General features: G+C 42.1%; 2 protein-coding genes across 6 annotated transcripts; one reads left to right on the forward strand and one right to left on the reverse strand.

Moving 5' to 3' along the window:
* Positions 1–5,168: 5,168 nt before the first annotated feature.
* Positions 5,169–27,378, forward strand: LOC115120456 (epidermal growth factor-like protein 7). 4 transcript variants are annotated; one of them, XM_029649408.2, is made up of 9 exons: positions 5,170–5,382; positions 16,661–16,899; positions 17,851–17,976; positions 20,752–20,864; positions 20,943–21,038; positions 21,354–21,554; positions 25,208–25,284; positions 26,303–26,465; positions 26,618–27,378. In XM_029649408.2, the coding sequence occupies exons 2-9, from the start codon at positions 16,820–16,822 to the stop codon at positions 26,635–26,637; spliced, it is 876 nt and encodes a 291-aa protein (XP_029505268.1). In that variant the 5' UTR covers positions 5,170–5,382; positions 16,661–16,819; the 3' UTR covers positions 26,638–27,378. The 4 variants fall into 4 exon arrangements, with proteins under 4 accessions (XP_029505259.1, XP_029505268.1, XP_064873420.1 ...); XM_029649399.2 differs by having other exon boundaries at positions 5,169–5,382; positions 20,752–21,038; XM_065017348.1 differs by lacking the exon at positions 5,170–5,382 and adding an exon at positions 6,582–6,800 and having other exon boundaries at positions 20,752–21,038.
* Positions 27,379–27,411: 33 nt separating this feature from the next.
* On the reverse strand, positions 27,412–57,456 carry LOC115120472 (1-acyl-sn-glycerol-3-phosphate acyltransferase alpha-like). 2 transcript variants are annotated; one of them, XM_029649417.2, is made up of 6 exons: positions 57,001–57,453; positions 47,269–47,402; positions 33,790–33,965; positions 33,351–33,446; positions 32,289–32,361; positions 27,412–32,109 (listed from the first exon to the last, which is right to left on the reverse strand). In XM_029649417.2, exons 1-6 carry the CDS (start codon positions 57,174–57,176, stop codon positions 31,943–31,945), a joined length of 822 nt encoding a protein of 273 aa, XP_029505277.1. In that variant the 5' UTR covers positions 57,177–57,453; the 3' UTR covers positions 27,412–31,942. The 2 variants fall into 2 exon arrangements, with proteins under 2 accessions (XP_029505277.1, XP_064873422.1); XM_065017350.1 differs by having other exon boundaries at positions 32,024–32,109; positions 32,259–32,361; positions 57,001–57,456.
* Positions 57,457–70,259: the final 12,803 nt, after the last annotated feature.

Genomic DNA, 70,259 nt, shown 5'->3' on the forward strand with positions numbered 1-70,259 from the left:
AGGTTCTTGGTCACCTCCCTGACCAAGGTCCTTCTCACCCAATTGCTCAGTTTGGCCGGGCGGCCAGAGTCTTTGTGGTTTTTAAGAATAATGGAGGCCACTGTGTTCTTGGGGACCTTCAATGCTGCAGAAATGTTTGGGTATTAATAATGATATATTTAATATAAGTAGACATGCACTCATAATTGACTGTAGCACATATAAAGAACCCACAAGCCACCGGTGGCTGAAAACACAATCATCACGGGATGAACTAGTGACGAATTTATGGCCAAGGGTGGTCCCTTTAAAAATCATTCCTTCCTCCCTTGCCCCTTGCCCTGCAAGTGTATACTTGTCAGACTTCATGATACATCATCAGAAGTGTCTACTTAACTTGAGGGGATAGGGTGCGTCTTTTAAGTGTTTGGACTGCAGCCTCTGTCTTTATATAACTGTAGCATAAGCTATGCTGCAGCAAATGTAGGACTATTGGTTATCTATTTTGTCACAATAAAACAAAAAGTTACCATGATGAGATGATAGGTCTACATGAATTCACACCATGCTATTCATATAAATTATTTATAAGTTACCAGTTATTTATCCCGGGAAAAGAGAGTGGTTTTGGTTGGTAATTCCCGGTAAATCTTGGGAACCCTGTTCCCGCCTTTCAACCCTAATGTACACACAATATCCCATAATGACAAAGTGAAAACATGTTTTTAGAAATGTTTGTAAATGTCTAGAAAATTACATTGAAAAATATAATTTACTAATTTATATAAGTATTCACACCCTTGAGTCAATACTTTATAGAAGCACCTTTGGCAGTGATTACAGCTGTGAGTCTTTCTGGTTAAGTCTCTAAAAGCTTTCCACACCTGGATATTGCAACACTTCAAAACATTTCAAAATTCTTCAAGCTCTGTCAAATTGGTTGATCATTGTTAGATAACCATTTAAAGGTCATGCCATATATTTTCAAGTAGATTTAAGTCAAAACTATAACTTGGCCACTCAGGAACATTCAGTGTCTTTTTGATAAGCAACTCCAGTGTAGATTTGGCCTTGTGCTTTAGGTTATTTTCCTGCTAAAAGGTGAATTCATCTCCCAGTGTCTGGTGGAAACTCCCCAGTCCTTAACGATTACAAGCATATGCAGCCACCACAATGCTTGAAATTATGGAGAGTGTTACTCAGTAAGGTGTTGTATTGGATTTGCCATGAACATAGCACTTTTTATAGTATTACTTTAGTGCCATGTTGCAAACAGGATGCATGTTTTGGAATATTTGTATTCGGTACAGGCTTCCTTCTTTTCACTCTGTCATTTAGGTTAGTATTGTGGAGTAACTGCAATGTTGTTGACCATCCTCACTTTTCTCATATCACAGCCATTAAACTCGGAAACTGTTTGAAAGTAATTATTGGCCTCATGGTGAAATCCCTGAGCGGTTTCCTTTCTCTCCGACACCTTAGTTAGGAAGGATGCCTGTATCTTTGTAGTGACTGGGTGTATTGATACATCATCCAAAGTGTAATTAATAACTGCACCATACTCAAATTGATATTCATTCAATATCTGCTTTTTAGGTGCCCAATAGGTGCCCTTCTTTGCGAGGCACTGGATAGCCTCCAAGGTCTTTGTGATTGAATCTATGTTTGAAATTCACTGCTCGATTGAGGGACCTTACAGATAATTGTAGGTATGGGGTACAGAGATGAGGCAGTCATTCAAAAAACATGTTAAAACGCTATTATTGCACACAGAGAGTCCAGCAAATGTTTACTTTTTAACTTAGGATTGCCATAACAAAGGGGTTGAATATTTAATTACTCAAGACATTTCAGCTTTTCATTTTAAATAAATTTGTTAACTTCTAAAAACACATTTCCACTTTGACAAAATGGGCTATTCTATATAGGCCAGTGACACAACATTTAATCCACTTTAAATTCAGGCTGTAAGACAATTATTTATTTTTTAAATCAAGGAGTGTGAATACTTTCTGAAGGGACTGTAGATGGAGTCATTTTAATGCATGGGTTTTACAGTCCCGTCCATAGAGAGCAGTGGCAGTCGGTGCCGTTTAAGGTTATGAGCATGGCCTTACTTTTATTACAGCATATTGGATGACTGTCATTCAAATTCCATTCACCCAGCTCAATGTAGCATCGATAGGTTTAGGCTACTACATGACACTCAAATTTTCCCTAAACCTATCATATAGTTGCTACAACCTAGCCACAAATTAAAAGTTTATAATGTAAGTGCACAGGTCGAGAGACAAATTGTAGTAATCAAGGTGACAGACAGTGGCACATTCAATACCGCCTTGCACACTTTTACCTGCATCTAGCTGATTTAGGGTGAAATCATTCATCCAAACAGTTGCAAACGAGAGTTTCTATTGGACAAATTTGGGTAGGTTGATCCCCGTTTTGTTCCAATTGCTTCCGTTTCAGAAACTATTCCAAGAGAATCGGCAGAATGAATACACACAGTTCACTTTCATAGTAGCCACATACAAACAGCATTATAACTTTGCTCGTTGTATAATTCTCTCACATTTACGCACTCTCCTCCTCTCACCTTTTTCCTTCGCGTGTGGACCTTTCCAAGCCAAACCTTCGTACCATATCCGCTACACACTGCTTACATCGTTGTCACCGTATTAGTTAACGTCATAGTCAACATAGCTACTAGAACTAACGTGTTAGTAAACCTGCCACAATCAAGCAGTACAGTGTACAGCAAGCAGCTTATCAGTTATACCGGCGGGCCCCAGTTGCAATAAATTAATACAACCGAAAGCTTACCTTGACTTGGAGGAGTGCCCGTGTTGGATAGCCTTAGCTAGCTAGCTAACATAAATAGCAATCCACTCTGTTTGAGGAGACCTAATTAGCTAGCTAAATGAAAAGTGGAAAAAAAATACAACCAAATATATCTAGCTCTTTCTGCTGGTGCTGCTGCTAATTCTCCTTAATTTTTGAAGAAATGAATTTGTACAAAATTGTTCAGCTATTGTCTTTCTCTCTCTTGGAGTCAATTACTTACCATATTTTATGCACTACAGTGCTAGCTAGCTGCAATTTATGCTTTCAGTACTAGATTACTTATCTGATACTTTGATTGGGTGGAGAACATGTCAGTTCATGCTGCAAGAGCTCTGATAGGTTGGAGGACGTCCTCCGGAAGTTGTCATAATTACTGTGTGAGGGGGTGAGAACCATGAGCCTCCTAGGTTTTAAATTTAAGTCAATGTACCCAGAGGACAGAAGCTAGCTACCCCTGAGAGTGCTGTTGAGGCTATTGTAGAGCTTTGTTGCAAAACAGTGTGAATACACTGCATTTATATACTGCTTGCTCTCAAAGTGCAGGAAGTTAACAATCTGTGGCTTAGATTGAACTCAAAGTAGACACAAATGATAAACTAAGCAAAGCATTGCAACAAACTACTACAAATATGAAAGACTGCAACACACCGGCAAGTACAATAGCCTACACATGGAGAGGAACCTAAAGGCACATACAGTACCAACCAATACTACTCGCAGTGCTGCCTTGGCTGCAGTCTGCTGGTCCGCAGCTGCTCCCTTCTTCTTAGCAGCCACCGCCTTGGCATCAGTCAACAAGTTCAACTTCAACTTGAGAGTGGAGCATGCTTTATAGACTCAGCAAAAAAAGAAATGTCATCTCACTGTCAACTGCGTTTATTTTCAGCAAACTTAACATGAGTAAATATTTGTATGAACATAACAAGACTCAACAACTGAGACATAAACTGAACAAGTTCCACAGACATGTGACTAACAGAAATTGAATAATGTGTCCCTGAACAACAGGGGGGGTAACAGTCTGTATCTGGTGTGGCCACCAGCTGCATTAAGTACTGCAGTGCATCTCCTCCTCCACCAAATTTGCCAGTTCTTGCTGTGAGATGTTATCCCACTCTTCCACCAAGGCACCTGCAAGTTCCCGGACATTTCTGTGGGAAATGGCCCTAGCTCAGTCCGCCTCCAAAACGATCCTGCACCAGAGTACAGGCCTCGGTGTAACGCTCATTCCTTCAACAATAAACGCGAATCCGACCATCACCCTTGGCGAGACAAAACCGCGACTCGTCAGTGAAGAGCACTTTTTGCCGGTCCTGTCTGGTCCAGCGACGGTGGGTTTGTGCCCATAGGCGACGTTGTTGCCGGTGATGTCTGGTGAGGACCTGCCTTACAACAGGCCTACTAGCCCTCAGTCCAGCCTCTCTCAGCCTATTGCGGACAGTCTGGAAACTGATGGAGGGATGAAAAGCCAACTGACATTTACTCCTGAGGTGCTGACTTGCTGCACCCTCGACAACTACTGTGGTTATTATTTGACCATGCTGGTCATTTATGAACATTTGAACATATAATATAATCTCCACCCGGCACAGCCAGAAGAGGACTGGCCACCCCTCATAGCCTGGTTCCTCTCTAGGTTTCTTCCTATGTTTTGACCTTTTTCTAGGGAGTTTTTCCTAGCCACCGTGCTTCTACACCTGCATTGTTTGCTGTTTGGGGTTTTAGGCTGGGTTTCTGTACAGCACTTTGAGATATCAGCTGATGTAAGAAGGGATATATAAATAAATTTGATTTGATATGCAACCCTAAACAGGAAGGGTCTCTATTTACAGTAATAATGTATGCTGATTAAGCCTACGCTGTAACGGTGCAATGTAATGAAATCTTTTGTGGGTTCAAATCTGAAGGCCTACAGTACAGTCCAGGGTTGGGATCAATTCAAATTGAAGGCAGTCAATTCAGGAAGTACTGAAATGCCAATGACTTCTCAATGAACTGAAAAGTAGAAGCTATTTATTTGATTCGTTTTTCAAAGTTTTTTTTATGTCAATCACTTCCTAAGTGACTGCCTTTAATTCGAATTAACCCCATCTCTGACAATAGTCAGAGCAAGACGCTTTTTCTTGTCCCCTTCAAACTCTGACCGTAGACTATAGGCCTAATGGGGACAGAGGATGCTTTAAAAGGTAATTGACAAAGAGGTTCAAGCAGGATGGAGTGTTTGTGCAGTAGAACGGTTTTATCAGCGTGAAACACTCACAGGAATTCCGGTTTGGGATTGTCCATCCAATTCCTGCGTTCCACAGGAAGCTCTGGATAAAAAGCAACTGAAAAACGCCCAAAGGCATTTCATTTCTCTCCATTCGGTTCACGGGGAGCATCTAAACATTAAGCGTTGAGGCTTAATTCTAAGAAAAAAAACGTAGGGACGAGCTAAAAATAAATTGCAACGATGGAAGAGTCCACTAAACTGGCTGTCAAGTGGTCGGAGTTTGTTCTCATGGCAGCATCGGCTCTGCGTGCGCGAGCCGCACCACCACATGACCTCATACTGAGGGGGTAAGAAGAGTTTTTTTCGTTTATCTTAACTCATAATTTTGTTAACTTTTGGAGAGAAAAAAACGTATTTACTATACTTATGTAATATGTTTTAATTGTGTTGACGAAACAACGGTGGCTATTGAGCCCTCTTCTAGGCCTACTGCCAGTATTAAAAATGACACATATTTTTATATTAGACATGCATAGCCTAACCTTACTTACAACTCAAATGTGACAAATCATTGTCACGTCATTGGGACCCGTTTCGATCAAGCCACAGCCGACCACGACCAAGGGCGCGAAACGGAATAGCTTTATGATATGCTATGAGCATTTATGGACCTGTCTAAATGGAAATGACCTTTTCGTCGTGGGTGTGGCACAATGGCGGGGTTGGAGGGGATGTAGCCTATACTTGAGAAAGTAGCTTGAGACATTGGAATACGATAGGCCTTCATGGTATTAATTGAATGCGCTCCCAAGCATTGTGCTAGTCAACTCATTGCAAAAATATATATTTATTAACGTCTGATAATGTGGTATGCTACAACAACAATTAGCCTACATTTAACAATATATTTATAAAGGTGGCATATTTCAACTAAATGTATCACATTTGATGAGAAAATTCCCACTAGGCATTACTTGAATCAACGTGATTCAACCTAATGAAATGATTGTAACGACCCTGGGTTTATAAGCGCGGAAATCGACTCTGCCGCACGTATATGCTTTTGCGGCACAGTCGATAGCGCCCTGGACCTCGGGCTAGAAGGTCGAGGAATCGAGACCTGCTCCCTGCTGTTTCATAACATTATGTTGAACCAACCTGAATTAGACGTTGAATTGAGGTCTCTGCCCAGTTGGTTGTCATTTTCCCTGGTAGGCCTAGGCTATCAATAGCTCTGCTAGAAATGGACAACAAAATATGAATGTGGATGATGCTATTTTTAGGACCTGTTACAGGCTACAGTAGCCCCGTATTTTCAAAAGACGCCCAAACCATATTATCCTTCTCCAATGCAACTCCAGGTTCATTCGCTCTTGGACACGATAGCGCTTGTAATAAATAGCCTACAAATAAATTCAAGTGAAATCTCTTTGTAGTAACGCTACGCGGGGAGTCCCCCTCGACCCGTCGCGGTTGCGAGATACCCAGCTGGCTCGAGCCGGAGGGGGTGCTGCCGCGGCTACCCCCCATGCGCACTTTGACAGTTAGTAGGTTTGTAGGCTACTCACGGAGACGGAACCTGCATCTGGACTGGCAGAGAGATATTACTACAAGGCTATAACACAAGACGACTCAAAGGGAAACGCTCACTAGGCTACTAACTAGCATAGCGAGTGGATTTGACCGAGGTTTTCCGTTTTGCTAGACATTTCACATTCTGGACAAGGGAACAGTGCGTTGCTACTTAGCTGCACATGGAACAGTTGTAAGTTTAAAAGCGAAAACGAGTATCCCTTAATTTCACTAAATTACAAGGAGCACATTGGAATTACTATATCAGACTTGTAAGTTGCACGTTTTCATTCCATTTCAGCCCATTACGCACATTAATTATATAGCCAATGCGTACGATCCGCTCACTTTTACTTTTGATAGGACCATATCAATGATATCATTTCTATAGGCTAAGCTTGTTATACTTTGACTATTATTAATATCGGTAACTTTTGCATTATGTTGTAGGCTACTGAGAATAAGTGGGTATACGTGTATATGCGTGCGTATGTGTATGCGAAAGTGAGATAGAAAGAAGAGCAAGAGCATCTCTGGCTCAGAGGCAAGTTTGCGGTGTGTGATCTAATGATGAAAGTATTGTAAAACACTGCCGTCTGTTGGCCACTGTAAGAAATGTGTCGCATGTGCCAACTGCTTAATTCTATAATGATGCATTGACTAGACCAGTGTTGCCCTAGCACTTAACAGCTGATTCAAGTAACCAACTTTACTAGGGCAAAAAACAAAACGTGCACCCAGGGTTGGCCCCAGGACCGACTTTGGGAAACCCTGGACTAGACCAGGGCAATGAGAGCATGTTCCATCCACTGAGTGTTGGGATAGCTGTTGTTTACTTTGAATACCAAGCTCATTAGCATCAATAACAATATTTTAAGATCTCAACTAGATCAATATTTACCTGATTTCACAGCCTCGTCTCATAGACTAGATGTAACGTAAATCCTAGACACTCAAATTAGTAAAATATGTTAGATTTCGTAAGGTTACATAAAACAGATGGTTACTTAAGGCAAAAACGAAATTAGGTTGGATGGTCAGGGTGGATGGGTGGGCGTATAACGCAAATGTCTAACCACCTAGAGATTGTGAGTTCGAGTCTCATCACGGAAAACTTTAGCATTTTAGCTAATTAGCACCTTTCTCTCTACTTAGCATGTTAGCTAACCCTTCCCCAGTGGTGGAAAAAGTACCTAATTGTCATTCTTGAGTACAAGTAAATATACCTTAACAGACAATGACTCAAGTAAAAGTGAAAGTCACCCAGAAAAATACTACTTGAGTAGAAGTCTAAAAGTATTTGATTTTACATATACTTAAGTATCAAAAGTAAAAGTATAAATCATTTCAAATTCCTTGTATTAGGCAAACCAGATGGCACGATTTTTTACATTTTTAATTTTGGATAGTCAGGGGCACACTCCAATGAGTCTGCAAAATCATAGGCAGTAGGGATGTTCTCTTGATAAGTACGTGAATTGCACCATTTTCCTGTCCTGTCAAGCATTCCAAATCAAACTAGTACTTTTGGGTGTCAGGGTAAATGTATGGAGTAAAAAGTACATTATTTTCTTCAGGAATGTAATGAAGTAAAAGTAGTCAAAAATGTAAATAGTATAGTACAGATACCCCCAAAAATGACTTAAGTAATACTTTGAAGTATTTTTACTGGAGTACTTTACAACACTGCACTTCCCCTAACCCTAACTTGAACCCTTTTTAGCTTTCCCCTAACCTTAACCTTTTTATCTAACCATTTCCTTAACACTTTTTAGATAACCCTTCCCCTAACCTTAACCTTCTTAGCTAACCCTTCCCCTAACCTTAACCCTTTAACCTAACTCCTAAATTTAACCCTAACCCCTAGCCTAGATTACATTAGCCAACTAGCTAATGTTAGCCATCTAGCTAGATTCGTAACATATCAAACGTTTTGAAAATTCGTAACATATAAGACAAATTGTAATTCGGAACATTTCATATGAAATGGCCGATGGACAGCCACAAATTAATACAGACCACATGAAACGTAATATATCACATTAAATGGAGAGGCTTGAATTTACGTACAGAATAATACAAAATACTCTGAGTCCAGGTTGGAGTTCAGAGGATTTGAGCAATTAACCCATTTATCGGTCCAGGTGAAGCTGTTCAGTTTTGTTTTGTGTGGCCAGGTCTGATTTGAGTACTGTGTTCTCGGCTGGGGGGAGTTGTGGTTAGATCGTGCTACGTGTGAACTGAGGATGAACTCAGTGTGAACTGTGTGTGTTTTAGGGCTCCATGCAGTCAGGGAAGATACACAGCATGTCTCAGTCAATGGCATTGGTTTATGATTCTGCCAGTGTCAAATCCCCACCTCATGCACTCTCACAGATCCCCAGGGGTATGACATAATTCTCTTAGGTAATCCATTCAGGAAGACAGAGGTGTGTGCTCTTCATCTTACAACCCATACACTTTATCTGAACATGGAAACGGCAGTGACTTTTGACCTACCCTTATCCTGCCCACTCTTCCCATTTTTATATTTGAGTAATTTAGCAGACACTCTTATCCAGAGCAACTTACAGTAGTGAGTGCATACATTTTTCATTTATTTTCCCCTGTACTGGTACTGAGAATTGAACCCACAACCCTGGTGTTTTTTACATATCCCAAATCCGAAAGGGGAGTGGGGTCATGGCCAGGGTCTGCTAATATCAACAGCAACCTTGGAGCAATTAGGATTTAGAGCCTTGTTCAAGGGCACATGGACAGATTTTTCACCATGTCGGCTCGGGGATTCAAACTATCAACCTTTCAGTTACTGGCCCAATGCTCTAAACTAGGGGTGGGCAACTCCAGTCCTCGAGGGCCTGATTGGTGTCACACTTTTTCTCAATCCCTAGCAAACACAGCTGATGAATCAAATTGCATTCTAAACTGAGGATCATGATTAGGTGATTATTGGAGTCAGGTGTGTTAGCTGGGGCTGGGGAAAAACTGTGACACCAATCAGGCCCTCAAGGACTGGAACTGCCCACCCCTGCTCTAAACGCTAGACTACCTGCCTTCCCCTACCATCCCCTCTCTCTTTCCACAGGGGAGGAACCCTCAGACACAGATGTGCTAGTCTCTTCCCCCACCCAACCCACCGTCCATAACCCCTCCTTGGGCCCGACCTTGGTAACCCCCCGACAGGCATGTTGTGTTGTCAGCTGATCCCACTGTCTGAAGCCATTAGGGAGATATCCTCCATACAGGGATTCACAGAGCCTCACTCCTCAGACTTACACTTAGACAGATAGACAGCCCCCAGCCACTATCATTGTCTGTCTGTCTGTCGGTCAGCATGGACCTCTGCCTAGGTGGGCTCACCTGGGACACAGCAAAGAGAAGGGGGGTGGAAGGGGGGCACTGAGATATTGGAGTATGGGGTAAAGGGAAAAATGTTTTTATGGGTCTTTATTGCCTAAAAGTCTTTCCTATATGGTGCTTTATCACCTGTGGAGGTGAGTGTCATGTTGTGTCTGTTGTGCAGGGAGAGTGAACCCAGGCATTGGCTGCTTGGCTTAATATGTTTCTATTAGAGAGGATAATGTCTGTAGAAATAGATTGTATGTAACCAACAAGGTTGTAGGTTCAATTACGTGTTGATATCATCCACCTATATCTTAGCCAGAGGTTGTTACATGTACTATATATTCCCTGTGGGAGTAGGACTCCGACTATTGGCAGCAGTAGCCAGTCTCACAACCTTACATTTAACTACAATCTAATCATCGGCAACACAGCTGCTGGCTATGATGTTCTCAAACCACACCAGGCACTTTGTCAGGAAGCAAGGCTGTGATAGCTGCACACCTTAAGGTCTTTTTTGATACTTAAAATTTGCACTTGATCTACTCTAAAGATAAGAGCAGACTGGAGCTATGCTGTACTGTACTGTACTATTGCTGTGGCGATTTGTGAATGAACCCAAGCTGTGTAAGGTTTGCGTGTTTGCTCTCTGGGCTTAGAGCCAATAGAGGATCTGAGAGACATGCACGCTGTCAGCCAGGGCTTAGCGGCACCTCCAGCCTAACTCTGTCTATGTCCCAAATGGCACCCTGTTACCTATATAGTGTATTCTTTTGACCAGGGCTCATGGGGCTCTGGTCAAAACTAAAGTATGGTGACATTTACAACGCAGACTAACTCTTTATTCCCTATCAGGCTAGCCGCTAGCCCAAGGCTAAGAGCAACCACCCAGGGTAACATTAGTGTTATGCTATTGGCTACAACAAGAACCAAGGCCCTGGCCTATATAGGATCAACTCCAGGTCTGCTTCTGCATCCCAAATGGCACCCTATTCCCTATATAGTGCACTACATTTGACCTGAGTCCTATGAGCCCTGGTAAAAAAGTAGTGCATTATATATGGAATAGGGTGCCATTTGGGATGTATCCCAGGTTAACTGTAGTGCCATCTTGGAGGCTAAATCAAAATTCAGAGCCAGAGTACCCCCAGCTCTTCTGAAGGTTAACCAAACTCCTGCTATAGTTCTCCATCAATCTAACAGAGTGGAACGGGAGGTAGGAAGAGATTATGGGACAGAGCTGGAGGTAGACCTATCTTCACTTTATGTTCTGAGAGACGGGCAAGTCCACCCTGGCCTCACACAGGATCTGTCTCTGTGTATGTTCATGTGTATGCATGTGTGTGTGTCGCCTTGGTATCTGTGCGTGTGTGGGTCAATAGACAATATAACAGAGCTATAATAATGTCCAGGGTTTTAGGGTGGATCAGGGGTTCAGATAAAACCACTAAACCAGCTATACAGTCTCTTAGGGCCTCATCATCCAGACCGCCCTGTTGGCTCCATGGCTGTCCCAAATGGCACCCTATTCTCTACATAGTACACTACTATTGACCAGAACCCTATCTGCCCTGGTCAAAAGTAATGCACTATATAGGAAATAGGAAATAGGGTGGCATTTGGGGAACACCGCATGATGCCACCTTTCTCCCTGGGGCCTGGCTGTGGTGGGGAGTGATGGGTTAACAGCCCTCTAATGACAGGTCATCATCCAGGGACCGTAGGGGTGCAGTGTCGGAGGAGTCCACAGGATGTTGGTTAGCCGGGAACATTAACCCAGCAGAGAGAGCATGGTGAATGTTTACACCCATGCACACACACAACCTACCGCTCCGAGCACCCGACAAACAATCTAGCTCAGACACTCAGCATGAAGCACAAACATGGCTCAAATCATCTTTACAGTCAGTGGCAAACAGTGTTCTGAGCGGAGGGGGTACAGTAACCACCAACGTGCTAAATCTGGTTACTGCACCCCCTTACTGCTGCTACCTGTTGTCTGAACTCATTCACTTTTACGACAGCCATGTTTAAAATCACCCACCAGGGAAGCACAATCAAATCTATTTTAAACAACTCATAAAATCGGGGGATCGTTATATAAATAAATGGGTTGATTACGTTAAGCTTTTCAAGATGAAGGGCTCTGCCGTTCATACAAAGAGCTGTGGTAGGGAAACTGGAGTCACGTAACAAACGAAAGAGAAAGTACATAGCTATATATTATGAATACAGTGAAAATATGACCTGTGTGAATTAGGGTTAAATATTTTCCCTGTATTTTTACAAATGTTTCATCCCGAGAATAAATCACTTTTCTCCTGGGTAACCCGCTATTTCTCGCCAAAACCGGAAAGGTCATTCAAAAGCATGATAAAGCATATAAATAAACCTATATCTGGAAGCCCAAATGATTGTGCTGTTATCCAATACATACAGTGGGGCAAAAAAGTATTTAGTCAGCCACCAATCTCACGATACATGGCCCCATTCATTCTTTCCTTTACACGGATCAGTCGTCCTGGTCCCTTTGCAGAAAAACAGCCCCAAAGCATGATGTTTCCACCCACATGCTTCACAGTAGGTATGGTGTTCTTTGGATGCAACTCAGCATTCTTTGTCCTCCAAACACGACGAGTTGAGTTTTTACCAAAAAGTTCTATTTTGGTTTCATCTGACCATATGACATTCTCCCATTCTTCTTCTGGATCATCCAAATGCTCTCTAGCAAACTTCAGACGGGCCTGGACATGTACTGGCTTAAGCAGGGGGACACGTCTGGCACTGCAGGATTTGAGTCCCTGGCGGCGTAGTGTGTTACTGATGGTAGGCTTTGTTACTTTGGTTGGTCCCAGCTCTCTGCAGGTCATTCACTAGGTCCCCCCGTGTGGTTCTGGGATTTCTGCTCACCGTCCTTGTGATCATTTTGACCCCACGGGGTGAGATCTTGCGTGGAGCCCCAGATCGAGAGAGATTAGCAATGGTCTTGTATGTCTTCCATTTCCTAATAATTGCTCCCACAGTTGATTTCTTCATACCAAGCTGCTTACCTATTGCAGATTCAGTCTTCCCAGCCTGGTGCAGGTCTACAATTTTGTTTCTGGTGTCCTTTAACAGCTCTTTGGTCTTGGCCATAGTGGAGTTTGGAGTGTGACTGTTTGAGGTTGTGGACAGGTGTCTTTTATACTGATAACAAGTTCAAACAGGTGCCATTAATACAGGTAACGAGTGGAGGACAGAGGAGCCTCTTAAAGAAGAAGTTACAGGTCTGTGAGAGCCAGAAATCTTGCTTGTTTGTAGGTGACCAAATACTTATTTTCCACCATAATTTGCAAATAAATTCATAAAAAATCCTACAATGTGATTTTCTGGATTTTTTGTCTAATCTTGTCTGTCATAGTTGAAGTGTACCTATGATGAACATTACAGGCCTCTCTCATCTTTTTAAGTGGGAGAACTTGCATAATTGGTGGCTACACACCACATACAAAAACCCATGCCACACCCTGGCCTGACCAAATAAATGAAGATAAACACAAAATACTTCGACCAGGGCGTGACACGCTCTTGGGTAAATAAATTAAACTAGCTCCCTACTCCAGATGCCTACTGGATAACTTATTTGTATTGCTTTTAATCTTTTTAATGAATTTATCTTAACACTTTCTTCTTAACTAGCTATTTGTGTAGGTAGCTTTCAAGTAAACGCAATGAGTAGGCTTATTTATTTGAGTGTGGACTATATTACTGTGTGGTGCAAATAAATCAAGAAATAATAAGTACTGGATTATATGACTGGAATTACACACATTGTTCAATCCATGATAAAGCAGGGAGAGAACATGCGATTCTGTTGTAGCACAAGTATAGGCTAGCAAAATGGATTTTAGTTTTGAAACATAATAAGGCCTATTTGTATAATTAGTAGGCTGACGCATACATACCTTTCAGAATATTTCCCCTAATGTTATTAGCCTACTTCCTCTTTCTCTCTCTGTTGTCGCTTCATTCCTTCCTCGCTTTCAACAGTTAAATTAAATAAGTTTTGTTGTCCTTATCTCCATCATTCTAATGACATCCTTGAATAATATAGGACTAGAATTAGATGCAGAAGGCTTTCACTTCTCTTCACGAACATTGAATGGTTATGGGTCTGAATAAATAACTGCTATAGCCTACCACCATCGCGTGTTCAGTCTTCTTTCAAACTATCCATGAGTTGTTCTATTGGCTGCTGTATTTAACATTCAGCAAACAAGAGCTTCCATCCCTCCTCGAATAGTCTATTGGTATAAAAAATGATGTCCAGCAAGCTATTCTAGTCTAGCTTTTCCTGCATGTGACTCCAAGAGCTAAGGAGCCTTTTTTAAGGAGAGCGATGATGAGATGATAGGTCTACATACATTGTGAACTATGCTCCATACTGAGATGGGCTGTCTATCCCCACCCTGAGCGTTGATGAATACTTTCCGAAGGCACTGTATAATTTAACAGTTCACTTTTCACGCCATGCTGTTCATATAAATCATTTATTATAATTTGCTGGTTTGTCATTGTTATTTATCCCGGGAAAAGGAAGTGGTTTTGGGCAGTAAATCTCGGGAACCGGGTTCCTGCCATTCAACCCTAGTGTAAATGTTGAGTCATTTGCTGTGAAGTGAAATTAATGTCAGTGCTGGTATGTTAATCACTGGCACATTTCTTATTATACAGAGCGAGTCGTACTGAGTCTCTGACTTTAATTCTCTCTTTCTGTGTGTGTCCACCTCTACCCCATTCCATTAAGACATTTTAGTTCCAGGATTCAATCCGATCGTCCCTTTTTGGCTATGCACCATTTAAAGGTGATGTTACCGCAGTCGCAGAGATGGCATTCAAATTAAACGCTGCAGATGTTGGCTCAATCAGAAATGTCAACTGCGCAACAACGTGGATCTTCCGGATTGAATCCTGGCCTTATTTTAGTAACAGAGCTACACTCTCCACTGCAGATTCAACCTCATCATTGTATTAAAACTAGAGGTCGACCGATAATGATTTTTCAACGCCGATACCGATTATTGGAGGACCAAAAAGCCGATACCGATTAATCGGCCAATTTTTGTTGTTTTTTTGGTTTTGTAATAATGACAATTACAACAATACTGAATGAACACTTATTTTAACTTAATATAATACATCAATAAAATCAATTTAGCCTCAAGTAAATAATGAAACATGTTCAATTTGGTTTAAATATTGCAAAAACAAAGTGTTGGAGAAGAAAATGAAAGTGCAATATGTGCTATGTAAGAAAGCTAACGTTTCAGTTCCTTGCTCAGAACATGAGAACCTATGAAAGCTAGTGGTTCCTTTTAACATGAGTCTTCAATATTCCCAGGTAAGAAGTTTTAGGTTGTAGTTATTATAGCAATTATAGGACTATTTCCCTCTATACCATTTGTATTTCATTAACCTTTGACTATTGGATGTTCTTATAGGCACTTTAGTATTGCCAGTGAAACAGTATAGCTTCCGTCCCTCTAGTTAGCGCGCGCTAATTAGCTAGCAATTTCACTTCGGTTACACCAGCCTCATCTCGGGAGTTGATAGGCTTGAAGTCATAAACAGCGCAGTGCTTGATGCACAACGAAGAGCTGCTGGCAAAATGCACAAAAGTGCTGTTTGAATGAATGTTTACGAGCCTGCTTCTGCCTACCACCGCTCAGTCAGATACTTGTATACTCAGTCAGATTATATGTAACGCAGGACACGCTAGATAATATCTAGTAATATCATCAACCATGTGTAGTTAACTAGTGATTATGATTGATTGTTTTTTACAAGATAAGTTTAATGCTAGCTAGCAACTTACCTTGGCTTACTGCATTCGCGTAACAGGCACTCCTTGTGGAGTGCAACGAGAGAGAGGCAGGTTGTTATTGCGTTGGACTAGTTAACTGTACCGTTGCAAGATTGGATCCCCCGAGCTGACAAGGTGAAAATCTGTCGTTCTGCCCCTGAACAAAGCAGTTAACCCACCGTTCCTAGGCCGTCATTGAAAATAAGAATGTGTTCTTAACTGACTTGCCTAGTTAAATAAAGGTATAAAAATAAAATAAAAATTGGCAAAAAAATCGGCATCCAAAAATACCGATTTCCAATTGTGATAACTTGAAATCGGCCCTAATTAATCGACCATTCCGATTTAAAAAAAATTAAATTACATTTTTACCTTTTATTTTACTAGGCAAGATTAATCGGTCGACCTCTAATTAAAACAGTATGTACATCATCTGTTTTAACTTAAAGTATTACATAACCCATTGCTCTTTATGTTACACTATCACTCCAGAACTTGATTTGAGGTTCAAGTCAAGCAGTAAGTATGTTTTCTGGTGTGGGAACTGATATTTGGAGTGTTGTTTGGAGATGGATTCTGTTTGAGTGTTTATAAATGGGGGTAACACTTAAGCCTTCCACATCAGCTATGAGAGTGGAGAAGTAAGCTAGTACTGTCTCTGATGTGAGAACTCAGTGAACTTCTTTCTATCATGGTTTCTCTAAAAGGTTAGATGTTGATATGACTGACTGGGATTCAAACCAGGATCGTCTGTGCATCACAAGTGGAGTGGAAACGTCAAGTGGAAATGCATGAAAAGAGTGAACAGAAGTTACTCTTCATTTCCAGAACCCAAACTTCTGTGTTTGTCCCTCTCTGTGTACCTACAGGTAGTTGGCATCCTCCTCCTAGAAGTCTAAAACAAGGCTCTTAACATCAAAGAGAGAGACACAGCCACAGCCCTTCTCCCCTTCCCCTCATCCTCCTTTCTTCTCCCATTGGACAGAGAGAGAGAGAGAGAGAGTGAAAGTGAGAAAGAAGAGGGAGACATGTACCAAACACTCCTCCTCTCCTCCTCGCTCTTCATCCTCCATGTGACGGCCACTCCACAGTTCCACGGTCACCACGGGTAACAGCTCCCTCATTCCATTTCTTGTGTTTGTTATTGGTCGTCACCCATTATTGGTCCCTGTGATAGCTCGGTTACATGGGCCTCTAGCTTCAGTTACACACCAATCATTTGTGGAGTTAATTGGGGGCTATATATTTAGAATGGTTATTTGCTTCATTTGGCATTCTCACCCTGAGTAAATGTATACTGATAGTCCAGATAACAGTTAAACATTTACGACGGTGACATGTTGTATTAGACCTATATCAACTCTATGGAGATGCAGGTTCTTTGAGATCTCAGTTGATTTGGCCAGAGAAGAAAACAAACTACAACCCTTACAAAAGATCAAAGGGTGATGGAAGGTTAGAGGTGACTCTCAACACAAGACAGGTTCAGTGGCGATAACATTGGCCAATCAGCATCAATTACATGTCAGTTAACTGTCACTGACACAGAGACCTCGAGGTCACGTCATCAACTGAGGGTTAAAATGCTTGAGGGACTGATTAGTTCTCAGACTGGTTAAGAGAGACCACCACAGCAGGTTTTAAACCCAGTCTCAAACTGTCCCCTGACACGGCACATTCTATATGTGAATGCTTCAGAGGTAATCAAGAGTAAGTGGTGTAATTTCACATTTTAAACCATTACGATTCCTGTCAGTAATTTCACTTCCAACATTAAGCAAATTGTTTATTTGACGATAAAGAATTGTGATTATGTTGAATTTCATGACTTGGAGTGTAGCTAGCTGTTAAACCTAACACAGTGACAGACTGATGACAGCAGAGACAGTCCTAATTTAATATAATATATGCCATTTAGCAGATGCTTTTAACAGTCAAGCATGCATTACTTTTTTACATATGGGTGGTCCCAGGAATCGGACCCAGAGTTCTCATATGTTCCAAAGAATACCTCACTAGTCTCTACCTGTGTGAGTGATTTCCTATGTGTGTGTTGCAGGAGGAGGGTGTGTGGCAGAGATATTCATCACAGCAGTGTCATCACGACGACCGAGTCGTTCGTCCAGCCCATTCACAAACCTTACATCACCCTATGTCAGGGGCACCGGCTCTGTAGCACCTACAAGTAAGTGACACAGCCATGACTCTCATGACCACTACTGTTGCTATCACTGTCAATATCTCTATCACTGTCAATATCGCAATCGCTGTCAATATTTCTATCGCTATAACTGTCAATATTTCTATCGCTGTCAATATCTCTATCGTTATCAATATCACTATCATTGTCACTATCACTGTCAATATCGCTTTCGCAGTCAATATCACTATCATTGTCTCTGTCACTATCACTGTCAATATCGCAGTCAACATCTCTATCACTGTCGATATCGCTGTCAATATCTCTCACTGTCGATATCGCTATCACTGTCTATATCACTACCAATATCTCTCTATCACTGTCAACATCGCGATCACTGTCAATATCGCGATCGCTGTCAATATCTCTATCGCTATAACTGTCAATATTTCTATCGCTGTCAATATCTCTATCGTTATCAATATCACTATCATTGTCTCTATCGCTGTCAATATCACTACCAATATCTCTCTATCACTGTCAACATCGCGATCACTGTCAATATCGCGATCGCTGTCAATATCTCTATCGCTATAACTGTCAATATTTCTATCGCTGTCAATATCTCTATCGTTATCAATATCACTATCATTGTCACTATCACTGTCAATATCGCTTTCGCAGTCAATATCACTATCATTGTCTCTGTCACTATCACTGTCAATATCGCAGTCAACATCTCTATCACTGTCGATATCGCTGTCAATATCTCTCACTGTCGATATCGCTATCACTGTCTATATCACTACCAATATCTCTCTATCACTGTCTACATCACTACCAATATCTCTCTATCACTGTCTATATCACTACCAATATCTCTCTATCACTGTCTATATCACTACCAATATCTCTCTATCACTGTAAATATCTCTGTCAATATCTCTATCACTGTCTATATCACTACCAATATCTCTATATCACTACCAATATCTCTCTCACTGTCTATATCACTACCAATATCTCGCTATCACTGTAAATATCTCAATATCTGTCTATATCACTACCAATATCTCTATATCACTATATCACTGTCTATATCACTACCAATATCTCTCTATCACTGTCTATATCACTACCAATATCTCTCTATCACTGTAAATATCTCTGTCAATATCTCTATCACTGTCTATATCACTACCAATATCTCTATATCACTACCAATATCTCTCTCACTGTCTATATCACTACCAATATCTCTCTATCACTGTCTATATCACTACCAATATATCTCTCTCACTGTCTATATCACTACCAATATCTCTCTATCACTGTCTATCACTACCAATATATCTCTATCACTGTCTATCATTACCAATATCTCTCTATCACTGTCTATCACTACCAATATCTCTCTAACACTGTCTATCACTACCAATATCTCTCTATCACTGTCTATATCACTACCAATATCTCTCTCACTGTCTATATCACTACCAATATCTCTCTATCACTGTCTATATCACTACCAATATCTCTCTATCACTGTCTATATCACTACCAATATCTCTCTATCACTGTCTATATCACTACCAATATCTCTCTATCACTGTCTATCACTACCAATATCTCTCTATCACTACCAATATCTCTCTATCACTGTCTATATCACTACCAATATCTCTCTATCACTGTCTATCACTACCAATATCTCTCTATCACTGTCAATGTCTCTATTGCTATCGCTAGCAGACTTAGTCATGCGACTTTGTTTTTTTGTGTATGTATGGGAATCGAACCCGCCATCATCTACCAACTGAGCTACAGAGGACCACATATTTAGCATTGTCTATAAAGTCTGACCTCAGCCAACATCAGGCAATACATTCATCTCTGACACAGAAGATGTTAAGGGGAATTTATACATTGTTCTACTCTAAAGAAGGTAGACAGCTCCTGATATTTTTTTACAGAGGAGTCTTATCCCTCCAGGTGAAGACCTGCCGCTGTCCTCGCTACCACTGTCCTCTCTGTTGTATCGCTTTCTCTGTTCATCTCTCTCTACCCCCCCGCCTCCATGTCTCTCTCGTGCTTTCCCTCTTTCTCTCCCCCTTTGTCTCTCTCTGGCTCACTCCCTCTTCCCCCCCCCCTCTCTAAGTCTCTCTTTCATATCATACTCATACACAGAAGTGGGTCATGGCGGTACATATTTTGGTGGAATATAAATATCAAGCAATTTGTGTAACTACGGGAAATGAACAGCCAGCCCACAGAGACCACTGCTGTGTTTATCTTGGACAACCTCTCCCTCTGTGCTTACGCACTCTTTCATTCTTTCTCTCTCTCTCTCGCTCTCTCTCTCCGCAGCAGCAGACTGCTCCCAAGCCGACAACCATAATTATAAACTTTTCTTCCCACCATGAGACTGATGTTATTGATTAATTTGTGAGACATCTTTTGTGAGGCTATTTTTCTCTTTCCTGCTCTCTTTCCCTTTTTCTCTCTGAGGACAATGCCAGGAAACATTTCAGCAGATTTCAGTGAAACAGCAGAACCCAGAACTGGCTTGGTGTCAACCTCACCCCCTGCCATCCTTTCCACATCCTCCCCCTCTTGTCACACACACTTGGTAACCATTGGTCCATGGTCCAGCCTAATATACCTGTGTGTCCATGTCTGCTGACAAGGAGAAAACTCTAGGAGCTCTGCACGCACACAGTGGTTCTCAGAATCATCACTCAAACCTATTTAAGTGGCTCTGTGTGGGCTGTAAAGACCTTGTCTGACCTAGCTGTAACATTATGTTGTGTGTTTCTCCAGGACAGTGTACAGGGTGGCGTACCGTCAGGTGCCCAGAGCAGTGCCAGTCTCACACTCTTACCCAGAATGCTGCCCGGGTTGGCGACGACTCCACTCACACAACTGTAACCAAGGTAATAGGGGTTTACACTCTCCTAGCATCCCGTATGTGTGCATGTTCATTTTTGATTATTTCTCTCTGTCCTCTCCAGCGGTGTGTGGCCAGTCCTGTGTGAACGGAGGAACATGTTTAAGACCCAACCACTGCGCCTGTCCTCTGGGATGGATGGGTCGTAACTGCCAAACAGGTACACACACACACACACGCTCCTGCACGTACACACAGTATTGTACAGCTAACCTTGTGGATAGCTGTACAATTCAGTCCCATTCAAAATCCTATTTTCGCTAAGCCTGTACTCTTACCTTTATAACCTTAAACCTAACCCTAGTTCTTAACCCTAAAACTTTCCCTAGTTCTTACCCTAAAACTTACCCTAGTTCTTAACCCTAAAACTTACCCTAGCTCCTAACCCTAACCCTTAACGTAATTCTAACCATTAACGTAATTCTAACCCTAACAATATCAGTGACACCCAGTCTCTCCTCCCTCTCTCTGTCAGATGTGGATGAGTGCAGTGAGCAGCAGCCCTGTTCTCATCAGTGTGTGAACATGGCAGGCAGCTACCACTGTGTGTGTAGAGAGGGCTACAGGCTGGCAGGAGACACACACTCCTGTGAGAACCTTCCTCCTCCTCCGGCCTCTTCCACCCACCCCAGTCAAGAAGCAGCAAACGATCACAGACCCCCCTCCAGTGATACAGGTACACCTCCACCATTATCTTTATCTGCAGACATGATAATCAATCGTGTGTGTGTGTGTGTGTGTGTTTGTTTCAGCAAAGCCTCCAATGGGAGTGAAGAAGAGGACAGACAGGACCACAGCCAGGCTCTTGGTCCATTATTACTTTTGGTACGCGCTATGCCAAACTCTACTCGTACCGTGAGTAATAATGCACTGAGACTGGTGCACACTGCAAAGTGGACCGCATGCAGTCAACAACCAACAAGGTGTGGTGGTGTATGTTATGACCAGATGGACCACACTGATAACCAGTATAAACAACGATTGATAGACCAACTGCGGTCAGCAACCAACAGTTTGTGGTCATGTACAGTATGGTACCTGATGAACCATGCTGATAACCACTGTTTGTACATCAGCTAGCTGTTTGATGTAGACCAGGGAAGGGCAGCTTTGATGGGGGTGGGGGCCACAAAAAATTGGAACTCATCATGGGGGGCCGCAGTGGCTCGTGGGTCACGTTCCATACCCACACCTGCAGTCAGAGCCAGCCCTAGGCTTTTGGGGCCAGGGGCCCTAAGCTAAATGTTGTTATACCATTCTAACTATCCACAGGTGGGGGCAGTTGCCCATCCCTGATGTAGACCTTTCTTCCCCATCTTTAACATAGGAAAACTTCTTACCATTCCAAAATGTTCCTTTAGTATGCAGTGAAACATCCTCCTCTCCCACACTTTCACACACTCAAGCTATTCTCTAAACTGCTGCATATCACTGAAGAAAAGGGAAAAAACAGCTCCCATAGATGTGCTGTGTTTGGCGTAACTCAGCAACAGGCTAAAACAACCTCCCATGTCTAGAAGTGGCTGGATGGAACCCAAAGAAATTCCCATTTCTCTCAGACTGTTAGCCAGTAAACTGTAGTACGATGAGCATACATTACACACATAAAGAAAGACTAATCATTTCCTCTAGCTTGTGTCTGTCTGTCTAGATAGAGATGAGATATACAGGATAGATTGTCTTACACACTAAACTACACAAAGAGAGAAAAACAGCAGTAAAAAAACAGATGTTACAGATTGTACTTGGTGAAGGTGACGCAGGGGGAATATGTGCAGGCTCAGTACAGTTCTGTTCTCCTGGCCAACAAAGTGCAAGGCCAACAGGCTGCTGCAGCATTAACATCAGCAGCAGTATTGTCTTGGTTAATGGCCCTATTATATCCATGAACTGTTCATATCCAGGCTGAGGTATGATGTTGATGAAGATCACCAAGACAAACAAGGGAATAAATGCCCTGCTCAGACCTTAACAGCTCTCGTCTGAATCCCTCCATCTTTTTTCTTCCTTCTCGGTCTCTCTCTCTCTTCTTGGCCGGAACTTGCGCTCTCATTCCAGCTTCATCAACTTCATCTGCTGGGGGTCGCCTCCCTCCCTTTCGACTCTTGTCCACATCTGGGAGAGATTGAGTTGTTCTCAGCCTTAGCTCCGTGGCTGACCGAGGGGAGACGTGGGGTTTGTACCCAGCTCTGAGCCCATAGCTCTGGGGACCTGTCATGGTGAACAGGGGGACACTCGGTGGCTGGTTGGACTCAGGCCAACTTAGCTCACCCCTCCTTGTCTTGTAACTGATACAGGACAACATGTTTAGCCATGATGGACTGTGTGTCTTATTCATAGTGCCCTCTCTTCCAGTTACATGGTGTGTGTGTGTGTCATTTCCTCATATCCTCTGCCCCTTTTGCAGTCTTAAGTTATGGATTTGTTACCGGCTTCACCCCTAGCACTGAATTCCCCAGCCAGCTTGTGGTTCTCTTCCCATTTGTTTCATAGCTCTGAGACTGAGGCCCCCTGTCTGCTTATGAATCACTCTGGAGCAGGATCGGAGTAAGATGCTGAAGTCATTATCTATCTCAAAGACATGTCACAAGTCTAAGCTTTAGATAGAATTGGAAGGATTAACCATCGCACTCTCTCCCACCCGTTCCACTCTAAAAATTGTCAGACTCCAGCCACCGTAGTCATAGACTGTTCTCTGTGCTACCGCACGGCAAGAGGTACCGGAACGCCAAGTCTAGGTCCAAAAGGCTTCTTAACAGCTTCTACCCCCAAGCCATAAGACTCCTGAACAGCTAATCAAAGGGCTACCCAGACCCCTCTTTTATGCTGCTGCTACTCTCTGTTTATAATCTATGCATAGTCACTTTAACTCTACCTACATGTACATATTACCTCGATATAGCCTGGCTTGTTATTTTACTGCTGCTACTCTCTGTTAATAATCTATGCATAGTCACTTTAACTCTACCTACATGTACATATTACCTCGATATAGCCTGGCTTGTTATTTTACTGCTGCTACTCTCTGTTTATAATCTATGCATAGTCACTTTAACTCTACATGTACATATTACATGTATTTTACTATTACTATGCATAGTCACTTTAACTACCTAGCATATTACTGGCCTTGTTATTTTACTGCTGCTACTCTCTGTTTATAATCTATGCATAGTCACTTTAACTCTACCTACATGTACATATTACCTCCATATAGCCTGGCTTGTTATTTTACTGCTGCTACTCTCTGTTTATAATCTATGCATAGTCACTTTAACTCTACCTACATGTACATATTACCTCCATATAGCCTGGCTTGTTATTTTACTGCTGCTACTCTCTGTTTATAATCTATGCATAGTCACTTTAACTCTACCTACATGTACATGATAGCCTGGCTTGTTATTACACTTTAACTCTCCATATAGCCTGGCTTGTTATTTTACTGCTGCTACTCTCTGTTTATAATCTATGCATAGTCACTTTAACTCTACCTACATGTACATATTACCTCCATATAGCCTGGCTTGTTATTTTACTGCTGCTACTCTCTGTTTATAATCTATGCATAGTCACTTTAACTCTACCTACATGTACATATTACCTCCATATAGCCTGGCTTGTTATTTTACTGCTGCTACTCTCTGTTTATAATCTATGCATAGTCACTTTAACTCTACCTACATGTACATATTACCTCGATATAGCCTGGCTTGTTATTTTACTGCTGCTACTCTCTGTTTATAATCTTTAACTCTGCATAGTCACTTTAACTCTACCTGTTTATAATCTATGTACATTTATCTACCTCATGTATATAGCCTGGCTTGTTATTTTACTGCTGCTACTCTCTGTTTATAATCTATGCATAGTCACTTTAACTCTACCTACATGTACATATTACCTCCATATAGCCTGGCTTGTTATTTTACTGCTGCTGTTTAATTTTTTTAACTTTTATTTTAAATTTTGTACTTGTCTATTTTTTATCTAACACTTTTTTCTTGAAACTTCTTAAAGCATTGTTTGCTAAGGGCTTGTAAGTAAGCATTTCACTGTAAGGTCGCACCTGTTGTATTCGGTGCATAATATTTGATTTGATCTGTCCCCAAAGCTTTGTAAACTAACCCTACTGGGTCATATTCAGTAGGGTTCACTGTAGCAAAACGTTTTGCAACAGAAAATAAAAATCTGTGTTCTTATTGAAGCAGGTCAGGTAGTACCTCATAGTTTTCAAAAAGTTTTCTCCCAATACACAACCCCATTGTGTAGATAGAGGGTGTCTTAAATACTGGTGATCCACAGTGTGATTGTGTGTGTTGTCTACAGGTGGAGGGTATGGGCTGACTGAGAACGTAACAGAGGAGGTCCAGAGCCTGAAGAACAGAGTAGAGCTGCTGGAGCAGGTACAACTGCACCCCCTGTTCTCTACCATCACCTGCACACACAGCTTTGTTTTGGGGAATTTTCAGGACATTCTGGGGAGTAAAAATGTATTTCCATTCAAAATTCTATTTTCCCTAACCCCAAACTCTAAACCTAACCTTAACCTCAAACCCTAAACCTAACCTTTACGCCAAAAATAGCATTTTAACAAATTCAGGACATTTAAAAATATATATATATTCCTACCTTGTCAGAAAATTCTAGTGACTTGTCAGAACATTCTGGTGACTTGTCAGTGGATTGTGGTCCTGATAAAGTAGGAAAACGTGTACACACATTCACACTCTCACAAACAGGCGTACATACCTTCTCCCTTCCTATCCTTGTAAAGTCCCCCTTAAACCCTTACCAGTCCCCCTCTAGCATCTCCCACCCACTCTGAGCCAGCGCCAGGCAGACACACGTTAGACTGTTACGCTGGTGTATTATCAAATACCACTCAAGATGTAATCATGAACTTTGTTAACCAACAGAGAACACACGCACTCACAAAACCCAGCATCCTTTGAAATGCCAGACTGTCATAGTGACCTTTTAAACGTCTTTTTAGTTTTTCATTAGAAGTCATGTTGTTAATGCTCGGTGGATTACAGTAAAACTGAATGAGGAGATGCAGGCAACTGAAATGGGAGGATCCGTATAATATAGCAGTACTTTCCCATTACAGCGACCGCTGTGATGGCGAGACGGATTGTGTTGGGATTTGTTGCCAATAGGAAAATAAATTGTATTGCGGTCATCTTCTCTGTTGTTGTCACTACATATACTAAACCCCCTCATCTTTTCTCCCTGCCACTGCCCTTCTCTCCCTCTCCCCTCACTCTTCCCTTCTCTCTCCTACCTCCCTCTTCCAAACCTCTCTCCTCTTTCTCCTGCCTCCCTCTTCCAAACCTCTCTCTTGCCTCTCTCTTCCAAACTTCTCCTCTCTCACCCATCTCTTTCCTCATCTCCTCTCTCCCTGCCTTTTCACCTCTCCAGAAGCTTCAGTTGGTCCTGGCCCCTTTCACCAGTCTATTCCCCATGTCGCTGGACGAGGGCGTGTCTGAGAAAACCAGCTTCCTGTCCCACTCCTTCCAGCAGCTGGATCGCATCGACTCGCTCAGCGAACAGGTCGGCTTCCTCGAGGAACGCCTCGGAAGCTGTGAGTGGATAAAGACAAAGTTTAAAACTTTTTTTTCATTTTGTACTCCTCTTGTTGGACAGGACAAAGTGGCCATATAATGGCTTGAAGTGGATGTGAAGTGATTTGGTTGACTATGGATAGTAACATTGATTTGTCCTTTGTTGCTAAAGGTTCCTGCCAAGAGAATTAGAAACAACAGGACTGGGTCACCCTCACCAACCAGATATCTCCAGACAAGAGTCCACAACACAATAGGAATGAATGCCCCAGCCCAGCGATATGGGAGGATGAGGATGAACATTAGCAGAACATAGGCCTACTCAGTGTTTGTGTATTCCTGTTCCTATACCAGCCCAAAGGCTAACTGGAACACTAGCTCTATGATGGGCAACCCTGTCATGTGCTGTCAGTGACACATACAACCCTTTTAAGTGTCCCTTTCCTTCACTCCTAACAGCATCATTTCATGTCATTGCTGTATTACGGAGACATAGAAGAGCATATAGCATCACCACCTGTGACGGTTACAGGGGCCACATTCTACCATTAGCACATTACCTGAGAGTCGAAGTTAAAACTGCCAATTTCACTCTGAAGTATCTGGTTTCCATGTTTTAGGTTCACATCAGTCCACTGTCAGAGCCCCCATGGTGGGGTTCGCATGGACATCTGTATTTATGTATTTAAGTTAGAATTCCTTGTGCTTATTTCATAGAGCTACAATAGTTAGTTTACTTTTTTTTTTTTTTTACCTTGTTTTGTAACTTTTTGTAATAAAATTGATTAAATCAAAAATGTCTTGTAGAGGATGTGTGTCTGCTCCACGTGGAAGAACAAGAGATCTCATTTGAACACTCAATGAACACATAAATAGTTGCCGATTTCAATTCTATGGAGAGTTAAGAAACAGTAATAAAGCTCTACAACAGCTCCTTAAGAAAAAAAGACATTATTTTCCAAAGAATTCATCAAACATGTTTAATCAATATTTCTGTGAAATCAAGAAATACTACATCGTCGATATTAACCAGATACTACAATGGGCTTCTATGTTGTCGTGTGTGTATGTCTAGGCCACACAGACAGCTCAGCAGGATGTCATAAGACAAGACGCCTTGGCCAGCTCAATGCTTCATAGTCATCTAGAGCCAACAGATTACACTTTAATTGCTTTGGTGAAATTCAGAATATTTTTATAAGATTTGTTCTTTTGAAATATAATCACAAACTCAACATGAAAAGTGCTTTATTCATATTTAGAATACTTTAAATCTTTCTCCAATATCTTATATATAATTTTGTAAACAACAGCCAGATCAACCAACCAGGCTCTCCAAAGTAGTGCTGCAGAGCCTGTTGAGTTAACATATGATCGTCATGAGTCAATGACGCTTTTAGCTGACACACTAGAAAGTTAAGCTACAAAACATCATGAAAAGAATCATAAAAAGAGGCTAACTATTGACCATTGTCTAAAAATCAATGACAGTATACATTTGGTTGAAACCAATTTGGTAGCATCTTTGATGAACATTCAAACCTCTGTTGTAAGATTTTTTAAAAAGACACCACTGCATTAAGATAACAAAAACCATGAAAGGCTTACTATTGTTAATATATACTTCTATTAACAAAAATTAAAGTCACAGATTTATTTGATGTATTCAGACCGATATTCCTTACATGGTGGTACTGGCCTTCAAGAACATAAAGATGAGGAAAGCCCGGGCCTTGAGTTGATTTACTCCTCAGAACCAAGTAAGCCAAAAGCCCAGCAGGTAAAGCTACTGTAGCCAATCGACTATGAAGAGGCCTCGTATACAGGGTTCTTACCAGACAAAGCATAGATAATTTCACTTCTACAGCATGAGCGGCTCAACAGGGTTGGAGTTCATCAACTCAGTCAATTCAGGAAGTAAACTGAAATTCTAATTAAACATGTTTCAGAGAAGCACTGGGGATAATTGAAGTAGATGTTTTTTGGATTGACTGAATTGAAATGGATTGACCCTCAACCCTGTACCTCAGGAAGTTTGGGTGCACAACAAAGAAAAATGCTGGAGATAAAATTAAGTGTTCAATTACTTTACCTTAATTTTAAATAAAAACAATTAATCATTGACATTTCTTTGTGTCAGAAACCAACTGTATGCAAAACAACATTCCATTGAAATAAGTTATACTTAAAGTTTTTAAAAAATTGAAAAATAAAGAGTTAAATGCAATAAGTAGTACACAAATAATCCTGAAATACATTCTCAGACTGGTGTTTTTGACAGGCAAAAAGCTTCAAGCGACGTCATTTTAGCCAACTAATGTAAGGGCAGTGAATATTAAAAATGTCAAGATCTGGATACAAATTAAAATAAGAAGCTGCGTTGCCATACATTAAAAGTATTTCAGTCATTCCAGTCATCTGTCTATTAATTACAGAATATAAAACCTCTCACAAGTTTACGAACTTCACAATCCCAACTTTGATTATTACTACCTTGAATACAAGGCCAAAAACATTCAGCCAATTCCTCGCTTCCTTTAAAAATAGACCGTGCCTTTCCCCCACAGTCAGAGTTGTACATATCATACACCATCCATCGATTAAAAACATCAAATGTAATATTCTCAGTTCTGTTTTGGGTATCATAATTGGTCAGAAAACCACAGTATGTAATGACTATGCGTGTATCCCTCCTCTTCCCCATTAATAGGAAAAGCACCAGTTTATCAAGTATAAAGCTAAGGAAACCACTCTGACAGCAGCCCTTCTATACTGAACAAAAATATAAATGTAACATGCAAAGTGTTGGTCCCATGTGTCATGAACTGAAATATCCCAGAAATGTTCCATTGGCACAAAAAGCTTGTCTCTCAAATTTTGAGCACAAATTTGTTTACATCCTATTAGTGGGCATTTCTAAATTGTCACGGTAATTTATACACATGACAGGGGGCATATCAAGAAGCTAATTAAACAGCGTGATCATTACACAGGTACACCTTGTGCTGGGGACAATAAAGGGCCACTCTAAAATGTGCAGTTGTCACACAACACGATACCACAGATGTGTCAAAATGAGGAAACATGCTATTAGCATGCTGACTGCAGGAACATCCAACAGGGCTCTTGCCTGAGAATTTAATGTTAATTTATCTACCGTAAGCCACCTCCAGTGTCAATTTAGAGAATTTGGCAGTACGTACAACTGGCTCACAACTGCAGACTGTGTGTAACCACAACAGCTCAGGCCCTCCACATCTGGCTTCCTCACCTGCGGGATCGTCTGGAGGCAGGGGTGCTGAGGAGTATTTTTGTCTGTAATAAAGCCCTTTTGTGGGGAAAAACTGATTCTGACTGACTGGGCCTTGCGCCCAAGTGGGGGGGCCTATGCCCTCCCAGGCCCACCCATGTGCCCCTGCCCAGTCATGTGAAAGCCATAAATTAGTGTCTAATGAACTTATTTCCTGATTTCCTTCTATGAACTGTAATTCAGTAAAATCTAAAAATTGTTGCATGTTGCGTTTATATTTTTGTTCAGTATAGTTGCCATGTAACAATAAGGAACATTTGGCCAAGCAAAGAATGCACAAGACTTAGGTAATAAATAAATGTTACTCGTGTACCCGTGTTACATCTAGATCACTTCCCAATGTGTTACTTTTAAAGTAATGTAAATGTAAAGCACTAGCACACTTTTTCCAACAAAACCAGAGTTCCTATTGGACAAATTCAAGTAGGTCCCTCCGTTTCATTCAGTTTGCTCCATTTGTTTTGTTTGGCTCTTAAAACAGTTTCCGTTGCAAGATGTAATGAATACATCCTAGAACTCTTACACTTTGGAGCAGTTTAGATTGAACAGTTGGACATTGCACTTCATAAAATCACCTTTTATACATCTTAAATAGGTTCTCCATGCACAAAGAACAGAACTTTAAGACACAAATAAAATGAACACAATACCATATGATGTAGATATAAATAAAGAGAAATATAGAACACAGCTGCAAAAAACAACACTTTGCTCAATGTTACATGCAGGTTATGTCTTAGGCGGATAGAAAATAAGAATGAAGAAAATCTGTGTAGTAAACCAAAAATGCACGTTTGGAAACTGATAAGTCCAGTAAAGTCCATGAACTCACTGAGGATGGTTCTTGTCTTCGTTGTATACCTTGTTGTTTGGCGTGGTACAGTATATCATGGTACAGTATATCATGGTACAGTATATCAAGCATGGTACAGTATATCAAGCACGGTACAGTATATCATGGTACAGTATATCAAGCACGGTACAGTATATCATTGAGCTATTGTGATAAGGTGGTTGAGATGCCAGTGTGGTCAGTATGTAAGTAAGTAACAATATAGAGTGGATTCCACTGAGACACAGATAAGGAACAAGTCCCTAAGTCAACTACTGTTGATCTCATCTCGCTCCTCTGTTGCCCTCCACCTCCCCTCCAGACCCCTTGGTCCTCCAGACCCCCTGTTCTTCACAGAGACAATAGGCTGGAATGCAGAACAGGGGAGGATACACTGGGGTTGGGTGGGATGTGGTGTTGAGCAGGGGGAACTGTTGTGTGTGCATGTTAAAGCAGGGTGGTTGTGTGTTGCGATTGTCTGAGAGCGCATTAAGAAAAGAGGTTAGGCAGCACCAGAAGAAGCTATAAATATCCACTGGCGACATTTACGAAAATCTAAAGTCAAGCCGGAGGAAGGGAGAGGGAAAATAGCGAAAGCACAACTACTGCCATACAATCAGACAACCATAAAGCCACTTAAAAACAGATAAACAAAACAAAATGCTGGACAACAGAGCAATCCAAAAGGAATGCATGATGAACCCACATCACATCCATGCAGTTCTAACCTGCTGCAGTGAGCGGTCAGGGCTGGAATGTACTGGGCTAGGCCAGACCAGGAACCAACCAGAACCAAACTGGACCAGGCCAACACATCAGAAAGCAGAGAAGAGTTCATGACGTAGACCTGGTGTGTGCGTTCTGTCCTGGTAGAGATACACTCAAATATATTGGCACCCTTGCATGATTCACTATGTTTTTTAAGATAAGTTGACATTTAAAAAACATTTGGTGTACACACATGAATTTGTTTTATTTACAACTGCACAGGACCAATACATTTTTTCTTCTTCTAAAATTGAGAGATTGTTCACTTCAAAGTAAAAAAAGATAGCCTGGACTAAATTATAAAAAATTAATTTGGCTGGTTGGAAGCAATTATCTTGTTTACGGTGTCATTTCTCTCACCCGTGGTAAGTTGCAGGTGCCTTAAGGGTAAGACATATCCATTCAACCAGTTTTGAAAAGAGAAAACAGAACATTCTGCGCCATTGTAAAGTGTGAGGGTGCCAATATATTTGACTTAATTTGTAAGTAGGTAGGGTAGGGAGCTGGGACGATGTGGAGGGGAGAGAAGGGGGGGGGGGGGAGTTTGGTGTCTTGGACAGGAAAATGAGGAGGGAGGTTGTTCATGTTTAGTGGCGCAAGGAGGGCCCGTTGCTCTGGGTTACGGGGGCAGAGCCAGAGATGTCTAGGAAGACGGAGCGCATGAGGTCGTAGGACTTGTCGGAGAGGTCGGCCACGTTGTCTGACGTCATGCCCTTCGTCTCAATCTTCGGAAGGATCTTCAGTGTGATGGTCCCTTGTTAGAGCATAGCATGGCATAAATATCATCGTAAACATCATCACAACAACAACCCTCATCATCGTGTCTGCATGGAAGCAAAGGACAACTTCTTTTGATAAATAATATCATAAGCCATTAATGTCAAGAGTAGCTGTGGATAACACCTTTTCAATATGAACTACAAACATCTGTACCCGAGTTGAACTGCTTTTCTTTCCGTAGATAGAAGTTACTGTAGGAGGAGAACACGATGGGAATGATAGGAGCCTGGAACAGAGACAGAAGCAAGAAAGAGAGAGAAGCAAGAAATAGAATTACCATGACAGTTCATTCCACATTCGATATAAGCCCAGGGTACCAAAATACCATTATTATTTCCAAGATCACAAACCAACAAGTATAATCTACTTTTTAAGGATGCTTCCCTCCCTCAGGCAAGACAAAGACAAACATGAACACACAGACAAAGACATGCATGGCTGACTGGCCTACACAGACTGTCTGTACACACATCTATGGGCACACACACACATGCACCATCTCCTCCAGCCCTGCAGAGGCAGACCTAGAGATATCGTTAGCTCTGCATTGGAGTACAACAGTCATGTGTTAATGATATGGGAAACTCAAACATACACCATTCTGCAGAGATCTACTATACAGATTAGGGTTTTGAATTGACCCTTCTGTAGACCAGAGATTCCTCAGATATTTCTGTGTTAGTTAATATGGACCAGCAGGTCTTGGTTACTGTGTTCCGTCTGTTTCTCAGATCTATCCACTGATACACATCCTTTGAGCATGCAGGCGCACAAGGCCTACATTGAATACAGGCTATACAGACAGACTGTACAATAAACACACACACACTTCGACGCCTCATAACCTGGAGTGAACCTGCGGTGTCGGTCTGGCTCTGTTTCATGTAACGTTATTCTTTACATTTATTTCACCTGTCTCCCTTCCTCAGTCTTTCATTCTCCCCAACACTCATCCGATATCACCCTCCATCTATAACCTTAGAAACCCTTTCCATTAGGCTCTCTGGGTCTCTCTCTCCCACTGTATTGCTCCCTCGGTCTTTGCTTCTCTCAGTCTCTCTTACTCCCTTTGTCTTCCATCTGTGTCAAAGGTAGTGAAAATGTCCTCTGCAATTCATATGATGTTCAGTCAGTCTCAATGCTAGGTTGTTAGGTCCCCCTTGTGAACACTGGAATAGAGGCATGCACGCACACACACACGGCCCTGTGGCTCACTTGCGCTTGCACTGCCAGGTGGAAGGCTCCCTTCTTGAAGGGCAACAGGTCGCCCCTCTGGTTCCGCGTACCCTCCGGGAACACCCACAGACGGATCTACAGGGGGCAAAGGTTAGGGGTCAAAGGTGAGGCCTATGTGGAAGCATGGAAACAGTATTTAAATATCAGTGGTGGAGAAAGGTCTGGACACTAAACCAGAAATAAACATAGAAAAACAAGTTACAAGTATTCAAAACTTGGGTTAAGTTTCAGGATATACTGGCTTGGGAATTAAATTACATTTGTTTAATACATTTTTATGATCTAACAGTATGTCACTCCCTGACATCATACATTATTGGGCTTTCAGAATGGAGTTAGTCGTTAGATTGGAAGGCTCCAGAGCACAGCGCGGGTTTACGAATTAATCTGGTCCAATAGATTAGTCCTGTTGATTTACCTGGTCATCCAGCATGGTCTTGGCAGCTTCGGCCATGACACTCTTGGCGTCTCGTGTCTTCTTGCGGTTGATAAAGACGATGCCGCCCAGCCAGCACACGATGCCCACAGTGCCAGCGTACACCAGCTCCTTCTTGGCAACCATGGTGCAGCGATCTGGGAGGACCTCCATTAGACCTGGGGGTTGGAAAGGATCTGTTAGTGGATCTGTTACAGGACCTCCATTAGACCTGAGGGAGAACATGATCTTCGAGAAGATCTAGACTATTAGATCTGTCAGGCATTTACACAGGCAGCCCAATATTTTTTCACTAATTAGTCTTTGGACCACTCAGATCAGCACTGAAAAAGAGCTGATGTGAAAAGATGTGTTTTGATTGGTCAAAAGACCAATTAGTGAAAAAAATATAAAAATTGGGCTGCCTGTGTAAATGAAGCATTCAAGGATCTTTTAGATCTGATTGCTGGGATATTTCATCTGTATGAAATCGTCATCATGTGGGGTTGAATCTAAAACTTAAGAACCAACCATGTATGTAACTGAATTAACAGTTTTGCACAAGGATTTCATTGGCACCACTGAATGATTTGGAATGAGACTAATACCCTGACTACACCGCTCACGTTGCTTGCGCGAGCGTGGCAAAATACATTTAGAAATCTGTTATTCAATTATTGCACCCACTGCTCGCGAGCGTCTGCGTTGCCAAGGGCTAAGATAGAAGTCCTTTCTAATTGTGCTGCAAGTCCTGCCTCTCCCATCTCCTCATTGGTTTATAGAAGCAGGTACCCACGTGCCATCTCCTCATTGGTTATACCCACATGGGTGTTTGAAAGATGAACTGTGTTGTCGGTCGTCGTGGTAATACTATGACAGTTTAGATGCCAATCACCATATAAATTCAAAGATGAAAAAGCCTGGAAGGAGGAGAGATGACTAGAAACTATTCGGTTTACCTTTTTATGTGTGGATTAATTGTCAGAATAGAGGACCTTGTGCATTTCAGGTAAAATAACAACTCAATGTTTATATCCAATGACAAATTAGCTAGCAACAGCAAGCTAGCTAAATAGGACAAATTAGCTAGCAAGTGCAAGCTAACTAGCTAAATTTCCATAAATGTTTAATGCTTTTCGTCCTGTCCCCAAATGAAATGTAATTGGTTCAGAGTTTGTTTTGATATTTTAACCTGCGTGTCGTGATCGCGTTTGGTGTAGGGGGACAAAATAAATGGATGCAAGATTGCCGGTTTGGGTTCCGTGTTAGGCCTTAAAGGCCCAAGTCTAATAATCAGACCACTGTGCATTAAAAACAAATGAATCAAAATGTTATTGGTCACGTACACATACTATCAAAAGGTGCAGCGAAATACTTATGTTTCTATCTTCAACAGTGCAGTAACACCGAAGAATACAAACAAATCCCCAAAATAAAAAGAAATTAAGAAACATCAGAAGGAGCAATGTCAGAGTCTGGAATATGTAAGGGATTATCAATGAGGGGATGTGTGTTTTATGGAAAATAATGAACGTAGAAGGTTTGTTCCACAACGTACTAACGGAGTGGATCTAACCATCCACAGAGTTGCATTACTTTCCAGAGGACGCATAGCCCCTTGTTGATTATCCCTTACATATTCCAGACTCTTAAATTACAGCCATGGTACAATGTCACATTTGCACAGTTCATATAAAGAAATCAGTCAATTGAAATAAATTCATTAGGCCTTGGATTCAGTCTATGGATTTCACATTACTGGGAATACAGATTTGCATCTGATGTTCACATACAGTACCAGCCAAAAGTTTGGACACCTACTCATTCAAAGATTTTTCATGGCAACCATGTTGCAGAGATCAAACCCAATCGAGATGGTTTGGGATGAGTTGGACCACCGAGTGAAGGAAAAGCAGCCAACAAGTGCTCAGCATATGTAGGAACTACTTCAAGACGGTTGTAAAAGCAATCCAGGTGAAGCTGGTTGAGAGAATGCCAAGCTGTCAAAGGCAAAGGGTGGCTACTTTGAAGAATCTCAAATATATTTTGATTTGTTTAACACTTTTTTGGTTAACATGATTCAATATGTGTTATTTAATAGTTTCGATGTCGTCACTACTCTTCTATAGTGTAGAAAACATGAAAAATAAGGAAAAACCCTTGAATGAGTAGGTGTGCCCAAACTTTTGACTGGTACCTTATTTTTGTGGATTGTCCAACATTGGAGCATGTTTGGAATGGGGGTGTGTAAGTTACAAAACACATGTAAAAGGGTCATATTTTATTTTTTATGATTGTATTGCCCATGTGACCCAATAAAAGTGTTTATTTAATACATTTGCAAAAATGTATAAAAACCTGTTTTCGCTTTTTCATTATGGGGTCTTGTGTGTAGATTGTTGAGGAAAACATTTTATTTAATCAATTTTAGAATAGGGCTGTAACGTAACAGTGTGGAAAAAGTCAAGGAGTCTGAATACTTTCCAAATGCACTGTATGATTGTTGTGTGTGTGTGTGTGTGTGTGTGTAGAAAAAATATGAATTGACAAGGTGTGTACAACAGTAGCTATATAGGATGAGCCTTGACTAGAATACAGTATATACAAGACCTTCAGAAAGTATTCATACCCCTGGACTTATTCCACATGGTTGTTTTACAGCCTGAATTAAAAATTGATCAAATAAATCTCACCCATCTACACACAATACCTCATGACAAAGTGACAAAATATACATTTTTTCAAAATGAAATATAGAAATATAACTTAGTTAAGTTCTCCCACCCCTTTGATATGACACTCCAAATTGAATTCAGGTGCATCCAATTTCCTTTGATCATCCTTGAGATCCACTTGTCGCCAATTCAATTGCTTGGACATGAATTAGAAAGAAACATACCCATCTACATAAGGTCCCACAGTTGATAGCGCATGTCAGAGCAGAAACTATACCAAGTCCAGGGAACTGTCCTCAGATCTACGAGATTGTAATTATGCATATCTGGGGAAGGGTATACACATTTCTAGAGCATTTTCAAAATGCAGATCTTTAAAAAAAAAATCTGCATTTCAAACCATTTCACATGCGCTTTATGTTAGAATTCAAGTGTGATCAGGAGCGCGCAACTAATGTTCTCCTCCACAAAAAAATGCATTAGCGCAACACATTAGGCAGAAAAAATAAATAATTTTCATCAGATGACAGAAGTGCAATGCTATTTGCCTAGCAGCTACACAAGTAAATGAGCTTACAATGAAAAAGCAAGGTATTTTTTGCTAAAACTATGCAAGGCCAACAAATGTACAACGTTTATCATAGAAAGAATGTAGCCAGCTACATTTCCTAATGTTAATCTTGCATTTAGCAGAGTAAAGTAGGCTACACCGAGAAAATAACTTTGACTGATGTGTGAGCGCTGTCTGCATGTTCGTGAATTCTCATTGGAGTGCAAATGTATCTAATGCCAAGCAGAAATCACAAGAAGCATTTTAGATCTGCGTTTACAAAATGCAGCAATATATTTCATATGCATATTTCTTATGCACGATAAACACAGAATTCTGTGTTAACCCGACCCCGGTAGTGTGCCTAGAGCTGGTCTTCAGACCAAACTGAGCAACCGGGCAAGAAGGACCTTGGTCAGGGAGGTGACCAAGAACCCAATGACCACTGACAGAACTACAGAGCTGTTTGGCTGAGATGGGAGAACCTGCCAGAAGGACAACAGTCTCTACAGCACTTCACCAATCTGGACTTTATGGGAAAGTGGCCAGACAGAAGCCACTCCTGAGAAAAAGACATGACAGCACGCAAGATAAGTCAAAAATGCCTGTGGTCTTATGAGACAAAATTGTAACTCTTTGGCCTGAAGGCAAAGCGCAATGTCTGGAGAAAACCCATGAAGCGTGGTAGTAGCAGCATCATGCTATGTGGACGCTTTTCAGCAGCAGGGACTGGGAGACTGGTAAGGCCAGAGGAAATAATGAAGATCCAGCCAAATCCTAGATGAGAACCTGTTTCATAGTGCAAAAGACCTTAGACTGGGGCCAAGATTTGCATTCCAACAGGACAATGATCACAAGCAACACAGCCAAAGCAATGCTGGAATTGCTTCAGAACAAGAATGTGAAAGTCCTTGAGTGGCCCAGCCAAAGCCCAGACTTGAATCCCATTAAAAATCTGTGGAAAGACTTCAAGATTGCTAATCACCCCATATAACGTAACAGAGCTTGAAAAATGGGAGGAAATCCAGATGGGTATGTCTGTATCAGCTTTGCACAAGATGACTCAAAGCTGTAGTTGCTGCCAAAGGTGCTTCTACAAAGCACTGACTCCGGGGTGTCGATACTTATGTAAATTAGATATTTCTGTATTCACTTCGTCATTATGAGGTAGTGTGCAGATGGCTGGGGGGAAATTGAATCATTTGAAATTCAGAATGTAACACAAAATGTGGAAGAAGTCAAGGGGTATGAATACTTGCTGAAGTGGGTAAAACAGTATGTTAACATTATTAAAGTCACCAGTGTTCAATGACTATGTACATAGGGGCAGCAGTCTAAGGTGCAGAGTAGAGTAGGTGGTAGCCAGCTAGTAACAGTGACTAAATTCAGGGCAGGGTACTGGGCGGAGGCTGGCTAGTGGTGACTATTTAACAGTCTGATGGCCTGGAGATAGCCGTTTTTCAGTCTCTCGGTCCCAGCTTTGATGCACCTGTACAGTCTGCCTTCTGGATGGTAGCTGGTGAACAGGCCGTGGCTCGGGTGGCTGAGGTCCTTGATGATCTTCTTTGCCTTCCTGTGGCTGTAGATGTCCTGGAGGGCAGGCAGTTTGCCCCTGGTGATGTGTTAGGCTGACCGCACCACCCTCTGGAGAGCCCTGCTGTTGTTGGTAATCACACTGTTGAGTCAGTGGTCTGATCAGTCGACTTCACCCTTTAATGCACAGCGGTCTGATTATTATTGTGAGGAAATCTCTGACCTTGAATGGTGTTCTCTCACCTATCTCACCTTATCTCACACTAGCCTTACGAAGTCACAGTTAATACGTCATCTATTTGCAGGGCTCTACAACTGACCTTTTTTACAAGGAGCACATGTGAGCCTAAGTTGAAAAATGTAGACAAAGAAATTAGGAGCACAATGAAACATTTGAAATATTAAAGGGTAGGTAGTAAGGCTGGGCAATATGAACTAAATATATCACAAAATGTTTGATATGTGACAGGATTTTATGTTTCTGAATAATAAAAGTTCTAAATATGCTGTATGAATTGTTCACAAATGATTAAATGGGGCTTTCTCCATATATACACTTTTTAATCCAACTCAAAAATATATATATATTCAGCATTTTCAATCAATCGCTGCATTTCTATTATCATTTTCACACGTTGGCAAAAAATATACATTCCCAGTTAATTGGTGATCTGTTGTAAATATGATTATTCTAATTAAATAGTTGGAATATCGTGGGGAGGACCAATGAATAAATGAGGGAGGAATTATTGACAGGGTAGGAACCAAAGTGTTGGTCAATGTTTCCAGGTGACCCTTACTTCATGTAGCTAGCTAGCTATCCAGCCAACATATCCAGCCTATTTCTCTCTGATAAGATACCGTTGCACAAACATGCGCCAGCACCAAGCCAAGGTAGAAAAATCTACAAAACTCCCATAGCCTACTTCACAGAGAACATGCCGAAAAGTTCAAACAAAAAGGAAAACAGACGAGGTACTACACAAAGAGAAAGCAGGCATGATTCTCTTACATTTTGAACTCACGGCAAGATAGCACCAGAGCCTGCCTTACTAGATAACAGCCTCAAAGCCATAAATAGCATGAGGTGTGGCTAACGTAAGCCACCTTGAGCTAGCTACCAAGCTAGCCTACGAACTATGTAGCCACAGTAGATCTTCCATACGACGTTGAGAAAGAGTGCATTGTGGGTAGTTTAGAAGTGATCTGGAAATAAGTTAATATGTAATAACCCCAAAACATACCTGTTTGTACTTATAGGTAACCAGATTGTGACTATAACTAAGTTACTACGTCTTTGACCACACTATTACATTGGTGGGTAAAAACATGCTACCTACCCTTTAAAGCTAGAATGGTGCTCCTAAATCAATTTCAGGTCGCACAGCAAAAATATTTAGGCACATAGGTTGAGCAAAATGATCACACTGTAGAGCCCTGTATTTGTTTGAGGTGGCTGATTACAATCAGTAAAGTTTTGCATTTGATTGGTCTGGAATTTGGTACTGGGTCAAGTCGCCATGCCTTGTAGTGAGTTATAGGGCTGTCGCCGACAAAAAATAAAATCTTGGTCGACCAAGAGTCGTCTGTTCCTTCGACGAATCGACTGTTCATTAAACTTGTATTTTTCGATATGTAAACACACCCTATGCGTTTTAATAAAATCAACTATATGTAGGCTACGGAGCTTGTCTGATGCTTTAAGCAGACGTCATTATTTCAATCAGACACACAAAGGACTCAAGAGGGAGCCAGAAATCAAGATAGCCAAACCAGAAGAAAAAAAACCCGTTCCCGACCCACCTCTTCCAGCTGCTGCTTGCCTTCGCAAATTCTGTCATTAGGCTACTGAAGTGGCCGCTAATAGGCTACACCAGGGTTCGGCAACCTTTTCCCATTTGGAGTGCCAATGCAAACTGGTGAGGGCCCAAAAAGGTGACACTTTTTTCACACTGAAACATGCAAACAAATCCCAGGTTAACTAATTAAACAAAGAATATGAAAAATACAAGAGGGCAACAGTACTTGTGCAAAGTTTCAGAATGATAACTTCCAAAATGAGTGTGCTACATGACATTTATCATGAAATCACCCAGGTGTCCCACACGAGTAGCCCAAATGTACCCAAGTGGCCAAATTGGTGAAGGTATACATTTTGAAACAAATAACTATATACAAAATATTCTAACACCCCCCCCCCCCCTCCCCCAAAAATGGAGGGAAAATCATGGGGGGGGGGAATGGATATATATATATATATATACACACATACACACACATTTACAAAATAACATGGGTAACTATTTACACACTTTCAATATTTGGAAGACCCTCGGTCCTCTATCAAATCAAATCTATTTATATAGCCCCAGCCTAAAACTCCAAACAGCAAGCAATGCAGGTGTAGAAACACGGTGGCTAGGAATAACTCCCTAGAAAGGCATAAACCTAGGAAGAAACCTAGAGAGGAACCAGGCTATGAGGGGTGGCCAGTCCTCTTCTGGCTGTGCTGGGTGGAGATCACAGTGGTTGTAGAGGGTGCAACAGGACAGCACCTCAAGAGTAAAAATGAACAGTTTAGGGTTCCATAGCCGCAGGCAGAACAGTTGAAACTGGAACAGCAGCAAGGCCGGGTGGACTGGGGACAGCAAGGAGTCATCATGGCAGGTAGTCCTGAAGCATGGTCCAAGGGCTCAGGTCCTCTGAGAGAAAGAAGGAGAGAAAGAGAGAGCAGACTTAAATTCACACAAGACACCGGATAAGACAGGAAAAGAACTCCAGTATATAACATACTGACCCTAGCCCCCACCCACTTTGCCATATAACCCCACCAACTTTGCCAAAACTCTAGACAATATTCTGCTGCTGATGCCAGATGCCATAGCAGTCTCTTTCTGATGTAAAGCAGAGGGCCGCTGAGCATGTGGTGCATGTGATGGGATACTTGATCTTGCAAGCAACACAGCAACACCTCCATGCTGTGCCCTTTTGGCCCTTAGACACATCCATGCCTGCACAAATATATTTGGGCAGATGAACACTTGTGGCAGGAGCAGAAGGGACAGGGCTTGTTGCAGTGGTGCTGTTGCCAGCAAGCTCCTTGATGCTCCCTCTAATGTAGACTGATTGGAGGAAGCATGCTGGCTGTGTTGAGATGTATGGGTTTGCATTCTACACAATACCATTTTATATATATATAGCTCAAAAAAATAAAGGGAACACTTTAAACAACACAATGCAACTCCAAGTCAATCACACTTCTGTGAAATCAAACTGTCCACTTAGTAAGCAACGCTGATTGACAATACATGTCACATGCTGTTGTGCAAATGGAATAGACAACAGGTGGAAATTATAGGCAATTAGCAAGACAATCCCAATAAAGTAGTGGTTCTGCAGGTGGTGACCACAGACCACCTCAGTTCCTGTGCTTCCTGGCTGATGTTTTGGTCACTTTTGAATGCTGGCGGTGCTTTCACTCTAGTGGTAGCATGAGACGGAGTCTACAACCCACACAAGTGGCTCCGGTAGTGCAGCTCATCCAGGATGGGACATCAATGCGAGCTGTGGCAAGAAGGTTTGCGGTGTCTGTCAGCGTAGTGTCAAGAGCATGGAGGCGCTACCAGGAGACAGGCCAGTACATCAGGAGACGTGGAGGAGGCCGTAGGAGGGCAACAACCCAGCAGCAGGACCACTACCTCCGCCTTTGTGCAAGGAGGAGGAGGAGGAGCACTGCCAGAGCCCTGCAAAATGACCTCCAGCAGGCCACAAATGTGCATGTGTCTGCTCAAACGGTCAGAAACAGACTCCATGAGGGTGGTATGAGGGCCCGACGTCCACAGGTGGGGGTTGTGCTTATAGCCCAACACCGTGCAGGACGTTCGGCATTTGCCAGAGAACACCAAGATTGGCAAATTCGCTACTGGCGCCCTGTGCTCTTCACAGATGAAAGCAGGTTCACACTGAGCACGTGACAGACGTGACAGAGTCTGGAGACACCGTGGAGAACGTTCTGCTGTCTGCAACATCCTCCACCATGACCGGTTTGGCGGTGGGTCAGTCATGGTGTGGGGTGGCATTTCTTTGGGGGGGCCGCACAGCCCTCCATGTGCTCGCCAGAGGTAGCCCGACTGCCATTAGGTACCGAGATGAGATCCTCAGACCCCTTGTGAGACCATATGCTGGTGCGGTTGGCCCTGGGTTCCTCCTAATGCAAGACAATGCAAGACCTCATGTGGCTGGAGTGTGTCAGCAGTTCCTGCAAGAGGAAGGCATTGATGCTATGGACTGGCCCGCCCGTTCCCCAGACCTGAATCCAATTGAGCACATCTGGGAAATCATGTCTCGTTCCATCCACCAACGCCACGTTGCACCACAGACTGTCCAGGAGTTGGCGGATGCTTTAGTCCAGGTCTGGGAGGAGATCCCTCAGGAGACCATCCGCCACCTCATCAGGAGCATGCCCAGGCGTTGTAGGGAGGTCATAGAGGCACATGGAGGCCACACACTACTGAGCCTCATTTTTACTTGTTATAAGGACATTACATCAGTTGGATCCGCCTGTAGTGTGGTTTTCCACTTTAATTTTGAGTGTGACTCCAAATCCAGACCTCCATGGGTTGATAAATTTGATTTTGTTGTCAGCACATTCAACTATGTAAAGAAAAAAGTATTTAATAAGAATATTTTATTCATTCAGATCTAGGATGTGTTCCCTTTATTTTTTTGAGCAGTGTGTGTGCGCGTATATATATATATATACACACACACACACACACACACATACATACATACATATATATATACACACACACACACTATGGTCATTCTCATACAAACAAACAGACACTCACAATGACTAGCTAACGTGTACTTTACCATTTTACCTTTACCAATTCATTACATCTTTATATATTGCAAATAAAATGTAAAAACAATCACAAATAATATTTTATATTAATTTCAAACAACGGCATTAGCATGAAAGCAACTTACCAGTCCAAAACAATGTCCTCTCCGTTCAAAAAATATGCCTCAGTTTCAGTCTTCAAAATGGAGTCTTCAAAAAGCAGATCTGTCTCACTTTCACGATGAATTTCCTCTAAAATTGTTTCCACATTCGTATATATCTAGTCTTAGAATTAGCTTTCCTTGACTTATTCGCCATGATATTGGATAAATAAACAGCTGAAGATGCAAGTCACCGAAATACTGCTGTGCGTAATAAGCTTTGCCCCTTCACGGTAGAATTGTCAATGGCGAAAGAACGGTCCTTACGCCAGCGTTCAATGGAAAGGTTTGTCTTACAACAAAGAATCATGGGATATTGCCGTTTACCTCTGCTCATTGGCCATCTACCCAGCTAGATTTCAAGACGATCAGTGGTCATTGGGTTAAAAGACAGTCAATCAACGAGACAGTGGTCATATAATTGGTGCACAATGGGCTCGTCACTTGTTGTCTTCCAATCGTTTTTTCCGGGTCAATACGTCCCGCAAAATGACCCATCAGGTTTGGTTGTGTTACTTACAAACAAACAGTTGATTGCAAGGAAACCAAACATGACTGGATAAAGTCAGGGAAAGTCTATTTTACGTTGGATGTTACGTCGAAAATTGAATGACACGAAATTCAACGAGATAAGCTTTCACAAAATGTTTTGTGTTAGGCTATAAAAAAATGGATTTAACCTGTTAAGGAAGTTGAGAATTCAAGCAGCTTTTTGTTAAAAATCGCGTAACATTTCAGCGCCCTGCTATTCATGCCAGGAATATAGTATATGCATATGATTAGTATGTGTGGATAGAAAACACTCAGACGTTTCTAAAACTGTTTAAATCACGGCTGTGGCTATAACAGAACGTGCGTTTCATCGAAAAGTGCAGGGAAATCTGTTCACTGAAAATGGAAAAATATATCCTTCCGCGACTTCAAGGAATTGTTCAAAGTGAACCGAATTAAATAGGGCCGAGGCTACAGTGCCTACAGCTTCCACACGTTGTCTAGAGTCTTGTCATTTGATTCGCAATTGATTCTTGGTCTAACCGAATCAAGGGAACTCCTTCCCTCCGGTCTCAGACCGGATGTTTTGATCGAGCTCTCTTCGGACATGTTTTATACACGGACAGCTAAAGAATTTACATCGTCTCCTGATGAATTTTATCGCTTATTAACGTGTACTAATACCTAAAGTTGCATTACAAAACTATTTCGAAGTGTTTTGTGAAAGTTTATCGTCGACTTTTTGAATTTAAAAAAATGACGTTACGTTATGAAACGCTATTTCTTTCCATTTATCACACAGTATTCTTAGATCGATATCTAGGCTATATATGGACCGATTTAATCGAAAAAATACCCTAAATGATGTTTATGGGATATCTAGGAGTGCCAAGAAAGAAGCTCGTCAAAGGTAATGAATGTTTTATATTTTATTTCAGCGTTTTTGGTTTGCGCCGGCTAACGCAAAATCTGTCGTGTTAGGTGACGTTGCAGTATTTTGAGGGTGCATGGTATCAGATAATAGCTTCTCGTGCTTTCGCCGAAAAGCATTTTACAAATCTGACTTGGTGGATAGATTCACAACGAGTGTAGCTTTAATTCAGTATATTGTATGTCAATTTTAATGAAAGTTTGAGGTTTATCAACCTCTATAGGTGGCGCTCTTTAACATTTCCGCTGATTGTGGTTCCCATCTCGGTACCACGTCCTTAAGAAGTTTTAACCGAATAAAAGACCATTCATTGTGTAACAATGAGCCTTGGGATTGCAAACAGAGCAAGATCTTCAAAGGTAAACTATTTATTTCAATGCGATCTGTGATTTTGTTACGCAAGTGCTGGTTGAATAAGTAGCTTGATATGGGGGTCTGTGCTCAGATAATCGCAGCATATTCTTTCACAATAAATCATTTTTTAAATCTGACAACGCAGTTGGATTAGCAAGATTCTAGGCTTTCAAACCAATGTTTAATATGACTATCTATGTAGCGATCACCGTATGTTGTCGAATTTAATCCCGCTAATGGGTTCGGTGCGCAGAGAGGTTAACAGAAGTTCCGGTAACCAAACATTGTACTCTAGAAATTATGGGAATTAATGGCAACTGTACTACTGGTGAGCCATCCCCGTGGCCTACACTATGGATAAGTCCACTGAGACAGGTGTCAATCAAAAAGTAATCATTTTATCGGTCCAACAGCAATCTACCAACCAGTCGACTAAATAGGGTGAGCCCTAGAGAGTTGTCTGTAGTCAATGTAATCAGTAGTGTATTGATCATTTGAGCGAGTCTGATCTATATCGCTGGCATGTGTCTGGATGGTTGTTTCTTTTGGTGTCCTGTCAACCCAGTTGGCCCAACAAAGTGCTCTTTGAGGCCAGGAGCAGAGAGAAAAGCTAGAGGCAAAAGGCCGGGGTTGTTCATGAGGAGGGAAACTAGGGACAGAAGGCCGGGGTTGTTCATGAGGAGGGAAGCTAGGGACAGAAGGCCGGGGTTGTTCATGAGGAGGGAAGCTAGGGACAGAAGGCCGGGGTTGTTCATGAGGAGGGAATCTAGGGACAGAAGGCCGGGGTTGTTCATGAGGATTGGGATCAGCAGGTGGAGCAGTAGTTCAGTAGATTATCTGTTATGGGAGGTTGGTATGGTAACTCCCACCCTAGATCAGCCATCAGCCTCCTGCGGTGTGTTATCAGCTCTAATGAAGCACCTCTCTCCTTCTCCCTCACTGTCACACACTCCTTCTTTCCCTCCCGCTGTCAGACACAATCACCTTCTCCCTCACACATGCTCGCTCGCTCCCTCCCTTGCTCCCCCTCCCTTACATTCCTGCTCCTAGCGTGTAGTCAGTCTCCTGACTTGCAGCCAGCTCATATCACTCAGTCACCACCAAGACACATACACACTGACTCCTCCAGCTAGTTGTTAAAGTGAACCCCCCCCCTCCCACACACACACACTTAAATCAATGTGACACACAAGGAAGACAACCTAGGCCCTATGAGAATCCAGTAGGAGACATACTAAGAATTCCTCTCCTGACCAACTCTCTGAATAGACATATCATTCAAATACCTTTAGAATGCAAACAAAATCTCCCATGAGGGGATACCAAAGATGATCAATTTCAATGTGAAAATGCACAACACATTCTGCATTCAATAACTAAATACAGCCAGTCAGCCTCATGGCACTAATTAAGGCTAGTGCTGCACAATCCTCTGGTACCAAGCATAATGCAGTTTATATTGATCCATGCCTTTCTCTAATGTCAAACATCTGTAACCACATTATTTACAAAATACACCATCTTAAAATAGTGCTGTCTAGCCCTAGAGTTAGGATACACAGTCTGTGTTGGGTTTAGACTTAGACAGCCATGTCAGTGATCGGAGCTTGTGTGACGCTATTCCAACTGACAGTTGTCAGTCTTCGCCCACTGAAACCATGCGTATCAATCCCCACTATCCTCCTCTCTCAAAATAGAGTACTCTGTGACTGGCAGCACTCAAACCATTACTAGAAGATTCCCTTAGGAAGTGAGCTATGGAGGGTAAGGTGGAGTTAGTGGGAAGGGAGAAACCCAGTGTTTGCATTCAATACAAGAGGGAAGAGACTCAGAGAGACCAGGGAAACGCCTTGATCCTATTCAAAAGTGTGTGTGTGCGCGTAAGTGTGCATCTGTGAGTGTGTCGGTCCGTTCATCCATCTGTGTGTGTCTCCTACCCAGTACGTCCAGGGAGCTCTGGTGGTTGGAGATGATGACGTAGGGTCCCTCTGTTTGCAGGTGTTCCAAGCCGCTCACGTCAAACCTCAGACCCAGGAAGTACTTCACGTGACGAACCAGAGCGCGGATCACCCTGGAAACCAAGGAAGGAACAACAATAATCAATTCAATCTTTATTTGAAAACCATTTCAGTGTCAAACGGTGTGACTAGAAACAAAACAAAGACATTAACGGCAGAGTTTCAGAGCATCAGTTCTGCTCAGTCCGTGATCACCAGGTGAGCAGACTGACTTGCCTCCTAATCATAATGAGTAGGCTGTTACACTACATATACACATTTTGTGTATGTGAACATCCCTTGAAATTAGTGGATTTGGCTATTTCAGCCCACACCCGTTGCTGACAGGTGTATAAAATCGAGCACAGCCTAGCAGTCCCCATAGACAAACATTGGCAGTAGAATGGCCCATTCTGAACAGTTCAGTGACTTTCAACATGGCACCGTCATAGGATGCCACCTTTCCAACAAGTCAGTTCGTAAAATGTCTGCATTGCTAGAGCTGCCCCGGTCAACTGTAAATGGAAACATCCAGGAGCAACAACGGCTCAGCCGCAAAGTGGTAGGCCACAGAACAGGACTGCTGAGTGCACTCACTATAGACTGCCTGTGGAAGCAACGTCAGCACAAGAACTGTTCGTCGGGAGCTTCATAATATGGGTTTCCATGGCCGAACAGCCGCACACAAGCCTAAGATCACCATGCGCAAAGCCAAGCGTCGGCTGCAGTGGTGTAAAGCTCGCCACCATTAGACTCTGGAGCAGTGGAAATGTGAGGAGTAATGAATCACGCTTCACCATCTGCCAGTCTGATGGACAAATCTGGGTTTGGCGGATGACAGGAGAACGCCATCTGCCCAAATGCATAGTGCCAACTGTAGTTTGGTGGAGGAAGAATAATGGTCTGGGGCTGTTTTTCATGGTTCGGGCCCCCCTTAGTTCCAGTGAAGGGAAATCTTAACACAACACCATACAATGGCATTCAGATGATTCTGTGGTTACAACTTTGTGGCAACAGTTTGGGGAAGGCCCTTTCCTGTTTCAGCATGACAATGTCACTGTGCACTAAGCGAGGTCATTACAGAAATGGTTTGTTGAGATCGCTGTGGAAGAACTTGACTGGCCTGCACAGAGCCTCAACTTTAACCCCATCGAAAACCTTTGGGATGAAGTGGAACGCCGACTGCGAGCCAGGCCTAATCGCCCAGCATCAGTGCCCGACCTCACTAACTCTCGTGGCTGAATGGATGCAAGTCCCAGCAGCAATGTTCCATCTAGTGGAAAGCATTCCCAGAAGAGTGGAGACTGTTATAGCAGCAGGGGGGGACCAACTCCATATTAATTCCAATGACTTCAGAATGAGATTGTTTGATGAGTAAGTGTCCACATACTTTTGCTATGTAGTGTATATTAAAAGTATAGTTCTTCACATTATGCTATTTGAAAAAAACTTTCCAACAATCTCCCCATGGATAATCACCAATCCTCAGTGTGAAAGAGCAGTGGAAGTTATAGGTCTACTGCTGCATTGACCTATGGACAATGAGTTCCATGCGCTCATTTCTTTAGCCGCCAATGGATCACGGTGTATCAATGTGTCCATATGGCAGAGGCTGGTGATGGTGAACTCGCATTAGTTGACTTATCGATTTAATTCAGATTTTTATGATTAACCACGTGAAAATGATTTTGAGAAACGAAAACGTTAGTGAAATGAAACTGTTCGACTTAAATGTACATATGAAAATCATAATTGGCACACAGAACGGTAGAAAATGGTAGGATAAATTGTGAGCTTCCCCAAACTTGAAACTCACTCACTGCCTATGAAGTCTATGAAATCATTGCCTCCATGGTCAGATTCTGCCTATAGGCTACTTTGAAGCAAGGCAAGACATGCCTCATAATATGAAATACATTTTCTTTTCTCCCAGCAACAGTTTTATTTCCAATCGCCTTCTCATTTTATTAAAATTCAGCCAAAAGCCAGTGATTGCCAGCTAATGGAAACCCTGACCATCACATACAATAGCATGGTTAGACTCACCATCACATACAATAGCATGGATAGACTCACCATCACATACAATAGCATGGTTGGACTCACCATCACATACAATAGCATGGATAGACTCACCATCACATACAATAGCATGGATAGACTCACCATCACATACAATAGCATGGTTAGACTCACCATCACATACAATAGCATGGTTAGACATCACATACAATAGGGATAGACTCACCATCACATACAATAGCATGGATAGACTCACCATCACATACAATAGCATGGTTAGACTCACCATCACATACAATAGCATGGTTAGACTCACCATCACATACAATAGCATGGTTAGACTCACCATCACATACAATGGATAGACTCATCACATACAATAGCATGGATAGACTCACCATCACATACAATAGCATGACTCACCATCACATACAATAGCATGGTTAGACTCACCATCACATACAATAGCATGGTTAGACTCACCATCACATACAATAGCATGGTTAGACTCACCATCACATACAATAGCATGGTTAGACTCACCATCACATACAATAGCATGGTTAGACTCACCATCACATACAATAGCATGGTTAGACTCACCATCACATACAATAGCATGGTTAGACTCACCATCACATACAATAGCATGGTTAGACTTGTCTGCGGTTCTTGTTCTTACAACCATAATAAGTAGAAAGAATTTGTTCTCTTAGAGTTGGGGTCAGTTATAAAATAGCCTATCCTACGTAACATATGAATAACGATAGCCTGTACTACACCATAGGCAATGGTATTTAATCATAAACACAATGTTATGTCTAATACTATTTAGTTTTACACAAAGTAGACCGGCCTGAGATGTCGGTTTCTCATTACTGACTATGTATCTCAGTTTAAGGTAGGCTGAGGCTCTCTGTCAGGAAAGCAATAAGAATCATGCTGAAGAGAGGAGGGCAAGGCAGCCATAACATAAACCCCCAGATCTGTCCGGGACACAAGGCTAGCAGCGCATGCTCTCTAACAGATGGCCTTCATTACTGGAAGACTACAGCCTCTGTCCCTAAAGGATGAAGAAGTGTGTGGTTCTGTTTACTCCAGTCTAGCATTCAGCATACTGTCCATTTCATTCTCCACTGGCCCCTCCCTGTGTGGGTTTAGAATACGACCAACACTGCTCAAGTCACAACAATGAGTGTGTAGAGTAGAATGCAATGAGACTGGATCTGCATGTCAAAATATGATCTTCAAACCAGAATAAAAACACCATCTCCTCACTATCACGACGATAAAACCGTCCAATCTTGCACAATCACGCATGCTTTTGCACAAGGCCTCTATTGACAGGCAAGCTGCTATTCTTATTAGACTACAGCACAGTCATAAAGAGGAAGACAATTGCCTTAAATTCAGTTGCAACCGCAATGTCAACAACTGACATATCACAACGGTTATCCTCTAATGATCATGTTTAGGTTGTCAGTTTCCTCCTGAATGTCATTGCATGACTGCTCTCTAAAAGACACATTTTAACCCTTGTTTTGAACCATTTCAAAATGAGCAAAGCCAACAGTATCTTCAACAAAAGTATTTACTGTGTAAGTGTTTCACAAAGCTTTTTAATTAAATATTAATTGAGCAAGGTCAGGGTGACCTCAATTCTATCCCAAAGTATTGTTCCAGTTTCAACAGATAAACGTGCCTAAGTTCCAGTCTAAGCAGTCCGAGACAGTTGACATAACCCAGAGAAAAAAAAGAAGAGTTGACAGCCCACTGCAATACACTACATAGCACATCATGGTTCACTAGCACTGACAGGTCTGTAGTACCGTTGACATCTATAAGCCATTCCCCTTGAGCAGTGTCTAAATCTCATTTGTTTCCATCCCAAAACTCTGTGTGACGATTCAGGTTGGAATCTTGCAGCAACATTCCTATAGGGATGTAGACAGTGCCTTCGCTGTCTTGGTTGAGAATAAAATGACTCTACAAAAACAGTCTCCCATTCTAGAATAATTGCTAGAAATGCCTTTTGCCATGTAATAATGCTCATCACACCGGCACTAGTTTGGCAGGAAAACATGGCCAACCTATAAGGCTTTCAAAGACACTAAGCATTGAGTGGGTGTTTGACCTGGGGCTGTAAACGAGGGTCATTCACACAGAGTGAGCCAGGTTCAAGAGTCCCAGTTCCCACTAGAGGTCGACTGATTCATCGGAATGGCCGATTAATTGGGGCCGATTTAAAGTTTTCATAACGATCGGAAATCTGTATTTTGGACACGGATTTAAATGTGTATTTATTTATTTAAATCTTTATTTAACGAGGCAAGTCAGTTAAGAACACATTCTTATTTTCAATGACGGCCTAGGAACAATGGGTTAACTGCCTCGTCCAGGGGCAGAACGACAGATTTACCTTGTCAGCTCGGGGAACCACCATACTTTGCACTCCACGAGGAACCTGTCTGTTACGCGAATACAGTAAGCCAAGGCAAGTTTCTAGCTAGCATTAAACTTATAAAAAACAATCAATCATAATCACTAGTTAACTACACATGGTTGATGATATTACTAGTTTATCTAGCGTGTTCTGCGTTGCATATAATTGATGCGGTGCGTATCATTGCTCCAATGTGTACCTAACGATAAACATCAATGCCTTTCTTAAAGTCAATACACAGAAGTATATATTTTTAAACCTGCATATTTAGCTAAAAGAAATCCAGGTCAGCAGGCAATATTAACCAGGTGAAATTGTCACTTCTCTTGCGTTCATTGCACGCAGAGTCAGTATATGCAACAGTTTAGGCCGCCTAATTTGCCAGAATTTTACATAATTATGACATAACATTGAATGTTGTGCAATGTAACAGGAATATTTAGACTTATGGATGCCACCCCTTAGATAAAATACGTAACGGTTCCGTATTTCACTGAAAGAATAAACGTCTTGTTTTCGAGATGATAGTTTCCGGATTCTACCATATTAATGACCTAAGGCTCATATTTCTGTGTGCTATTATGTTATAACTAAGTCTATGATTTGATAGAGCAGTCTGACTGAGCGATGGTAGGTAGCAGCAGGCTCGTAAGCATTCATTCAAACAGCACTTTCGTGCGTTTTGCCAGCAGCTCGTCGCTGTGCTTCAAGCACTGCGCTGTTTATGACTTCAAGCCTATCAACTCCTGAGATTAGGCTGGTGTAACCGATGTGAAATGGCTAGCTAGTTAGCGGGGTGCGCGCTGATAGCGTTTCAAAAGTCACTCGCTCTGAGACTTTTGTGGAGCGATGGGTAACGCTGCTTCGAGGGTGGCTGTTGTTGTGTTCCTGGTTCGAGTCCAGGTAGGAGCGAGGAGAGGGACGGAAGCTATACTGTGACACTGGCAATACTAAAGTTCCTATAAGAACATCCAATAGTCAAAGGTTAATGAAATACAAATGGTAGAGAGAGAAATAGTCCTATAATAACTACAACCTAAAACTTCTTACCTGGGAATATTGAAGACTCATGTTAAAAGCAACCACCAGCTTTCATATGTTCTCATGTTCTGAGTAAGGAACTTAAACGTTCTTACATAGCACATATTGCACTTTTACAACACTTTGTTTTTTCATTATTTAAACCAAATTTAACATGTTTCAATTTTTATTTGAGGCTAAATTGATTTTAGTGATGTATTATATTAAGTTAAAAGTGTTCATTCAGTATTGTTGTAATTGTCATTATTACAAATAAATTGTAAAAAATGTTTAATATTTTTTTTTAAATCATCCGATTAAATCGGTATCGGCTTTTTTTGGTCCTCCAATAATCGGCATCGGCGGTGAAAAATCATAATCGGTCGACCTCTAGTTCCCACTAGCAATTTAAGGGTAGATGACCGTGACAGGCTGTGCTATCCTTCCGTGTTGAATCAGTCAACTCTTTCTAATACGGCCTGCCCCCTCTCGGTCTGTGTCACTGTGTGTCTGGATCTCCATCTTCCACTTCTCCCCACATGCTCCCTCACACACTCAATCTCTCTGTCTCTCACACACATGCAAAAAACACACACACACACTTGTTGGCGACTGTGAAAATGGTCCAGCAGCAGAAAACCTTTGGGTTAAGAGAATACTGCCAGGTGCAACATGACACCACAGCCAATACTTCTGGTCTGCACACCTGGCTGTGAAACAGTTCTGTTATTTCAAGAGCACTGAGTCTGCCAGTTGTGTTATCACTAACATAAAGGACAACAGGCAGCACAAGGCTGGGGAAGACATACATTGATTTCTAGGGTACCTTTCAGAAGAGATAAGTTACAACCAGCCGGTAACATGACTCTGAAAGGGAGAGACTATCTGACCCCCACTCCTCTCTTATTGTGTCCAACCGGCCATGTCGTCTCACTAGCCACAGTAAAATATGTCCCAATCCCCCTGGCCTGCAGACCAGTTGACTGACAGAGGTTACGTTTGCATTCTTGGGCACAGGGACTGTCTAAATTACTATGGCCCCTTAACACTCACATCTGTAGCCATGAAATGTTTTCAAAGGCTGCTCATGGCTCACATCAATACCATCATTCTAGATCAAAAAGTTCTACAGCTGCTTCAATGACAGCATGTTGACTGGCTGCATCTCCGCTTGGTATCACAACTGCATGGCATCTGACCGCAAGGCTCCACAGAGGGTAGTGCACACAAGCCAGTACATCCCTGGGCCAAGCTCCCTGCCATCCTGGACCTCTATACCAGGCAGTGTCAGAGAAAGGCCCTAAAAATGGACAAAGACTCCAGCCACCCTAGTCATACACTGTTGTCTCTGCTACTGCACGGCAGTAATTCATTGCCATTTACTCAGCTGGGCCAGGGGCGCTTTAATTAGGTCAGGTGGAAATGTCCGACAGATCTCAACTCCATAAAAGGAGGAAATTGCCATTGCCTGATCTCGCTGCTTTCTCTTCCTTAACTCCATCTGATCCAGAAGTTCTGTGCGTCCATGAATCCACGTAAGTCCACCGACTCTTACCTTTCATCTGAATTATCTGTGGCGATCGGGAGAGTGGGCCATTCAGTTACTGTTAATAGTTATTACCGCGGAGCGCGGCTTGGAGCGCAGCTTCAAAAACATTGTGTAATGTGAATTGTCAATGATCACGGCCCTACGGATCCTCATAGGCCAATTATGCAATCGATATGGTTCATGGGTATTGAAATCAATTATATGTACACATGAAGACAATTGAAAGAGTGAAATGAGAAACGTCATTGTTTGCTAACTGATTGACTTTAATAATGGGGATTATAGATTGCATAACCATTCACTGTTTGTATTCTTTCATGATTTATGATGAATAGTTACGAGCCTAAATGACTCGCGGATGATTACTATTGACTCCTTGTGCATTTCAGGTTCGTGAACAAGCACTGAGCAGGGGCTTTTGTTTCAGAACAGAATGGAGGTAAGACTGTTAAGTGCAGATATTAAAAATACAGTTAGACCTAGAAGATATTATTTTTGACGAGATATCGTATCGTTTTGTCAACATCGCAATATTATTTTTGCTCTAGTCGGCTGTACCTGCATCATACTGCATTATTATTCCTTCATAGCTTGCTCTCTATGTTATTTTTTAAATAGGGAGCCAATTTGTCTTTAGCATTTTTATTTCCATGACTGATCAAAACTTGTTTTCTCATGGCTCCCTCTTGGCCTTCTGCAGCAGACATATTTGGAACATCGAATCGCAATAAAACCACAGAATCGAATTGCAATACTAGGAATACCTAGGATAGGATAAAGTAATCCTTCCCCCCCCCCCCCTTAAAAGACCTAGATGCACTATTGTAAAGTGGCTGTTCCACTGGATGTCATAAGGTGAAAGCACCAATTTGTAAGTCGCTCTGGATAAGAGCGTCTGCTAGACTTAAATGTAAATGTTAATGAACTGAACTGTTGAACTCCCTAACTTATGTTAATAATGAATGATCTGATTTGATCTTTGATTATGAATTTGATTGGATACATGTTATTTGTTTCCTTTGTGATGCAGCACAGACTACTCAGTAAATATACCACTTCATGGTTAAAGGAATTCCTGCCTCAGTCTCATCCATTCCTCTGTCACCTGACCACCTGTTCACCTTCACTGTCAGTCATTCTACCCGTCCAGCTACCCACACAGATTCCACTAATCTTTCAGGTACCGATGCTCCATGTCTGGAACCAACAGGATCCTAAACAGCTTCTACCCCCAAGCTATTAGACTGCTAAATAGTTAACCAAATAGCTACCCAAACATTCTGCATAGACCCGTGTTCCACTTACACTGCTGCTACTGGTTACTGTCACTTAATTCCTAGTCATGTACATACAGTATCTACCTGAAATACCTCGTACCCCTGCACATCGATATAATACCTGGTACCCCTTGTAACGTTAATCATTGAGTACTTTTACATGCACAGTAATAATTCGACATTAATAATCCCCTGGAGTCTACGTGCGCGCCCCGCAAAAATCTTATCTGCATAATAATAATCCATCATTTTAAGATATGGCCGGACGATATGGCCGAAATATATCACGGTATTTAAAAAACATTTTTTTGACAGTAAGGTAGTGTTTAACTGTATTTTAGAATCGAAATTCTCTTTAGGAATAGTGCGTGATCCTTTGGTGGCAACACATACATTCCAAGTGATTTCAATGGGTATTTCTCCATTCTGATTGCTATTAAATTCAACTTCATACATTTTTATTTGCAATTCCACAGCCACATAGGGCTGGACGATATTGAACAAAATGTTGCAATTGCGATTTGAATTGCGATTTACACCTTACAAATATGTAAAACTCAACCATTTCAAAGATTTTACTGAGTTATTTCATATAAGGATAGAAGTCAATTGAAGACATTTGAGGAACTGATTTGACGAACTGAAATAAATGTGTAAAATCGTCTAATGTCTGTTTTTGCTTTGTCATTATGGGGTATTGTTTGTTGATTGATGAGGGATGAAAAACGATGATCTATTTTTGAATAAGGCCATAACGTAACAACATTTTGAAAAAGTCAAGGGGTCTGAATACATTCCGAATGCACCGTGTCCAATGACATTAAACCAACTGATAAAATAAAACATCTTGCCTTGGTCCTGTTTAGACTTGAGACACAAAATCGATGACAACAATGCATGGATTAAAGTGGCATTTTTTGCAGTTGTTGGTTTAAATCTGTGCAACAAAAAAAACATGCCTGTTGGATACATGTTTCGACCTGGTTTCCAGCCACGAAAATGTCGGGCCCTGAGGCCATGTCTGAATGCCATATGTAACGACAACGTTAGCAAACTACCTAGCATTAGCCGCATGATACCGTACAGAAAGTCCCAAACATCTGGCAACGCATTGGAACTAGCTCGCTAGCCTTCTTACCAACCGCTGGATAGCCAGCTCGCAGTCCGTTACAAAATGCAACAACGAATAGGTGAAAATATCTGCGCATACCTTTTCTGAAAGTAGAAACAAATAGTGATGTTATGGTTGCATTATTTCAGTCTTTGGCAAGCTATCTAGCTACTGTAGCCATCTTCCATTCCCATGAGCAAACGTTAGCTAGCAATGCACGGCTCGCGTTGTTGTACAACCTGGAACTTACCTCATGTTTTCGATGTCCCTGCCGCCGCTTTTCAGAATACTAAGCAGAATCGCAATCGCAGCCAAAATCATCATATAGGCCACGTAGAAACACTTTTTAAAATAAAAAACAGAAGTGCTGCTGGTCCATAGCAAGAGTGGGACCAGCAGCAGTAGGAACACCAAGAGCGCATCCATACTGATTCCTCCACTGATATTGCCAGCAGGAGTCTCTGATGGTGCTAGCTAATGTTGTGCAATCATTAGCAGCACTGTGTGGCACCGACTGACATTACAACTGCCAAGAGGCAACACACAACTTGTGCAACTTCGGTGGTGCACGTCTCGTTCTCTAGATTAATATAACTCGTGGACAACACTGTTCAGTCAACGATGGTGAAAGGCATCCTCATGTAGAGGTTCTTAAGGTAAATTGCCATGGAATTCGATGTTTTTTTCTGTTTCCGGTTGCACCTTATATGGTTCCTCGGTCACCGCTCTCAGATCACGTTCAGTGATGACAGCCCAGCCCAAAGCAAATACTGTAGTAACGGTTTCCAGAAGTAGGGAATGTAGAAGAGCAAGCTTTGTACTGTGACTAATCTTTTCTTTTAAATAAGTTGTAAAATATTTTTTAAAATAACATTACGGTTTCAACAGATGTAGCTTGCAGGCTGCAGTTATACATCCAGCTAATGACTTGAAAAATGCATTATGTTACTGTTGATGCCTGGGGCCAAACTCAAGTCAAAACTCGTGTTATTTGTCATCCTCTTAAAATCTTCATAAAATATTTGTTGGGCTGTGCAGCATCTTATTCTCTCTCTCTCTCTGCATGTGCGTGTAGGCAAAGGGTGGCTACTTTGAATAATCCCAATATAAAATATATTTTGATTTGTCTAGCACTTTTTTGGTTACTACATGATTCCATATGTGTTATTTCATAGCATTGATGTCTTTACTATTATTCTACAATGTATAAAATAGTTTTTAAAAATTAAGAAAAACCTTTGAATGAGTAGGTGTTTCCAAGCTTTTGACTGGTACTGTATATACAATATCTTTGTTGTTCTGTCCTTTTAAACATGTCTGAAGTAGGATAAATAATGTATTTAATATATGACACAGAAAACACAGACTTTGATTGGCATCTGAACCAGGATGACTCATGTTTGACTCACACACACCGTGGGACTGAGGATGCTCTGAAATACATGTTGGTGGACTCCCTGACTCACACACACCGTGGGACTGAGGATGCTCTAAAATACATGTTGGTGGACTCCCTGTCAGGATGACTCAATACACTCAACGAGGTGGATCTGATGGTTAGAGGTCTTCAGAAGAAAAAGCAGGAAGATGAGCGGAAAAGAGTGTATGCAACAAAACCCTTTTCAGCTATGGTCCAAGCGTAACCAGATTTAAGCATTTCTGACAGTGAAGAGACATTTACACGTTTATCCCTCTTATAGATCAAGATGTTAAATCATCAATATGCCAGATTAAGACTACAGATAAAACAGGATTAGTTGTGATAATCCAGGAGCGTAATCTAGCCCTGCCCGGTGCCTCAGGCTTTAGACCGTGTATCTGCTGTTTGTTAACTAGAGATGCTTTGGACCATGGCCAGATAATTAATCACTGAGTGACTGCAGTGATTCTTACTATACCACTACTACTGTTCTAGTCAGTCAAAAGCTGTAAACCTGCAGCTTCAGGAGTAGACAAAATAGCATTGATTCATTATGATTGTCATTCACTGTCATTATTTACAAAGTCAACATTGTTTTATGTTTTTTATCAAATCATTAGTTGCTGTAATCTGATTGTAAATAGTTGCAGTAATCTGATTGTAAGAAGCCTCCGAAAGTTATTGGATTATTTATATTTAGGACTACTACATCATAGAAAATAGTTTATGGTTTTGGACAAGAGCCCAAAGATTTCCTTAGAAAATTACAGTGTTGTTTATTGCATATGTATCAATACATGTTTTATTTTTCATGTTGAACTGAGTTGTTTTTTCCCCAGCTTCTTCCCCTCATGTAAAATCAACCCGGTACCTAGCTGAGAATTCTTATTGTGGAGTTGAGAATTCTCAGCCTGTACCCTATTTTTGTCAATAATTTAAGGTGTTCTGTCTCCACCTACTGGAGATTAGATTAACTGCATCCCATTTAAGTTTTCAGCTCAGTTCCAAGAACGAAGTGTGACTTAATAGCGTAAATCCTTTTTTGTCCCACTGTGGATGTCTGTTTATTACAGTAATGTCTGTTTTCCTGAATAATCTGCAGTTATCATTGGATCTTATTTTGTTTTTGTTTTACCTTTATTTAACTAGGCAAATCAGTTAAGAACACATTTTATTTACAATGATGGCCTACCCCAGGCGAACTCCCCTAACCTGGACAACTCTGGGCCAATTGTGCGCTGCATTTATCACTCTCTCACTTCACAATAATCAAACCAGAGAGCAACTGTAGCCTACCTGTATAGGAGTGTCACCTAATGCCTGACATTTACATGACAGAAACTGAAGTCAAAGAGAAGGAAAGGGGATTCTTAGCCAGTTGTAGAACTGAATGCATTAAACTAAAATGTGTCTTCCACATTTGACCCAAACCCTCTGAATCAGAGAGATGTGGGGGGCTGCCTTAAGCAACATTCATGTGCAGGGGTCTGCCTTAATCAACATCTTCATCAGCTCAGGGATTCAATCAAGCAACCTTTCGGTTACTGGACCAACGCACCTACCCACCAGGCTACCTGTGAAATGGGCAGTATCTAGTAGCCTCAGGTATTACCTTGTGTCACCCTAGAGATCCTTAGTCATACAACTATAGTAGCTAAGGGAACAAAGTAACTACACTGCATTGTCACTTAAAATGTACTGTATCTGTGATCTAAATTGATAGTTGGGTCATTTTTTATTTAGCCTTTATTTAACTAGGCAAGTCAGTTAAGAACAAATTCTTATTTACAATGACGGCCTACCCCGGACCAATTGTGCACCACCCTATTGGACTCCCAATCACGGCTAGATGTGACACAGCCTGCATTCAAACCAGGGACTGACACCTCTTGCACTGAGATGCAGTGCCTTAGACCGCTGCGCCACTCAGGAGCCTCGAGAGTCATGGGGTGGGGGCTTTCTGATGAGTTGGATCTGGGGTTGTCGGACCAAATCGGTCTTATTTAAAACGATCTTATCACAGTCTCTCTCACAGTACACAACCATGCACTGACTCGCACAACAGTCCTTTTAAAAGACACCATTTACCATTCACCCTGTTTCCACAAGTTCCAGTTTTAATATTTCCTGTCAGTGACAAGGCATGTAAACGTACATAACTAAAACCACTTGACTGAGTGAGTGAGTGGTGTTGTATTGTGCTTCTGTGTGTTTGACTTACAGGAGGCCTCAGACTAACAAGCCATCCTTCACCGTGGTGACTCAGGTGTTTGGGCCTGTCATAAAGAAAGATGACTGGGTCCTAGTTTGAAAATGATTTATTCACCAATCCTGCATCCTCTAGAATAGTAGTAGAAGTTAATTGACTTGCTTACATGCCTTCAGAATGAGGTTCTTATTCTCAACATCCCATTTACCCCACTTTGCCTTCTCATTATCAAAACAGATAGCTAAAATACATTTTTAAAAGTCTGATTGAATTTTATGATTTTATCATTTAATTTAAAATATTTTTACTTTCAGTTTGGTTTAACTCAGTCCTTTTCATTGAGGGAGCAAAGTAAAAAATCTTATACATTTATTTGTTCATTACTTTTTTGGAAATTGTGGTAAAATGCATAATATCTGATCAAAAAACATACAAATAATAATGAAACGGATATTTGCAGATCCTAATCTCAGTGATCCAAGAGGATATTTGCAGATCCTAATCTCAGTGATCCAAGAGGATATTTGCAGATCCTAATCTCAGTGATCCAAGAGGATATTTGCAGATCCTAATCTCAGTGATCCAAGAGGATATTTGCAGATCCTAATCTCAGTGATCCAAGAGGATATTTGCAGATCCTAATCTCAGTGATCCAAGAGGATATTTGCAGATCCTAAGCTCAGTGATCCAAGAGGATATTTCGTGAAAAATGACAGTTGAAAAATGTTTGGTTAAATGAGAATGACCCATATCTTCTTTCACTGCCAGCCATCATAGGATATAAAAGCCCATAGCTGTCTGCGAGTGCATCAGGCTGTGGTGGTGCGTGCAGTTAGATACACAATTGAGCATTAGGACATATCTCAATTATACATGAAGACAGTTGGCCATGGGCCATTAGGACACATCTAAATTATACATGAAGGTCAGTGGGCCATTAGGACACATCTCAATTATACAACACGACAGTGGGACATTATGACATCTCAATTATAAATGGAGACATTGGGCCATTGGCCATTAGGACACATTTCAATTATAAATGAAGACAGTGGGCCATGGGGTCATCATCAATACAAGCAACGTCATCAACATTGCCACACTGACTGACTCAGGTAATCCAAGATGGCGTAGCAGTCGGACGTGTGTTTTGTCTTGTCCCGTCCTGTATAGTGTAAATATAGTTTTTTTTTTTCCTCTTTTTTTTTTTTTTTTTTTTTTTTCCCGTATATATTTCGTACATATTTTAATCTCACTTCCCAACCACAGGCTGAATATATTCTCCTGCAACCCGCATCACCCAATGTGGTACGGATCTGCTTTTTCTATGCTTTAGAATCGGAACCCTCACCAGAAGCTAGCCGCTAACTAGCTACTAGCTAGCCACTGCTAGCGGTCTTCAACGCTAACTAGGACACCAGCGCGACATCTACCCAAAGCATATCAGACTGCTTTTTCTCTACCACATCTCCGGATTCCTACCGCAAGCTCTGAAGCTTTATACCGGATCATCGTAAATAGCTAGCTGCAATCCGAGTGGCTACTCCTGGCTAACGTCTCTGTCCCAGAGCAAGCACCAGTTAGCCTGGAGCTAGCCTCGAGCTAAGCCCATCTCCCGACTACCCGAAGAGGTCCAAAATACCTAATTTGCCAATTGGCCTGGACCCTCTACTGACCCTCTACTGCCGACACGGAGCCCCGCCGATCCATCACGACTGGTCCGCCGACATAATCGTCCGAGGGGTTTCAACAGGCTTTTCCGCTGCGACATCGCCAAAGATCCATCTGCTGGCCAAGGCCCGCGAGCTTTCTGAATCGCTGTATCTCCAGCTCACCGCATGAAGAGGAATAAATAAACAGACTCACCCCATCGCGACGTCCCCCAAAGGTTAACTCTCTAGCCCTCGCTATCTCCCTGCTTGCTAATTCGGCCTGCTAACGGCTAGCTTGTCAAGCTCCGGTCCGCTAACTGCTACCTTGTCTAGCTCGGGCCTACGAACTGTTAGCTTGTTAGCACAGGCCTGCTAACCGTCTGTACCACCGCGTCCCAATCACTCTCTGACCCCATTTACTTTCTATCTCTTTTTGATTTTTAATTTGTTTATACCTTCCGGAAACCTGCCTCACCCAATGTGATACGGAATCGCTGTTACTTTTACTCTTATTTTTATTTTTATGACACACTCAAGAACCTCCAGACGCTAACCAGCTAACTAGCTACAAGCTAGTTAGTCATTGTTAGTTTAAAAAAAAAAAAAAAAACCTGGATAACACTCGCCAGCCCCCCTGCCCATCCACCGCTGCCCCCTGGACACTGATCTCTTGGCTACATAGCTGACGCACGCTGGACTGTCCATTAATCACGGTACTCCTTTCTGCTTGTTTGTCTTACCTGTCGGCCCCGTTGCCTAGTCAACGCCATTTTACCTGCTGTTTGTTGTGCTAGCGGATTAGCCTCGCCTACTGTTTTTAGCTAGCTTTCCAAATTCAACACCTGTGATTACTGTATGCCTCGCTGTATGTCTCTCTCAGATGTCAATATGCCTTGTATACTGTTGTTCAGGTTAGTTATAATTGTTTTAGTTCACAATGGAGCCCCTAGACCCACTCTGCATACCCCTGTTACCTCCTTTGTCCCACCTCCCACACATGCGGTGACCTCACCCATTACAACCAGCATGTCCAGAGATTCAACCTGTCTCATCATCACCCAGTGCCTGGGCTTACCTCCGCTGTACCCGCACCCCACCATACCCCTGTCTGTGCATTATGCCCTGAATATATTCTACCATGCCCAGAAACCTGCTCCTCTTATCCTCTGCCCCCAACGCTCTAGGCGACCAGTTTTGATAGCCTTTAGCCGCACCCTCATACTACTCCTTCTCTGTTCCGCGGGTGATGTGGAGGTAAACCCAGGCCCTGCATGTCCCCAGGTACCCTCATTTGTTGACTTCTGTGATCGAAAAAGCCTTGGTTTTATGCATGTCAACATCAGAAGCCTCCTCCTAAGTTTGTTTTACTCACTGCTTTAGCACACTCTGCTAACCCTGATGTCCTTGCCGTGTCTGAATCCTGGCTCAGGAAGGCCACCAAAAATTCAGAGATTTCCATACCCAACTATAACATCTTCCGTCAAGATAGAACTACCAAAGGGGGCGGAGTTGCAGTCTACTGCAGAGATAGCCTGCAAAGTAATGTCATACTTTCCAGGTCCATACCCAAACAGTTCGAACTACTAATTTTGAAAATTACCCTCTCCAGAAATAAGTCTCTCACTGTTGCCGCCTGCTACCGGCCACCCTCAGCTCCCAGCTGTGCCCTGGACACCATTTGTGAATTGATCGCCCCCATCTAGCTTCAGAGTTTGTTCTGTTAGGTGACCTAAACTGGGATATGCTTAACACCCCGGCAGTCCTACAATGTAAGCTAGATGCCCTCAATCTCACTCAAATCATCAAGGAACCCACCAGGTACAACCTTAACTCTGTAAACAAGGGCACCCTCATAGACGTCATCCTGACCAACTGGCCCTCCAAATACACCTCCGCTGTCTTCAACCAGGATCTCAGCGATCACTGCCTCATTGCCTGTATCCGCCACGGAGCCGCAGTCAAACGACCACCCCTCATCACTGTCAAACGCTCCCTAAAACACTTCTGTGAGCAGGCCTTTCTAATCGACCTGGCCCGGGTATCCTGGAAGGACATTGACCTCATCCCGTCAGTTGAGGATGCCTGGTCATTCTTTAAAAGTAACTTCCTCACCATTTTAGATAAGCATGCTCCGTTCAAAAATGCAGAACCAAGAACAGATACAGCCCTTGGTTCACTCCAGACCTGACTGCCCTCGACCAGCACAAAAACATCCTGTGGCGGACTGCAATAGCATCGAATAGCCCCGTGATATGCAACTGTTCAGGAAGTCAGGAACCAATACACGCAGTCAGTCAGGAAAGCTAAGGCCAGCTTCTTCAGGCAGAAGTTTGCATCCTGTAGCTCCAACTCCAAAAAGTTCTGGGACACTGTGAAGTCCATGGAGAACAAGAGTACCTCCTCCCAGCTGCCCACTGCACTGAGGCTAGGTAACACGGTCTCCACCGATAAATCCACGATTATCGAAAGCTTCAATAAGCACTTCTCAACGGCTGGCCATGCCTTCCGCCTGGCTACTCCAACCTCGGCCAACAGCTCCGCCCCCCCGCAGCTCCTCGCCCAAGCCTCTCCAGGTTCTCCTTTACCCAAATCCAGATAGCAGATGTTCTGAAAGAGCTGCAAAACCTAGACCCGTACAAATCAGCTGGGCTTGACAATCTGGACCCTCTATTTCTGAAACTATCTGCCGCCATTGTCGCAACCCCTATTACCAGCCTGTTCAACCTCTCTTTCATATCGTCTGAGATCCCCAAGGATTGAAAGCTGCCGCAGTCATCCCCCTCTTCAAAGGGGGAGACACCCTGGACCCAAACTGCTATAGACCTATATCCATCCTGCCCTGCCTATCTAAGGTCTTCGAAAGCCAAGTCAACAAACAGGTCACTGACCATCTCGAATCCCACCGTACCTTCTCCGCTGTGCAATCTGGTTTCCGAGCCGGTCACGGGTGCACCTCAGCCACGCTCAAGGTACTAAACGATATCATAACCGCTATCGATAAAAGACAGTACTGTGCAGCCGTCTTCATCGACCTCGCCAAGGCTTTCGACTCTGTCAATCACCATATCCTTATCGGCAGACTCAGTAGCCTCGGTTTCTCGGATGACTGCCTTGCCTGGTTCACCAATTACTTTGCAGACAGAGTTCAGTGTGTCAAATCGGAGGGCATGCTGTCCGGTCCTCTGGCAGTCTCTATGGGGGTGCCACAGGGTTCAATTCTCGGGCCGACTCTTTTCTCTGTATATATCAATGATGTTGCTCTTGCTGCGGGCGATTCCCTGATCCACCTCTACGCAGACGACACCATTCTATATACTTTCGGCCCGTCATTGGACACTGTGCTATCTAACCTCCAAACGAGCTTCAATGCCATACAGCACTCCTTCCGTGGCCTCCAACTGCTCTTAAACGCGAGTAAAACCAAATGCATGCTTTTCAACCGATCGCTGCCTGCACCCGCATGCCCGACTAGCATCACCACCCTGGATGGTTCCGACCTTGAATATGTGGACATCTATAAGTACCTAGGTGTCTGGCTAGACTGCAAACTCTCCTTCCAGACTCACATCAAACATCTCCAATCGAAAATCAAATCAAGAGTCGGCTTTCTATTCCGCAACAAAGCCTCCTTCACTCACGCCGCCAAGCTTACCCTAGTAAAACTGACTATCCTACCGATCCTCGATTTCGGCGATGTCATCTACAAAATGGCTTCCAACACTCTACTCAGCAAACTGGATGCAGTCTATCATAGTGCCATCCGTTTTGTCACCAAAGCACCTTATACCACCCACCACTGCGACTTGTATGCTCTAGTCGGCTGGCCCTCGCTACATATTCGTCGCCAGACCCACTGGCTCCAGGTCATCTACAAGTCCATGCTAGGTAAAGCTCCGCCTTATCTCAGTTCACTGGTCACGATGGCAACACCCATCCGTAGCACACGCTCCAGCAGGTGTATCTCACTGATCATCCCTAAAGCCAACACCTCATTTGGCCGCCTTTCGTTCCAGTACTCTGCTGCCTGTGACTGGAATGAACTGCAAAAATCGCTGAAGTTGGAGACTTTTATCTCCCTCACCAACTTCAAACATCAGCTATCCGAGCAGCTAACCGATCGCTGCAGCTGTACATAGTCTATTGGTAAATAGCCCACCCATTTTCACCTACCTCATCCCCATACTGTTTTTATACTGTTTTTTTTATTTTATTTATTTATTTATTTACTTTTCTGCTCTTTTGCACACCAATATCTCTACCTGTACATGACCATCTGATCTTTTATCACCCCAGTGTTAATCTGCAAAATTGTATTATTCGCCTACCTCCTCATGCCTTTTGCACACATTGTATATAGACTGCCCATTTTATTTCTACTGTGTTATTGACTTGTTAATTGCTTACTCCATGTGTAACTCTGTGTTGTCTGTTCACACTGCTATGCTTTATCTTGGCCAGGTCGCAGTTGCAAATGAGAACTTGTTCTCAACTAGCCTACCTGGTTAAATAAAGGTGAAATAAAAAAAATAAAAAATTAGGACACATATCAATTATACATGAAGACAGTGGGCCATTATGACATCTCAATTATACATGAAGACAGTGTGCCATTATGACATCTCAATTATACATGAAGACAGTGTGCTATTATGACATCTCAATTATACATGAAGACAGTGGGCCATTGGCCATTAGGACACATCTCAATTATAAATGAAGACAGTGGGCCATTATGACATCTCAATTATTCATGAAGACAGTGTGCCATTATGACATATCAATTATACATGAAGACAGTGTGCCATTATGACATCTCAATTATACATGAAGACAGTGTGCCATTATGACATCTCAATTATACATGAAGACAGTGTGCCATTATGACATCTCAATTATACATGAAGACAGTGGGCCATTGGTCATTAGGACACATTTCAATTATAAATGAAGACAGTGGTCCATGGGTCATTAGGACACATCTCAATTATACATGAAGGTCAGTGGGTCATTAGGACACATCTCAATTATACATGAAGGTCAGTGGGTCATTAGGACACATCTCAATTATACATGAAGGTCAGTGGGTCATTAGGACACATCTCAATTGTATATGAAGAAAGTGGGCCATTGGCCATTAGGACACATCTCAATTATACATGAAGGTCAGTGGGTTATTAGGACACATCTCAATTATACATGAAGGTCAGTGGGTCATTAGGACACATCTCAATTATACATGAAGGTCAGTGGGTCATTAGGACACATCTTAATTGTATATGAAGAAAGTGGGCCATTGGCCATTAGGGCACATCTCAATTATACATGAAGACAGTGGGCCATGGGTTATTAGGACACATCTCAATTAAGCATGAAGACAGTGGGCCATTAGGACACATCTCAATTATACATGAAGGTCAGTGGGTCATTAGGACACATCTCAATTGTATATGAAGAAAGTGGGCCATTGGACATTAGGACACATCTCAATTATACATGAAGACAGTGGGTCATGGGTTATTAGGACACATCTCAATTAAGCATGAAGACAGTGGGCCATTGGCCATTAGGACACATCTCAATTAAGCATGAAGACAGTGGGCCATTAGGACACATCTCAATTAAGCATGAAGACAGTGGGCCATTAGGACATGTCTCAGTTATACATGAAGATAGTGGGCCATGGTTCATTAGGACACATCTCAATTATACATGAAGGTCAGTGGGTCATTAGGACACATCTCAATTGTATATGAAGAAAGTGGGCCATTGGCCATTACAACACATCTCATTTATACATGAAGACAGTGGGCCATTGGCCATTAGGACACATCTTAATTATACATGAAGGTCAGTGTGCCATTAGGACACATCTCAATTATACAACACGACAGTGGGACATTATGACATCTCAATTATAAATGGAGACATTGGGCCATTGGCCATTAGGACACATTTCAATTATAAATGAAGACAGTGGGCCATGGGGTCATTAGGACACATCTCAATTATACATGAAGACAGTGGGCCATTATGACATCTCAATTATACATGAAGACAGTGTGCCATTATGACATCTCAATTATACATGAAGACAGTGTGCCATTATGACATCTCAATTATACATGAAGACAGTGTGCTATTATGACATCTCAATTATACATGAAGACAGTGGGCCATTGGCCATTAGGACACATCTCAATTATAAATGAAGACAGTGGTCCATGGATCATTAGGACACATCTCAATTATACATGAAGGTCAGTGGGTCAGTAGGACACATCTCAATTATACATGAAGGTCATTAGGACACATCTCAATTGTATATGAAGAAAGTGGGCCATTGGCCATTAGGACACATCTCAATTATACATGAAGGTCAGTGGGTTATTAGGACACATTTCAATTATACATGAAGGTCAGTGGGTCATTAGGACACATCTCATTTATACATGAAGGTCAGTGGGTCATTAGGACACATCTCAATTATACATGAAGGTCAGTGGGTCATTAGGACACATCTTAATTGTATATGAAGAAAGTGGGCCATTGGCCATTAGGACACATCTCAATTATACATGAAGACAGTGGGCCATGGGTTATTAGGACACATCTCAATTATACATGAAGGTCAGTGGGTCATTAGGACACATCTCAATTATACATGAAGGTCAGTGGGTCATTAGGACACATCTCAATTGTATATGAAGAAAGTGGGCCATTGGACATTAGGACACATCTCAATTATACATGAAGACAGTGGGCCATGGGTTATTAGGACACATCTCAATTAAGCATGAAGACAGTGGGCCATTGGCCATTAGGACACATCTCAATTAAGCATGAAGACAGTGGGCCATTAGGACACATCTCAATTAAGCATGAAGAGAGTGGGCCATTAGGACACATCTCAATTAAGCATGAAGACAGTGGGCCATTAGGACACGTCTCAGTTATACATGAAGATAGTGGGCCATGGTTCATTAGGACACATCTCAATTATACATGAAGGTCAGTGGGTCATTAGGACACATCTCAATTGTATATGAAGAAAGTGGGCCATTGGCCATTACAACACATCTCATTTATACATGAAGACAGTGGGCCATTGGCCATTAGGACACATCTTAATTATACATGAAGATAGTGGGCCATTGGCCATTACAACACATCTCATTTATACATGAAGACAGTGGGCCATAGACCATGGGCCATTAGGACACATCTCAATTATACATGAAGACAGTGGGTCATAAGGACACGTCTCAATTATACATGAAGACAGTGGGCCATTGGCCATTAGGACAGATCTTAATTATACATGAAGACAGTGGGCCATAGACCATAGGCCATTAGGACACATCTCAATTATACATGAAGACAGTGGGCCATAAGGACACATCTCAATTATACATGAAGACAGTGTGCCATTATGACATCTCAATTATACATGAAGACAGTGTGCCATTATGACATCTCAATTATACATGAAGACAGTGGGCCATTGGCCATTAGGACACATCTCAATTATACATGAAGACAGTGGGCCATAAGGACACGTCTCAATTATACATGAAGACAGTGGGCCATTGGCCATTAGGACACATCTTAATTATACATGAAGACAGTGGGCCATAGACCATGGGCCATTAGGACACATCTCAATTATACATGAAGACAGTGGGCCATAAGGACAGATCTCAATTATTCATGAAGACAGTGTGCCATTATGACATCTCAATTATACATGAAGACAGTGTGCCATTATGACATCTCAATTATACATGAAGACAGTGGGCCATTGGCCATTAGGAGACATTTCAATTATAAATGAAGACAGTGGTCCATGGGTCATTAGGACACATCTCAATTATACATGAAGGTCAGTGGGTCATTAGGACACATCTCAATTATACATGAAGGTCAGTGGGTCATTAGGACACATCTCAATTGTATATGAAGAAAGTGGGCCATTGGCCATTAGGACACATCTCAATTATACATGAAGGTCAGTGGGTCATTAGGACACATCTCAATTATACATGAAGGTCAGTGGGTCATTAGGACACATCTCAATTATACATGAAGGTCAGTGGGTCATTAGGACACATCTCAATTATACATGAAGGTCAGTGGGTCATTAGGACACATCTTAATTGTATATGAAGAAAGTGGGCCATTGGCCATTAGGACACATCTCAATTATACATGAAGACAGTGGGCCATGGGTT

The sequence above is a fragment of the Oncorhynchus nerka genome, linkage group LG4 (assembly GCF_034236695.1).
Source record: "Oncorhynchus nerka isolate Pitt River linkage group LG4, Oner_Uvic_2.0, whole genome shotgun sequence".
Lineage (NCBI taxonomy): Eukaryota > Metazoa > Chordata > Actinopteri > Salmoniformes > Salmonidae > Oncorhynchus > Oncorhynchus nerka.

Excerpts from the sequence above, each read along its gene's own strand:
- LOC115120472 (XM_029649417.2), bottom strand. The coding sequence starts at position 57,176 with ATGGATGCGCTCTTGGTGTTCCTACTGCTGCTGGTCCCACTCTTGCTA. Across the intron at positions 33,447-33,789 it reads AGACCATGCTGGATGACCAG|ATCCGTCTGTGGGTGTTCCC; the intron begins GTAAATCAACAG and ends TGCCCCCTGTAG. Across the intron at positions 32,362-33,350 it reads ACCTGGCAGTGCAAGCGCAA|GCTCCTATCATTCCCATCGT; the intron begins GTGAGCCACAGG and ends TCTCTGTTCCAG.
- LOC115120456 (XM_029649399.2), top strand. The coding sequence starts at position 16,820 with ATGTACCAAACACTCCTCCTCTCCTCCTCGCTCTTCATCCTCCATGTG. Across the intron at positions 16,900-17,850 it reads CAGTTCCACGGTCACCACGG|GAGGAGGGTGTGTGGCAGAG; the intron begins GTAACAGCTCCC and ends TGTGTGTTGCAG. Across the intron at positions 17,977-20,751 it reads CGGCTCTGTAGCACCTACAA|GACAGTGTACAGGGTGGCGT; the intron begins GTAAGTGACACA and ends GTGTTTCTCCAG.